Source organism: Sphaeramia orbicularis, chromosome 24, assembly GCF_902148855.1.
Source record: "Sphaeramia orbicularis chromosome 24, fSphaOr1.1, whole genome shotgun sequence".
NCBI classification, from domain to species: Eukaryota; Metazoa; Chordata; class Actinopteri; order Kurtiformes; family Apogonidae; genus Sphaeramia; species Sphaeramia orbicularis.
Genome location: NC_043979.1, coordinates 49,289,979 through 49,362,067, shown reverse-complemented (window position 1 = coordinate 49,362,067; position 72,089 = coordinate 49,289,979). Strand labels below are relative to the sequence as shown.

The following is a 72,089-nucleotide window of genomic DNA, read 5'->3' as shown; positions in this document are numbered from 1 at the left end:
AATGTTTTCATTTCATAGTTTTCACACAGTTTATCACTTTCTGATGATGACTTTTAAATACATGTTTCTTTGCTTCAAAAATTAAACGCATGGTGTCCAGCTGAGTGTAACTCCATGAAAAATAGGTTCATAAAAAAAATTTCAATTGCATTGCTTTTTTCATGCCTAAAGAGGAATAAAAACACTCAAGAAAAATAGATTGACTAAGGTTCTCATAATTCATGCATTAAAAGGTTAAAGAATTAATTTGCCAGAGTATTAGTGCTTTTTTTTTTCTTTATAAAGACAAATTCCATTGATTTAATCTATTTTTTAAAAATTCAATCAGAAAGACTTTAAAATTTGCGCGTGTTTTGGCGTATTTATTTTTGTGTATCGACCGGTGCAGGAGATCGGGCTTTTAATCGCCGCCATGACGGAGCACGGCCGGGTTAATGAAGACGTATTATGTGTTTGTGTTTGTGACATGTGTTAAGGATGAGTGTGGTAGAAAAACACAGGAGGCCCGCTGGTGCTTCACAGAAAAGTGAAAATGGAGAGGAGCTGTGGGAATATGGATTAGATCTGCTGCAACAAAATGATGGAGCGCTCTCTATTGTTCTCTATTGTGTTCTGGGGATTGATTCTGCGAGCGCAAACACACGCTCACACATACACAACTTGTTCATCATCCATCTGCGTTGCTATTTTTAGACGGCATAAAACTCAGGCGCGCATTTGGCTTCAGCTCTTCAAGCTTAATAATTGGAATATTTTATAGGTTTGAGGTTCCTGACGCCGGGGGAATTCAGGCGACCGCAATCCAATTAGGACAACCCGGCGGCTCACCCCAAAAGTAATAAAGTTGACAACATAATAACCACAACAATCTAATCTCTCTTCGCTTGATGCAATATACGGCGTGCAGCGTTAGGACTGCAGGGCAAACAAATGGAAACGCAAGGTTATTGTGTGAACAAGTTTTACAGCGGAAACACACAATCAGATCAATGGTAATGGATCAGAATTCAGCAAAGCAGGACACGAAGATGCACCTGAAGTTACAGAAATGGTAACGTAGCATGTCACTGGTGGCTTTTCCATCGGACATCTGTGCAAAACTTTACCGATATTTACTAAATGTGGAAAAAACACGAGTGCGTAATGTCGGTTTTTCCATTAAATCACAAATGCGATGATTTGTTTGTTTATTATTGCGAGATTTCTTTTAAAACTCTTCTTCTTCTCTTGTTGTAGCGTCCCTAAACATCCGGGGTTTTATTGTTCACGTGACGATAGTTGTGCAAAAAGGTCTTTCCGTTGCAGTTTTGTGTGATATGCCAACTGTGCTACGCCTGAAAAACCACCTCTTACCAGTGCAAAAGCTTTTAATCGAAAAATGAGGGTTTTAGTGAATTTGTTGTTTTTTTACATGTGGTAAATTTTTAAGTGCAAGTTATATTAGTGCAATTTGAGGGTCAATGGAAAAGCGACTAATCAGAATTCATCGACACAGGACATGAAGCTACATGTGAAGTTACTCAAATGTTCAGTTAACATGTCACTAGCAGCTTTTCCATTGGACATCTGCACAAAACTTTACCGATATTTACTAAATGTCGAAAAAACAGAAGTGCGTAATGTCGGTTTTTCCATTAAATCACAAATGCGATGATTTGTTTATTTATTATTACGAGATTTCTTTTAAAACTCTTCTTTTTCTTCTCTTGTTGTAACGTTCCTGAACATCCAGGGTTTTTTTTATTCATGTGACTCTTGTTGCACAAAAAGGTCTTTCCATTGCAGTTTTGTGTGATATACCAATTGCGCTACGCCTGAAAAACCACCTCTTACCAGCGCAAAAACTTTTAATCGAAAAATGAGAGTTTTGGTGAATTAGTCGTGTTTTTACATGAGGTAAATTTTTAAGTGCAAGTTATATTTGTGCAGTTTGAGGGTCAATGGAAAAGCAACTAGTGGTTTTTCCATTGGACATCTGTGCAAAACTTTACCGATATTTACTAAATGTCGAAAAACACAAGTGCATAATGTTGGTTTTTCCATTAAACCAAAAATACGATGATTTGTTTATTTATTGTCACAAGATTTCTTTTAAAACTCTTCTTCTCTTGTTGTAACATCCCTAAACATCCAGGGTTTTTTTTATTCATGTGACTCTAGTTGCACAAAAAGGTCTTTCCTTTGCAGTTTTGTGTGATATACCATTTGCGCTACGCCTGAAAAACCACCTCTTGCCAGCGCAAAAACTTTTCATCGAAAAACAAGAGTTTTGGTGAAATTGTCGTTTTTCCATTAGGCAAATGTTTTGCGGAAGTTATATTTGTGCAATTTGAGGGTCAATAGAAAAGAGACCACTAGTCACTTTTCCATTGGACATATCTGCAAAACTTTACTGATATTTACTAATTGTTGTAAAAAACAGAAGTGCGCAATGTCGGTTTTTCCATTAAATCACAAATGTAAAGATTTGTTTATTTATTATTGTGAGATGATACGAGAAGTCATTCCATAAACATGGTGACAAATGTAAATATGGTGTTGATTTACAGATATATTCATATTTCTCTCATAGTGCCTTCTAGGTCCTGGAAAATGCTCACATTTCTTGGTAGTTTTGAATCTAGAATGCTCGTTACCCTTCTATCTCGTACTAAATGAAACATGATTCAGTTTCCTGGTGTGTCCACATGTACCACACCGTGTTTCTTTGAAAACTCTTCTTCTTCTCTTGTTGCATCGTCCGTCAACATTTGTTTTTTGTTTTTTTTTAATTCATGTGACTGTAGTTACACACAAAGGTCTTTTCATTGTAGTTTTGCATGATATACCAATTGCGCTACACCCGAAAAACCACCTGCTGCAAGTGCAAAAAACTTTTAATCAAAAAACAACAGTTTTGGTGAAACTGTTGTTTTTCCATTAGGTCAGTTTTCATGTGCAAATTAGATTCACACAGTTTGAGAGTCAATGGAAAAGTGACTAGTGTTAGTACACACAGATGATCATCAGTGGCGGTTGGAGAAATTCTTTTTTGGTGAGGTGCAGGATGCAAGTCAGTTTTCAGCTGCACTATAACCACACACATTCATTGATCGATCGATCGATCCTTTCTTAATCCTGAGGGAAACTCCAGTATTCAGCAGCTTTGCACAAGAAGATAAAAAACAGACAGACCAAAAACAGGTGGGTTAGTGACCAGGCTGACATTAAGGTTAGTTTATATACTCTAAAAAAACTTGCTAAAGAACTTCCTCTAAAAGAGCTTCCGGTACAATACTGTAAATAAAGACTTCTGACTGTATGTACACATTTCAGAGCACAGTCGTAGAAAGTGAAACAGTTATAGAAGTGAAACAGTGATTTGAGTGATCTACGGTGCTTTGAACAGGAGGTGTAGTCCAACGACATAAGGTGCTTGGATATTTGACAGTGTCATTAGATTAGTCCTAACATGGTCATGACTGAGACAGACCCCCCCCCCCCCCCCCGACCACTCAGTTCAGTTCAGTTAATGATAGATTTGACAGAAAAAGTCCCTTTTTCTTCATTTTTTCTGTTTTGATATAATAACCTTTGACTTTACTCTGATATTTTATGAACATCTATAAGATCAGTGAAAAAAAAAAATACATGATTTAAACAGAAAAATGCAAAATACAGAGGAAAATATTATAATAAATGCTGATAAATGACTCACGACAGTTTAAATAGACAGAAAAGTTCATTTCGCAGCAGCCATAGGAGTATCTGTGGCTGTTTCTGGGTTCCAGCAGTACTAATTGGGCCTGGACCTGTTTTCCTCTTCACCTTTTCTTGCCTCTTCTGGGTTCCGTCCCAGGAGGAACTGGGCTGACAGTTCCCTCGACGGCGCAGAATGCCAAAGCAGCATGCATATGTATGTCCGGCCTGTTTAGGCATTCAGCAGGTGTGAATGCACGGGAGGAAACGCATTCAGCGGCTGCGTGTCGCTGCTGACCCCCCCCCCCACCACCACCAGCTGATGGAGGACGCTGCAGAGGAAATCCATATCTGGTCTCTTCCATCCCTGCGTCGTCTGTTTGTAAAGTGCAGGAGTGTGTAGCGTTCATCCATTATTCAGAGCTTCAAAGTGTCACCTGTAGTGATAGAACATGCAACGACACGCACCTCAACTGCAGACGCTGCATGGAATTTCAGAGTTTCTGCTGGAAAAGTCAGAGGTTATCCTTAGAATTCTGTTTAGTTTATACATTCTTTTATGTACGTTCTTAGAGATGCATGTGGACAGTGTTTATTTAGACCAGGACTGTCCAACTCATTTTAGTTCAGTTCCATATTCAGCTACATTTGATCTGCAGTGGGCTGGACCAGAAAAATACTAACAGAATTACCTAGAAATAATAACAACTCCAAAGTTTTGTCTATGTTTTAGTGCAAAAAAAATCCCATTAAATTATGAAAATACTTTTATAAACTATCCAAAAAAAAAAAAAAAAAAAAAAAATCCTGAAAAAACTGAAATTTAAATTTAAAAATGTAAGAAAACCCCATTAAATTATAAAAATACTTACTTTTATAAACTATCCAAATAAAAAAGATGTGAATAACCTGAAAAAAACTGAAATTTCTTAAGAAAAATAAGTGCAATTTTAACAATATTCTGCCTCAATTTCTCATTTCTACATGTGCATTCTGGATCCGATCTATAGACACTAAACACTGAGGAACAGGCAGAAAAATTGTTAAAATTGTGGTTAATTTTCTACAAACATTTCAGGTTATTCATATTTGTTCAGGTTATTCACATTTTAGTGTTACAGGAGAGTTTGTAAATGTACATATTTTCATAATTTAATGTTATGTTTTGCATTAAAACAAAGAAAAAAAATTTAAGTTGTTAATTCTAGATTTTTTTTTTGGCTTAATTCAAGATTTTTTTTTTTTACTGAATTTAAATTTTTTTTTGGCTTAAGTCAAGAATTTTTGCTACATTTGAGATTTTTTTGTCTTAATTGAAGATTTTTTTTTACTTAATTGAAGTTTTTTTTTTTTTTGGCTTAATTGAAGATTTTTTTTTTTTTTAAATTGAAGATTTTTTTTTTTTTGCTTAATTCAAAATTTGTTCCTTAATTCAAGCTATTTTTTTTTTTTGTTGCTTAATTTAATTTAAGACTGTGGAATTTTTGCACTTAGCAAAAACATCCCAGGGGCCGAACTGGACCCTTTGGCGGGCTAAAGCTGCCCACTAAGTAACCTGTTTAAAAATGTTAAATTGTTAAATGTTTATTTTTTATTACTTTTTCATTAAAAAAAAAAAAAAAAAAAAAAAAAAAGCAAATAGGCTGTTATTTCAACATTGTGGTCTTGCAATTTAAACGGCACCACACCAATTTCTACATATAAATCTGGTTTTGTTCACATACTCTTCCTGTAAAAAGTACAGCTATATTTGATTTAATCGTTAACACAAAAATCTTTTCAAATAAACAACTTTGCATTGCATTTTTACTGACAGTTTTCTTGCAATTTTACAACTTTTCAGTGTTAATTCCATGGTCATTTTTACATTCTATTCTATTCTATTCTATCACAAAAAATGTGGAGAACCTGAACAAATATGAACACAAAACATCTTAAGAAAAGCCACATTTTACCAATATTCTACCCGTTATTAAATGTTTTGTGTATTTGTAGATTCATTGTGATCTGTAAGATTATTCGTAATTTTTATGAAAGCATATTTTGTAAACATCAACGTTTTCATGTAATTTCACTTTTTTACACTAAAATAAAGAGATACATTTGGACTTGCCAATATTTCTAGGTTCTTATGACAGTATTTGACTGGTCTGATCCACTTTAGATGGTATTATTCTGGATGTGGAACCTGAACTAAAAGGACTTTAACATCTGTGATTGTTAATATCTGTCATAAATTCACCCCATGGACCAGATTGGACCCTTTGGGGGGCCAGTTTTGGCCCACGGGCCGTACGTTTGACACCCCTGCACTGACACTTCCCAGCCCGTTCGCTCCAGGAGGCTTCATGTAAACAGTTACAGACTGCCATCTACTGGACAAATGGACATAAGGTCATGCCATAAACTGTAGACAGTATTATTACCACGACCTGAGCTGAAATATATGAAGAGCTTTTGTATGAGTGACAGTTAACAGTGGATGCATCTACAGCAGGGCTCTCAAACTCATGTTCTTTCAGGGGTCCGATCTGATCTGCAGTGGGCCGGACCAGGAAAATAAGAACAGAAGAACCCATAAATAATGACAAGTCCAATTTTTTTTCTCTGTTTCAGTGCAAAACAACCCAATTAAATGATGAAAATACTTACTTTTATAAACTATCCAAACAAAAAAGATGTGAATAGCCTGAAAAAAATGGAATTTCTTAAGAAAAATCAGTGCAATTTTAACAATGTTCTGCCTCGGTGTATCATTGGTCCATGTGCATTCTGGATCAGATCTACAGACACCAAACACTGAGGAACAGCAGAAAAGAGTTCAAACTGGGCTGGAGTTTCTACAGACATTTCAGGTTCATATTTGTTCAGGTTATTCACATTTTAGTGTTACAGGATAGTTTGAAAATGTCAATATTTTCATAATTTAATATTTTTTTTGCACTAAAACGAAGAAAAAACATTAAAGCTGTCATTATTTATCAACATAATGTAATATTTTTTTTCTCACATCAAACCAAGAAGAAAATATGGAGTCATTAGTTTTTGTAGGTTATTATTTTACTTCAGATCAAATTGGTCTGTATGTGGAAAATGAGTTCCATAGCCTTGACTGTGGAATTTTTGCGCTTTGTAAATTCATCCCACAGGGCCAGAATGGAACCTTTGGCGGGCCCCCTTTGGCCCCTGGGCCGCACGTTTGACACCCCTGACCTATAGTATATGAACATCCACACAGACACATGGTGGTGTTCTTAAATAAAGCTGCAATAAAAGCATTAAACAATCTGCTTTTTTATTCTAAAGTAAGTTTTTCCAGTCGGTTTGGGTTGAGGTGGTTTCTTTTTTGACAGTATTTTTTTTTGGACAGTATTAAAAACATCCTTTCACAAAGACCTGAAGCAGAACGGACGTTACAAAACACAACAAATGCTGTTTTAAAAGAAGAACCTGTTAGTGTGGACATGAAGACGATGATGAAAGAGGATGAAAACCAACATATAAACACAGACTCAGAATTACACTGTTGGACCTTACAGCACAGGTGTCAAACATACGGCCCGTGGGTCAAAACCGGCCCGCCTAAGGGTCCAGTCAGGCCTGTGGGATGAATTTATGAAACGCAAAAATTACACTGAACATATTAACAATGATTTTAGTTCAGGTTCCACATTCAGTCCAATGTGACGTAAAGTGGATCAGACCAGTCTAATAATAACAGAGTAACCCGACAAATGACAACATCTACTCTTTGTTTTAGTGTAAAAAAAAAAAAAAGTCAAATTATTTGGAAATGTTCCCATTTACAAACTATCCTCTCACAAAAATGTGAATAATCTGAATAAATATGAACAAATGGAAATGTCTTCAGAGAAGGAAGTGTAATTGTACCAATATTCTGCCTGTTATTAAATGTTTTGTGTAGATCTGATCACACTGAAAACCAGACAGAATCACCTCCAGATGAACTTTTCAGTCCGACAGAAGAACTGATTTACAGACAACAGATCTGGAAAATCTGAGTTCAACAAAGCTGAACCAGATCGTTTTCACTTGTTCCTTTGGCAGATTTTTTTTGCTCAATTCAAGATTTTTTGCTTAATTCAAGAATTTTTTTTCTGCTTAATTCAAGTGTTTTTCTTTTTTTTTTTGTTTAATTTAAGATTTTATGCTTTATTCAAGTTTTTTTTGCTTAATTCAAGAGTTTTTTTTTGTTTAATTTAAGATTTTATGCTTTATTAAAGTTTTTTTTGCTTAATTCGAAATTTAATGCTTTATTCAAGTTTTTTTTGCTTAATTCGAGATTTTTTTTGTTTAAGATTTCATACTTTATTCAAGTTTTTTTTTTCTTAATTCGAGATTTTATGCTTTATTCAAGTGGGTTTTTTTTGCTTCGAGATTTTTTGCTTCTTTTCAAGTTTTTTTTGCTTAATTCAAGACTTTTTGCTTTTTCAAGTTTTTTTTTTTGCTTTATTCGAGATTTTTTGCTTTTTTCAAGTTTTTTCTTCTTAATTTAAGATTTTTTGCTTTTTTCAAGGTTTTTTTTTTTTTGCTTTATTCAAGATTTTTTGGCTTAATTCAAGCTAAAAAATCTGCCAATGGAACAAGTGAAAATTATATTGGTAAATAATACAATAAAGCTAATGTGGTTTGGACATGAGTCATAGATGTGTATTTATAAAACTCAAACAAGCCTTATCTGCACATTTTTACAAATGTTTAATGGTTTCACTGCTTGAAATGCTTCAATATCATGTCCAGTTTCTACTTTAAATTGTTGTATTTGTGTCATATTTTTAACAGTCCATAAATATAGTATTGCACCAACAATAAAAAGGATTTAAATATTTACCTCCATACATTTTTGGTCTTCTATTCATAATTTATTTTTATTTAAATAAGCATTTTTTATTTTATAATGTCATTTTATTACAAGTAAATAACTAATACAAGAAAAAAAAAAAAAAAGCTGACACAATAGTAAAAATGTGTATAAACAATGATCTTCATCCTTTCTTCGGTGGCTGGTACAGTCTGTGGTTTTGGTCCACAGTGTGTTCTGGTACCAGACTGACCCCTGCTGGTCACAGTGTGTAACACCAAAACTACAGAAAACCACTTCAACTGAAACATCAGCTGATAATCTGAGCTGTTTCACCCACATTTAGTGTTTTGATCCTAGTTTGTCCGATTATTTGGATGGATTTGCTTAGATATTTTTCTAAAAGCTGAAATAGTAGCAATTTATAATAACACCAGTTCAACCAGTCTGCTCACAGTACATATAAAATAAATAAATAAAATCCCCTCATTCCATTCACACAGTTTTGCTTTGAGTTTTTTTTTAGGTTTCCTTGTACAGTAAGAATTTAAGAAGTCATAACCCTTAAAGACCTAAAACTATTTATGGGTCAACTTCTACATTAATTTTTCTCTACATCTAACATTTCCTTTGTGATTTATTGCCATTTATTATAAAATCATCCTCTGAATTTTGCATTTTTCAGTGTAAATCTTGTATTTTCCTATATTTAATTCACTGATCTTGTAGATCAATGAGATTTTCCTAGTCAAATAAAGATAATAACAATAATAATAATAATAATAATAATAATAATGTTCATAAAAGCTCAGAGTAAATTCAACAGTTATATCAGAACTGAAAGTAAAAGTGACGTTTTCAGTGAAATCTCTCATTATCCGATCATAAACCCAGTGTGTCCATCCACTGTCATTGATCCAGCTCCATGGGTTTTACTGGTGAATCAATGTTGTAGAAGATGACGGTGTTTCCATGGTAACTACGGAGCCTCTGAACGTCCAAATGACTCATATCTGATGACCATGAAAAGATGAAGAACTGTATTTTACACCAATTATTGACATGTATTAATAGGACTAGTGGATCCACAGGTATTCAACAGTTCAGATCACTAGATGGTTTTGGATGTTTAGGTCTTTAAGGGTTAAAAATCCAAAGCACATCATTAATTTATGGCGTTGGGCGAAAACAGTCTGCTCTAAAAATGAATGATGATGTGGGTGTGTACATTTCTGTTAAATATTTCACCAATGAGCTAAAGAATGAAAACCTCAGAGTCTGTGTTTGTTCTTTCAGATCAGGAGTCGGTCCAAGGCTGGTGTCAGCGTCTGTTTTTTTTTTTTAACCACTCTAGAAAATCTCCTCTTGATTTAATGCCCCTGTACACTGCAAAAATCTAAATCTTACCAAGTGTATTTTTCTCATTTCTAGTCCAAATATCTGATCACACTTAAAATCTGACAGAATCACCTGAAGAGGAACTTTACAGTGAGACAGAAGAACTGATTTATAGACAATAGATCTGGAAAATCTGATTTAAAGAAATCTGAACAAGATCATTTTCACTTGGATCACTGGCAGATTTTTTTTTTTTGCTGAATTCAAGATTTTTTTTGCTTAACTCAAGGTTTTCTTCCTCTTGATTGAAGTTTTTTCTGCTTAATTTAAGATTTTTTGCTTTATTCAAGTTTTTTTTTGCTTAATTCAAGAATTTTTTTTTTGCTTAATTCAAGATTTTTTTTTACTTAATTCAAGATTTTTTTGCTTAATTCAAGATTTTTTTTTTTACTTAATTCAAGATTTTTTTTGCTTAATTCAAGATTTTTTTTTTTTGCTTAATTTGAGTTTTTTTTCTCTTAATTCAAATTTTTTCTGCTTAATTTAAGATTTTTTGCTTTATTCAAGTTTTTTTTTTGCTTAATTCCAGATTTTTTTTTTACTTAATTCCAGATTTTTTTTTTTTGCTTAATTCAAGAATTTTTTTTGCTTAACTCAAGATTTTTTTTTACTTAATTCAAGATTTTTTTGCTTAATTCAATTTTTTTTTTTTTTTTACTTAATTCAAGTTTTTTTTCTTTTTAACTTTATTCCAGATTTTTTTGCTTAATTCAAGAATTTTTTTTCCTTAATTCAAGATTTTTTCTTAGTTCCAGATTTTTTTTTGTTTAAGATTTTATGCTGTGTTCAAGTTTTTTTTGCTTAATTCAAGATTTTTTGCATTATTCAATATTTTTGCTTAATTCAGATTTTTTTTTTTCCTATTTTCAAGTTTTTTTTTTTTTCTTAATTCAAGATTTTTTGCTTTTTTCAAGCTTTTTTTTTTTTTTTGCTTAATTCAAGATTTTTTTTTTTTTTTTTCCTATTTTCAAGTTTTTTTTTTCTTAATTCAAGATTTTTTGCTTTTTTCAAGTTTTTTTTTTTTTCTTAATTCAAGCAAAAACATCTGCCAATTGAACAAATAAAAATTATCTTGGTAAGATTTCTTGAAATCAGATTTTCCAGATCTATTGTCTATAAATCAGTTCTTCTATCTCACTGAAAAGTTCCTCTGTAGGTGATTCTGACTGATTTTAAGTGTGATGAGATATTTTGATTAGAAATGAGAAAAATACACGTGGTAAGATTTAGATTTTTGCAGTGTACCGATACAGAACATGTCGGATCTGCTGCATTTTTGTGTCTCTTGCAGCAGTTTTTTTCCGTCAAATCAGTGACTCTTCTGAATGAACAGAGAAGAATTTACTCCATAAAGGCACAAAGAAGAAGCACAAAACAGCAGAACAGGAGAGGAAGTTAGAGAACGTCCCTGTTGTTTCCAGCTTTTCAGTTCTTACAGTCACAGGTCTGATGAAGCGTCGGTCACTGAAACGCCAACATGTCCTGGATGGTCCATGGAAGTCGTTTACAGATCTGAGACACACAACCCTCTGACAGTAAACCGACGAACACAGCCATGACGGAGATGTGTCTGCTGCTGTTCAGGATCACTGGACAAAAAGACAAGAGCAGTTAACGCTTTAAGCATGTTACATTGTTACAATAAAATTTTTAATTTATAGCCAAAGAGTGCTGTATTAATGTTGGCGGTTTTATGTGTTGTTTCTGTCACCTGCCTAGGGACTACAGATGAAAAGGAGTTATTTTGACTAATTCTGGTGTATTTACATGAATATATTTTTTATACTTTCATCTTCATTAATATGCATGATCCCTATTAAAGCTACGGGAGACTTTCGGGACCAATTTTTCATCAGATCTGTCAAACCTCAGTCATGTCCTCAGTATCATGAATCTGTTCGTCTGTCTGTCATTACTCACCTGAATCTCTTGCATTACGGTGAACAGTTTCTTAGTTTCATCCACCAGAAACAAACCATGTGTTTACAAACAGACTCGGGAGGGAACTCTGGAATCTTCGGAATTTTGTCACGACATGCATTGTGGGAAACGCCGGTTCACGCTGCTATCTGACAGCAGCAGTGGCAGCGTGAGCCTATGATATTATATGGATGAAACAAACACGACGCGGAAACGGCTGAAATGCAGAAACGGCTGGAGGAATATGCATAGAGGGAAGGGAGCTCCTGTTGTTTCTGCGTCGTGTCTGTTCCAGCTGCTGCTGTCAGACAGCGGCGTGAACCGGCGTTTCCCACAATGCACGTTGCGACAAAATTCCCAAGATGCCCGAGTGACCTCCTGGCTCTGTTTGTAAACACATGGTTTGTTTCTGGTGGATGGAACTAAGAAACTGTTCACTGTAATGCAAGAGATTCAGCTGAGGAATGACAGACAGACGAACAGATTCATGATACTGAGGATAGGACTGAGGTTTGACAGGTCTGATGAAAAATTGGTCACAAAAGTTTCCCGCAGCTTTCAATAAACCAATAAATAAAATAAAAAATACATCATAACTGAAACGGACCATAGCTCCAGGTAGTCATCTAAACAAATGAAAGAAAGCATGAAATCAAATTATTTACCTCATTGGTTTTTCTATTCTTTCCATTTATAACTGAATTTTCAGCATAAACATTATGTTGTTTTTTTTGCTGCAGCACGAAAATTTTTTATAAGATATTTATCATTTATTGTCAAATCATCAGGAAGATGTCCGAACAAAAGTGGTAAAGTGGGTTTGTGTAATTTAAAACCCAAAATCTGTTGTATTTTTTTTCCAACACCTTTCTAAAAAGTTGTAATTTTCATTGCGTTGTTCATGTTTAGTAATCCATCCATTATCTTCCGCTTCTTCTGGGGCCGGGTCGCGGGGGCAACAGTCAAAGCAGGGATGGCCAGACTTCCCTCTCCCCAGACTCCTCCTCCAGCTCTTCCGGGGGGACCCTGAGGCGTTCCCAGGCCAGCCGAGAGACATAGTCTCTCCAACGTGTCCTGGGTCTTCCTCGAGGTCTCCTCCCGGTTTATGTTTATGTTTATTAATTTTGTTGTTTATTCTGTTCATTTTACTGATCTATTTCATTGCCAACCATCCACTCTCTTCAAATCCCACCGAGTAAGAAAAGCACATACGTTTGCCGTCGTATCCGACCTCTGCTAATGACATCACGTTCTCGTACCTCTGATGGCCTGTGAGTTCGACGTCAGCACAAACAGCTTGATGAGGCCGAGGCAGAGCGGCGAGTAGTCGTGTTCCCAGATGACGGTGGGGATGAGGAGGACTTTTCCGTAACAGGACAGCAGCAGCGCCCTGAGGAGCAGCCTGAACTCAACGGTTCCGCCTTTTAGACGAACCACAACCAACCACAGACACAGCAGCACGCCGCCACAGAACGCCGCCAGCTCTGGAACACAAACGTCAACTGGAAATCACTCCATCTGAAACGGCTCATGGATGGGCTTCACACCCCGCTATTTATACAATTAACATCCCATATTCACTGGGATCAGACTCTCACATATAAGAAATGTCTGCTTTTTTTAACTGTAGGATTTCTATCCTAGAAGTGGTTCAAAAGAAACGACATAAATATAACTGTAACCCTCTTGAATGTATGAGCTAATGCTAATGTTATATATTATGTGTATATGTTAGGGTGGCAAAATACAGAAACCAAATTTCCCTGTGAGAATAGAATAGAATAGAACAGAATAGAATAGAACAGAATAGAATAGAACAGAATAGAATAGAACAGAATAGAACAGAATAGAATAGAACAGAATAGAATAAAATAGAATAGAACAGAATAGAATAGAATAAAATAGAACAGAATAGAACAGAACAGAACAGAACAGAACAGAACAGAATAGGCTTTATTGTCATTACAAAGGCTGTGCAACAACACTGCAGGTGGTATCTGCCAGTAACAGTGCACTATTCAACTAAAGACAACATAATAAAATACAGACATATATTAAAAATATATATATAAAAGTGCGCAACAGAAATATGTGCATATTAGACGTATATAAAATAAAATTATACTGAGGCAGGTTAACCTTTAAACCACCACCTTTGCCTCTTAGAATGTAATATTAACATGAAATTTTATATAGAGAATAATTCAGTCATCCATAAAAAAGGAAGAATAATAAATACTACAACCTTATTGCTCAGTGATTAATATAGTAGAACATGTCTGACTAAAGTTGCTGCCAAATGTGCTATTGTTTAAAAGTCACCTGGTCATCTTCACTGTTACTAGTCAATAAAAACACTGACACAAAAACAACCATCTTTTACAAATATAAGCAATAGTTTATATGTGATACGTCAGAATTTTGAGACCTGAACCAAGGAGAAGCAGCTGTGTTTCAGCGAGATGCATGAAATCAGTGTTATTCCACCAAACATTGATTCGTGAACTCTATCTAAGTCAATGTGTTGTTTAAAAATCCACGTCTCTGCATTATTCAACATCTACAAATGCTAAATTTGTTGTTACTATGTCCAGTTGTTATTTTCTCAAAGACGGTTCATGTCCGGATCTGGATCTTTTTTTTTGTTCAAAGTGTTTTTTATTACATATCAAGTCACAGAAAAAATGTAATACAGTCATTGTTCTTTTTTTTTTGTTTTTAAACCCAAACCCACGAACATTCCCACCCTGTTGCACCAAAAAAAAAAAAAAAAAAAGGATAATTGACAATAAAAATAATAAATAAATAAGGAATACAGATATTAGTCACAGACTTAATAAGACGATTGTGGAATAAGTGAGGGATCTACCTTTTTTCTGTGATTCAGAACTGGTTGCCAGGTACTGAAAAACTTAGTCAGATCTGGATCTTTATGGCTTCTCGACCACTGACAGGGAAATTATTAAGAGTTTTATTAGTATCTCAGGAATTAAGACCATTATTTCATGGTTTTTCATGGTGTGATACTAAAACTGTGAGCGTTGAGGGTAAAATCTCATCTGTTCCACCACAAATAACTTCAAATAACTGGTGGTAGAAACATGAATCCAAATCTTGAGGAGTATGTTTAAAGTGTCACACATCTGGTTTATATCATACTGTGTTATATTTTCTTTAGTGTATTTAAGATCTAATAAAATGATTCAGTGTAGGGGATATGATGTCTTGTCTGGTTTTATTTAGAATTTAGGAAGAACACAATTAAAAAACAAAACAAAACAATAAACTGTAAAACCAGTGACTTCTGAGTATTACACTACTATACTATTCTGTTTTGGTTTTAACTTACCAAGGGCTGCTAATGCGAACATGCCATAGAACTCCCATTCCTTGGTGTATCTGATGATGTCTGCAGGGTCACTGCTGTGTTCAGATCCATGGAGTAAAGACCATCTGAGGTAGGCCTCGCACAGCAGGAAGAACACACACAACTTCCAGTGAATCTGCAGAAAATATAAAAGAAAACAAACTGAAAGACCATGTAATCGCCTGAGATATCACTTTTCATTTGTATATATGTCAAAGGTATTACATTCAGGCTTGAGTTGAACAAAATGTGTCTGAAAGCCTGTGATTTGCACAAAATGGCGTCGATGAGAATGATGACGGGGTCGTACTCGATGTACTTGTCCACCGGCTTCTGACAAGACTCCTGCAGAAAAAGACACAAGAGTAACATCTACTCAAACACTGTCAAACGCTTTCTGTTCCAGAAGAGATTGATAGCATAATGAATGAACAATTTATTTTGAACATTCGTATTACAGACAGTGTATGAAATATTTATATCAACAGACTTCTCCATATATGCAGCTTGAAAAGGAGCAGGAAGAAGCAAAAGCTATACAATAGATAGAAGACTGTATATAACATACATTCCTTAAAACAACAAAAATCTCAATAAGGTCTAAATGAAAACAATACTGACCTACGTAAACAATATTTATGAGGTGTGTGTTGTTTTATATAAACCAGTGCTTCCAAACCTTTTTTAACTCCTGACCCCATTTTCACAAATTTCTGGCGACCCCACACATTCAAAACGGAGACTATTTTTTTTTTTTGTTGCTAAAATTAATTTGTTTTTGATCATGTTATAGTTTGCTATACTATGTTGCAAATAAACATTAATTTTTGGACGACATCTAGTCTATATAATGTATATTATTCTGGACAAAGGCAGTAAAGCCAGGTGTAGATTACTGTATAAAGTGAGAATTGGATTTTCCTTGGTGAGGATTAGTGATGTAACGATAACCGATATAACGATAAACCACGGTAAAATTGCAGACGGTTAGTATTACCGTTTAAATTCTAATTATCATGATAAGCATGTTTAATTCCTGCACTTTTAGGGAAAAAAAATCCCATGTCAAGATATGTTTTTATGTCACATATTTGAGTACAGTTTTAATTTATTACAATTTTAATTTTATATACCTAATATTTAGAACCAATATTCACTTTTAAAGTCTTTGAAAAGGTTTATTAAGCATCTGTGTGTTATTTATGCAATAAAGTAAATACATTTTTCAAATCAGATTTTTTTTGTGTGTTTTTTGTCCTTTTGTGTTGATATAGTAGTTTAAAGTGAAAAAATAATAGGCAGATGATATAAATGAAGTTGTGCTGAAAAAAAAGATCCCAAACATGGGTATAGTAAACATTTGTTTATATAGTATATAAAGGCAAAATCAAAAGGACTGAAAAACGGACAAAACAGGCTCAGACCACTAAGGGTTAATATTTGAATGTTTCTGCAACAGAAAGTACATTGTGCCAATTATCTTATTTTTTTTTATTTTTTTCAAAATACAACTTGGTTAAATTATTTCAGTGTGTGTATTAGTACTTTTTGAACATTTTGAGCACAATTTCAACAATACCACGATAATAATGATAACCGTGATAATTTTGGTCACAGTAACCGTGATATGAAACTTTCATATCGTTACATCCCTATACTACACATAATATTATCAATATGATAATTAAAGAAATATACATAAATAAGTGCAAAAGTTGTTATGTTATTAAAAGTTCTGTGTTTATACAAATAATGGTTTTCATTAAGGTGATATAGAGAAGAACTAAAGCTGTGGAGGGAAAAGTACCTTCGTTTTTCTCTGTGATCTAATGGGGTTGAAATAATGCACAAGTACCAGTACTCGTACCTGTACTCGAGTAAAAGTATTTATAAATTCCATCAGAGCCAAAGTATTGTGTTTGTTTGTTCAGTCCAGGTCTTACACTGTGCTCTTTTTGTGTTGTCAACATGCTTTTATATTTCATTGTTTTCATATCCCTCTCTGATATTGGGTTTTAAACACATGCTTCTTTACTTCAAAAATTAAATGCATGGATATTTTGTAACTCCACAGATAAAAAACTAGATCGCATTGTTTTTTTTCATGCCTAAGGAGGAATAAAAACACTGAAGAAAAAAATCTTGACTAAGGTTCTCACAATTAATACATGAAGGGGTTAATATACATATAGATACAGAGCTAAGTGTTACAGAGGAATTATACAATACTTCAAAGTACCTATAACAATAATTTGACAATAATTGGTTTATTATGAGGAGAGGGTGCTTCGTTTGTCTATTATTCACTGATATAATAAGATATTTACCTGAACTGAAAAGGTTTACTTTATTTTTCTAGTTTTAGTCTCAGGAAGGATGAAAACGTCACATCAACTGAGTGACATGTTAGCTAAAGCTAGCATCTACACAAGATAAACACGTAATATAAAACAAAACCACTGAAATATAACACAGAAAACAGACCACATACACATATTGTTATCTTTAAGATGCCGTTACTGTAATCTCTGTGCAGCTCCGTCGCTTTTTCGTTGCATTCAACACATCTGAAGACATCTTTTCCCATTCTTCGCCTGTAAACACAACAGTGTTAACCCGGAAGTACTCTGGTGTACTTCCGGAAAGTGAGATTTTAAATTATATTGTAAGATTAGTATGCATTATGTTTACCGCATGATTTTATATGTATACGTTTTTTTTTTTCTTTTTGTAAGCAATACAAGATAATTTTTACCGCAAAATCTGTGCATTATTGCCATTTTCGTCGACATAATGCGGGTTAAACTAAATTATATTATTAATAAAAAGACATAAATGCTGCTGTTAATCACAATTGTAGATTTACGTTGATTGAAATTGTATTTATAAAGCAATTTGAAAAAAGTAATCAATTCTGCATGTTATAATTGTCAACATCTTCTTTTTCATTATTTAAAAAGCATCTGAAAAGGACTCCAATTCATGAAAAAAATTTAAGGCTGTATAGCATTTGGTTTGTGTTCGATGATTTGTAATTTGATTTGCATTTTTACTGTTTTTACTTTAGCTTATTATTTCAGTTATATTGTATTTTTAATTCTTTTTTTTTTTTTTTTTTTTTTTTCCTGTGTATCGTTTATTTCCAGGCAGGTATTCACATAAGCCTTTTTTAGCTTCTGACCTCTCCTGCACAATGATGTTCCTTGTTTGAATTTTATTTATTTATTTATTTATTTATTTTTTATTTTCTCTTGCTGGTTTATGATGTGCAAATAAATAAATAAATAAATAAATAAATAATTTATGTTTTTTATTGAACAATGAACAATTGAACAGTGTGTATACATAACAGTACACATCAAAATAGGAAAAAAAAAAAAAAATACCTTTCACAATATATTTTAAATTTCCAACATATAGAAACAAATGTAAGTAAAAAAAAAAATTTAAAAAAAAATACATAAAAATGAAATAAAAAAGCTCGGGGTATAAAATATAAATTATATAACATTAAAAAAATCCTTGCTGTTTTAACTATATCTTGCCTCGTCCTTTGTGCTCTGTTGTCCACTCTGATTTAGTTATTTATTTTTCTTTCTGCTTCAATATTTTCATTACACCTCAAATGTCTAAAAATTATTGTTATTATTATTTTTGTTTGTTTGTTTTTTGTTTCTGATAGTTGTAATAGTTGTGTTTCATCATTCCACCATGTCTCAAATGTATTTCTATATTTCTCTTTTGTAATGTTCATCCCATTCTTGTTCTGTAAATTTGCTTTGTGCCAATAAAAAAAAAAACAAACAAAAGAAAAACAAAAACATGCAGTGTACACTAGCCAGACAATTTAAATTTAAAAGAAGTTGTTAAAATATGTAAAAGAGCCATAAACAAAGATTAAATGACATTTAAAAAAAACACAACAAAAAACATGCAGTGCACACTAGCAAGACAATTTAATAAAAAAAAAAAAAAAGGTGTTAAAATATGTAAAAGAGCCATAATTAAAGATTAAATGACATTTAAAACAAACAAACAAAAAAACATGCAGTGTACACTAGCAAGACAATTTAAATTTAAAAAAAGTTGTTAAAATATGTAAAAGAGCCATAATTAAAGATTAAATGATATTTAAAAAAACAAACAAAAAAACAAAACAAAAAAACACACAAAAACAAAAAAACATGCAGTGTACACTAGTAAGACAATTAAAATTAAAAAAAGTTGTTAAAATATATAAAAGAGCCATAACTAAAGATTAAATGACATTAAAAAAAAAAAAAAAAATCGCGCGTGAGGGGGGCGTGTCCGCTCGGCTTCTTGTAGCTCGGCTTCCGCTGTGTCGTCACACATGTAGCCCAACATGGCCCCCGCCAGTAGCCGGGCTGTTGTTGTGGTCGCGCTCTTACTGCTCTACCTGAGTCGGTCCATCTTCTCCACCGAGTATTTCTCCACCCTGACGCTGTTCAACAACGAACTCCACAAGCAGGGATGCAGCTCTCTGTCCGAGTGGGAGGAATACGCGGCGGACTGCGGTAAAGTCAATCTTTTTGCTGCTACTTTGCCACGTCCTCTTCGGTCCAACTGTCACCGTCCCCCGGTTAGCTAACCCCCGACGGTCGGCTAGCATCAGGCAGCCGCTGTCACAGCCCCACAGCCGAGGAGGAGGATAAGCTCTTCCTCTCGCTGAACTGCGGGTTAAATTGGATTTGGAGCCAAAGATCAGAGAAGAAAAATGGGTGGAAATGACACGAAGAGCAGCCAATGAAAAAGTCAGAAGTAACTCCATAGTGAAGCTGTTCCAGAGCTGAGCACTGAACTCCAGCCAACACTGACTGTAGTGTTCAGTATGTTTACATGTTACTGACTCACCAGGACATTTAAGTGCATTTGTCTTCTGCCTTTTGCTCTTCATTATGTCTGTGTTACAGCTTATAACAGGGGTGGCAACTCATTTTAGTTTAGGCGCCACATTCAGCCCAATATGATCCAAGTAAAATAATAGCATAATAACCCATGCATAGTGTCAACTCCAAAGATTTATATTTGTTTTGGAGAAAAATTTAATTATAGTATGACAATGTTTACATTTTTATGGAAGAGAATTAGGGCCACTGGGGGAAAAAAGGTCCAATGTATATATTTTTTGTTATTATTCTAAGATTAAAGTCAGAATTCTGAGAAAAAAGTCAGAATTTTTGAGATTAACCCTTTCATGCATTAATTTTGAGAACCTTAGTCAAGATTTTTTTCTTCAGTGTTTTTATTCCTACTTAGGCATGAAAAAAAAAAACAATGCGATCAAGGTTTTTTTTTTTTCTGTGGAGTTACAAAAATATCCATGCATTTAATTTTTGAAGTAAAGAAATGTGTTTAAAACCCAATATCAGAGAGGGATATGAAAACTGAAATAAAAACATGCTTAATGCTGCTAATCTGATGTCTTCTCACATTTTAACATATTCTAATGCTATTAATTCCTCACTTCATCGAGATAATGTCCAAAAAAAAAACCTTCTTGTCTAACAAATAACAACTGATTTACACTCAAACATGTCAGTGCAGATCAGGTTTATCAAGAACAGTAAAGTTACAGTAATGGTCTGAATGTCAGGATATGAGATGATGCGTAAGTGTCCACTGTGTTGGCTGATATGGAACTAAAACAACTAAACCCATGAATATACAAGAGAACAGCTGGAGAAGAACTGTCCACTGGAGTGACTTATGCATGAAAGGGTTAAAATCAGAATTCTCAGCAAAAAGTCAGAAATTCTGACTTTTTTTTCCAGAATAATAGTAAAAAAATACATATATGGGACCTTTTTTTTTTTTTTTTTTTTTTTCCCTTCCAGTGGCCCTAATCCTCTTCCGTACATCTATAAACTGGCTTTTTATTAAGAAAAATAAGCATTGTATTTATTTCGTGCTATCTTGCTTCATCTGGTGAATGTCCAGTATATTTATGGAAATTCTCAGCCTCTATATTTCAGGGGTGTCAAAGTCAGTCAGACCAGTGAAATCATAATAGTGAAAAAAGTAAAATTCCCTCATGAAAATATTACATCTAGTAAGAAAAATAAGTGAAATTTTTCTCATGTGCTTTACAACTTACAGATCACAGTGGATCTACAAATACACAAAACATTTAGTAACAGGCAGAATAGTATGCAACTAACACACTCACTTCTTTAAATTAGACTGAAATTCAATGAAAAACTCACTAAACTAACCTGACACTGAACCTTATTTCAGTGTCGGTACCAAACTCCAGTCAAAAAATGCAACATTTTGCATGGCCTTGCTGCATAGTTCAAGTAGATACACATAAATAAACAACAAACATTTTTCACTTTGGACTTCTGCTAAATATGGCATGGAATTAACAGATCCAGCTTGTATTTTTTATTTTTTATTTTTTTTAAAACCAAATCAAACCCTTGCTGTAGCTTAATACAGATGTGAGCACCAAAAAACAATGAATTCATAATTTCCATGGTGCTCATCTGAAGTAGGATTAATTACACATACATGAAACATTTATAATCTTGTTAAAAATGAGTATAGGAAGCATTCTGTATGCAACTAACACACACAGGTCTTTAAATTTCACCAAATATCAATGAAGAACTCGCTAAACTGACTTTATACTGAGGTTTCATGCAGAGGTCATTGAACACCAATCAAAAAACAGTAGGCATACGTATATTCACAATAAAACTTATTTAAATCACATCGCTCTTCTGCTGTGTTTGGCACGAAACTAACATCCAACTGGTTAAATCTTCCAAATTTCCCCAAAAAACTCTTAAAACTAACTTCATGATATAATGTTACAAGAGAGTTCACCACCCAAATCTGGTAACAACAGCATTTATTCCACCGTGAAACCGATCTAATTCAGCATAAATATTCAGCTGCTACATTCTGCATGACCCGAACACACCCCGCTGATTAAACTTTTACCAAATCTCAGCCTGAAGGCACAGTATTTACACCCTGCAGTAATGGAATGGCATCTGAACCGATACTGATAGAAATTCCAGACGTATCAGTAGGATGACGTAAAAATTAAGTTAATGTAGTGGAGCACAGTCCCAGAGCTTCACTAGAATAACATTAATAAAAGGAGTTTATTTGACTCAACCACTGCTCTGTGAAACAATAGAGAACACAGCACAATATAAACTATACAGTATTAAAACACTGGAGACATGAGGTTCAGTGTGAATGAAGAACTGGTCGTACGAGTTCAGTTCATGTGTGTGTATTTATAGTAATTTGTAAAACATCAGGAAGCCCACAGGGAGTGTTTTGCATGTTTTAATGAGTGAATCATGCAAAGTACAAGTGACAGTATTAGTTTTCGATACTTGTCCAGCTTCTCAAACAGACCGAGCGCTTACCTTTAGTTTTAGATACAGGCTTGGAGTCAATAAAACTCATTCAGCCCAATTTAATGTCAAGTGGGCCAGACCAGTAAAAAAAACAAAACATAATATATAAATAACATAATAATGAGAATTTTTTTTTCTGTGTTTAAATGCAAAAAAGTAAGGTTAAATGAGAAGTGTTTACATTTACAAACTATCCGTTCATCAAAATATGAAAAACCTGAAATGTTTGAAGAAAAAGAAGTGCAATTTTAACATAATTATGCCTCCGTTTATCATTTACACATGTGCCTTACAACTTGCAGATCACAGTGGATCTACAAACACACAAAACATTTAGTAACAGGCAGATAATTGTTGGAATTTGGCGTGTGGAGCTAAAATGAGTTCGATACAGTTGACTCTTAAGATCTTCAGTGTAGTTTTTTTGCACAAATTCATCCTCTAGATTGGAACCTAATCTAGAACCCGGTAATTACTTCATCTGTCTCTCTTCTCATCCTGACTTTAATGATCTTTTACACTGGTTTAACCATCTTTTATGGCAGTTTAACCAACTTCTACTTTGTTTTAACCATCTCTAGTTTGCTTTTGCTTTTTTTTTTTTTTACATATTTGATGAACTTTTAGTTTATTTCAACTGTCTTTGAACTTAGTGTAGCCAACTTTTAGTTTGTTTAAACCATCTCTTAGTTCAGGATTATCATACTTCACTACTCAGATAGTTTGCTTTGAGCATCTATTGAACCTAGACCTGATCCACTGAACCAACCCCAGATCATAACACTGTCCCCACAGGCTTGTACTGTAGGTAATAGGCATGATGGGTAATGACTTCATCTGCCTCTCTTCTCATCCTGACTTTAATGATCTTTTAGAACGGTTTAACCATCTTGTATACTTGTTTAATCAATTTCAGGTTTGTTTTAACCATTTCTAGTTTGTTTTTGCCGTCATTTAGACCAGGACAGGGGTCACCAACCCTGGTCTTCGAGGTCTACTATCCTGCATGTGTTAGATGTATCCCTCTTCCAACACACCTGATTCAAATGATAAGCCTATCATCCAACTGCAGAAGCCTGATAACGACTGTCAGGTGTGTTGGAAGAGGCAAACATCTAAAACATGCAGGATAGTAGCTCTGGAGGGCCAGGGTTGGTGACCCCTGATTTAGACATATTTGATCAACTTTTAGTCTCTTTCAACTGTCTTTCAGCTTAGTTTAGCCATCTTTAATTTGTTTAAACCATCTTTTTGTTTAGTTTAATTATACTTAACTAGAAATTGTTTGATTTTTAGCACCCTTTAGATTTGTTTTACCAGATTTTAGTCTGTTTTAATGATCTTTTTAATGAATTTTACCATCGTTTTTATGGTTTTACTAATGTCTAGTCTGTTTAAACCGTTTCTGAACTTGGTTATTTTAGTTTTTAAGCTGGACTCATTAGACCATATGACTTTTTTCCTTTGAAATCCAGTCCAAACTGATGGTTGTTTAAGAGATGACAAGCTCCTCACTTCGTCAGTTAAAGGGTTAAAGAACTGGAACATATTAATCACTGCAGTAATTACCCAATGGGAGGATTGGAACTAATTTGAGTTAAATCCAGGAGAAGTAACAATATTATCGTTTTATCCCCAGCCATACTACATTGTAAAACAACTTTGAATTCCCAAAGGGTAATATTTCAAATGAAGAGAGGGAAGAATAAATGGACATGTGAGCTTGTATATCAGAGCTGTAATTGGACACACTAATTGTTTTGACGTGGTGGGAGTAGTTTACAGAGTGGAACTCACCTGCTGGCTTCGTCTAAATTCTTGAAATACTTGTGCTTTCAGAGTCGTCCATTTTACAGCTGGAGGACCCGGACTGCGAGGAGGGAAGTAACCCGCCCTGCGAGTCGGTCTTTTCACTGAATGCAGAAAAGATCCTGGTGAGATATGAGATCATGCATGAACACACCCAGAGTGGAAACGATACACTGGAAAAAATCCAAATCTTACCAAGTGTATTTTTCTCATTTCTAGTCCAAATATCTCATCACGCTTAAAATAAGACATAATCACGTAAAGAGTAACTTTTCAGTGAGATATAAGAACTGATTTTTAGACAATAGATCTAGAAAATCTGATTTCAAGAAGTCTTACCAAGATTTTTTTTGCTTAATTCAAGCTAAAAAAATCTGCCAATGGAACAAGTGAAAATTATCCTGGTAAGATTTCTTGAAATAAGATTTTCCAGATCTGTTGTCTAAAAATAAGTTCTTATATCTCACTGAAAAGTTCCTCTGTAGGTGATTATGTCTTATTTTAAGTGTGATGAGATATTTGCATTAGAAATGAGAAAAACACACTTAAGATTTAGATTTTTTCCAGTGTATCAGGTGGTCATGGGTCATAACATCAGCGCCATCATTAACACAACTGTTACTGTTATTTAAGTCATAACAGTCACTTAAATAACAGTAATAGTTGTCATAATAGTCATAGTAATCATGACCATAATACGCTTTTTTGTTCTTCTGCTCTTAATTAAGAGTAATCAAGGGCTCCAAAGAAAAATAAAGTAATATATTATGAAACTATAAGAGCAGAACACAATTACAAATGATCCGAATTCATACAGAATTCAAAGCCTTGTTAAATAAGTCATTTTTTGTGCTGTGAATATATGACAAAGTTCCTGTTTTTGCAGATTGGCTGATTGCCAGCTTTCTGAATGTGTCGTCCAGGTTCTCACTTCAGACTCTTACATATATGTACATGATAAGAGCATATATACACATTAATCAGATATAGAACCACAGCTGATACCAATGTTTACTTATATAAGAACAGGAAACACAAGTGTGGGTCAATGGAAAATCCGTTATTCTAACAAAAAAAGTAGTTGCAAAATGGATGCAATCCGTATTTTTGACTGTGGAACAATGTGTTAAAACAAGATATGCACCAGTTGCTAAATTCTAGGACAACACCCATACTATAAATGACACTTTGGTCAACAGCCGATGCCAATACTGATGTAAGTTCCTGTTTCTTTTTTTTTTTGTTTTTGTGGGTATTTTTTACTTTAAACATATAAATCTTCACTGTAAATATAAAAATAGTTACTTCATCACTTTATTTGTGGAAAACCTTTAATATAACACAAAAACATCTTATATGATGATATTAATATCAACAAATATCAGCCGATGTCAAAGCAGATATAATTAGTACTTTTAACCTCATCACCCAAAAAATGTCAGATGGCGCAACAAAATACAAAAACAGTGCTTTTAGGCATTCCATGTTTTCTTTTTTGTCTGTTTTAATTACGTGATACACACAGGAGTTAGGACTGGATTGCATAACCATTGTTTTTGATGACTTTTGATGGTCTAGGAATTTTTTCCGTGACTGTACATGGATTCATATGTGAATGGAAGCTGGACTTTGAAAAACCTGTCAGTAAGACAATATAAAGGCTGGAGTCATTATTTATAGTTTTATTACCTCTGCCAAGAGGTATTGTGATCACTTTGCTTTGTGTTTGTGTGTTTGTTTGTTTGTTAGCAACTTAACGGGACAACTCTTCCAACCATCTTTACCAAATCTTCCCCACAGATAGGCCTAGGCCCTGGGACCAACCCATTACATTTTGGTCCCAGTAGGCCAAAGTTCAAGGTCACAACATCTACAATTTTCCTATCTCTCATCATTGAGCAACTTTCGAAAATTCATGAAAAATTCAAAACGACTCCGATTAGCTTCCAATTGGATCCACCTGTAGCTTAGAACAATATCTTGTATCTGGCACAAAATTGTCCACATCCACTGTGGAATGTGGACTCTGTGGACATTTACATTTAACACTGAAAATCCCATTTACCACACATTTTCATTAGAACTCAACAAATATTGATTGGAATTTAATATAATTTGACATACACATGACTGGTACCAAGCTTCAGCTTTTCTGCTGTATGGAACAACCTGGAAACTGTTGAATTTAAAAAGAAATCATCGATCCACACATGCACACCGTTCGGGGTGCTTGGCGGAGGTTTGTGTTCTCTGAACACTTGTTTATGTTGTTACTTTACTGGTCCAGCCCACTTGAGGTCAGATTGGGGGGAACGTGGCCCCCGAACTAAAAATGAGTTTGACACCCCTGATTTACGTCATTGCCAATCCTTAAAACGGTGGGAAAAGCCAAGCACACATTATGAAAATAAATGGAAACAGCAGCAGTGACGGCACAAATTTTTTTTTCTGTATAAATATGCACATCTTTTTCTTTTTCTGCTGCCAGAATAACATTTCCATGCTGTCAGATTTGCATTCTGTAATTACAGATGCATGATGTCATTGTGCAGCTCTGCATTTAGCGTTAGGATAAATACAAAGTGAAGCTTTTAGAGGTGCGCTGTGGATTGGATTGGCTGCGGTAGGCGACCTTGAAGTGTGAAAGCCTTTGTTCTGAGTCCTGTTTGGCTGAATACCTCTGAATAATCCTGCAAGATGCTGCAACGCTTCAACAGCCCTGATGAAATTCCTTCAATGTCATGAATATTCACATGTTGATGAATGACGCTTTTGTACAAGCGTCTCAGTGTTAATGTGTTTTTCTTCATTGGGTTGATTTGTCGCTCAGTTATCTTCACACAGGAAATGTGACTGCAACACTCTGTCACCAATGTTTTTTTTCTTTTCTGTTTCTCACAGAATCAGGCCAAGTTGTTTATAGAGCAGAAAAAAATCCCCTTCCCTGTAGATAACCACAACACAAACGAAGAACTTGGTGAGTTTGAGTGTGAATTCTAAACTGTAGAAGCTCATTTCTATAAGGTCTGCCTGTGTTTTTAACCTCATTCCTGTTTCCTGTCGCAGCGATAGGCTACGTTCTGATAGGAAACGGCCTTTATGATGAAGCCATCAAACACTTCTCCCTATTATTACAGGTGAGTTTGCATTTACTGAACTTAACAAAAGTGAATTTATCGTGTAACATTTACACTATTGAACATTTTCTTTATGCGTTACAGGGTGACCCAGAGCTGGTCAGCGCCATCTATGGGAGAGGAATAGCATACGGCAAGAAAAGTCTACAGGTGAGGGATTTAGGTAGTAAAATTCAATGGCATCCAGATCCATTTATCTAATACTGAAGTGGAAAAATATAAAATATGCTGCTACATTTGCAATTTTGGCTTTGAAAACCGTATTTCAGAGTAGTTCTGTGTAGTATTAATGTTCCAACACCAACAAATCAACCCTATGTTTACACAGACTGAATAAAGTATAGAGCTCTTTGTTTCCACACATTTGTATTATAGTATCATCTAGTTTTATTCAAAAACTAAAACACATAGACGTTTATCCTAACAGTCACTAAAATAACACTGTCTTATAATCTTCATGTGCTGCGTCAGCTGATAGTTTACATCATAGCTCTGTTAGCTTAGCTCTGTTTTTAGAGTGAAAACAGCTGCAGTAAAACCATAAAAAAATGTATACTACTAAATATTAGGGGTGCACACTGTAAAAAAATCAAAATCTTACCAAGTGTATTTTTCTCATTTCTAGTCCAAATATCTCATCACACTTAAAATAAGACAGAATCACCTAAAGAGGAACTTTTCAATGAGATGTAAGAATTCATTTTTAGACAAAATCTAATCACAAGAAATCTTACCAAGATAATTTTTATTTTTTCCATTGGCAGATTTTTGCTTGAATTAAGCAAAAAAATCTTGAATTAAGCAAAAGAAGAAAAAAGATTTCTTGAAATAGATTTCTTAGAATAAGATTTTCCAGATCTATTGTCTAAAAATCAGGTCTTATATTTCACTGAAAAGTTCCTCTGTAGGTGATTCTGTGTTATTTTAAGTGTGATGAGATATTCAAACTAGAAATGAGAAAAATACACTTGGTAAGATTTTAATGTTTTTTCCAGTGTACACCCCTAATATTTGGTAATATAATTTTTTGTGATTTTACTGCAGCTGTTTTCAGTGTAAAAACGACTACATGTAGGCTATGTGAAGAACACAAACACTGTGGAAGCAGTGTGGACACAAGCAGAACCCATGTGCAGGGTTTCCTCTGTATACATTCAGCAGCGGTGAATTCTCAGCGCCGCCACAAAAAAACCCCAAAACATGACAACAGAGAGTCTAACAGAGGCACAGGAGCCGGCTCCGACGTTCGAAGCATGTTAAGTTTTGCTTTCGGTTTTCTGTTTGTTGCAGCTTTGTGGCACAAGAGTCCACAGGTTCCTTTATAGAAAAGGTTTTTATTTTTTAGCTCAAGTTGGCAAAATCCAGTGAACCTGCTCCTCTTGTCCTTCACCTGCCTCTGCTGTGGCGTTACTGTGAGGTCACATTCACTGCACCTCAGGGAATACTGTGACGCGTTCAAAAACACTCAGTAAATTACAGTGTTCGCCATAAACGAACACTGAACATTCAAAAATACAAAAACACATAACATGTGGGGTGCCTGTTAATGTACAAATGATTGAATAATATTTTGTGGAAATGTCCTGTGTCCCACTGGTAGTTATGGAACACCCCCCCACCCATACCCCCCTTTCACTGGTCTCCTTCACTGTACCAAAAACGTACCAAACCGAAATTTTTCTGTACCATTACACTCCTAATAAATATACTTATGAAAACACTCTATTAAACACAATTAATTACAGCAGCAATTTGTTTTATATGTACTAGACTAGGGATGTAACGATTACCGGTATATCGATAAACCACGGTAAAATTACAGATGGTTAGTATTACCGTTTAAGTTGTAATTCTCATGATAACCTGTTTGATTACTGCACTTTTCTGGAGAAAACGGCTATGTAAAGATCTGCTTTTATGTCAAATATTTGAGTATAGTTTTAATTTATTACAATTTTGATTTTCTATACCTAATATATGGAACCAATATTCACTTTTAAAGTCTTTGAAAAGGTTCGTTAAGCATCTGTGTGTTATTTATGGAATACATTATATACATTTTTCAAATCGGATTTTATATTTTTTTGTGTTTTTTGTCCTTTTGTGTTTTATAGTAGGTTAAAGTGAAAAAATAATATATGATATAGATGAAGTGCTGAAAAAAAAACAGATCCCAAACATGGGTATAATAAACATTTGTTTATATAGTATATAAAGGCAAAATCAAAAGGACTGAAAAACGGACAAAATAGGCTCAGACCACTAAGGGTTAATATTTGAATATTTCTGCAACAGAAAGTACATTGTGCCTATTATTTTATTTTATTTTATTTTATTTTTTTTTTCAAAATACAACTTGGTTAAATTATTTCAGTGTGTGTATTAGTACTTTTTGAACATTTTTAGCACAATTTCAACAATACCACGATAATAATGATAACCGTGATAATTTTGGTCACAGTAAACGTGATATGAAACTTTCATATCGTTACATCCCTATACTAGACATAATATTATCAATATGATAATTAAAGAAATATACATAAATAAGTGCAAAAGTTATGTTATTAAAATTCTGTGTTTGTACAAATAATGCTTTTCATTTAACTTGATACAGAGAAGGCCTAAAGCTGTGGAGGGAAAAGTACCTTCATTTTTCTCTGTGATCTAATGGAGTTGAAATAATGCACAAGTACCAGTACTTGTACCTGTACTTGAGTAAAAGTATTTATAAATTCCATCAGAGCCAAAGTATTGTGTTTATTTGTTCAGTCCAGGTCTTACACTGTGCTCTTTTTGTGTTGTCAAAATAATAAAGTGCTTTAGGTATAAGTTCAACCAGGCCTTGCAGTATTTACAGAGCGAGTTGTTGTCTGCATGTATGTATATATATTTTTTTGCAGTCCTGGGTTGTTTTCCTTCCAAATAAAAAGCATCCTGAATTGTGTTGACAGCAGCAGTTTGAGATGAAGGCAGAATGAGTCACTGTGACATTTAATGAATGTAAATTCAATCTGCCTGGACTCTGCAGTGATGGGTCTGTGCCCCCAGGAAACACTCAACAGCATTTTCTGGGCTTTTTTTATTTTTATTTATTTTGTGGTCGTGTTTGTAGTTTTCTTCACGAATTTATGACAATTTATTTCCACCTGATATGACTGAATGTGTCTTCTGTGTCCACGCCAGGACATAAAGAATGCAGACTTGGCGCTGTACGAGCTCAACAGAGTCATCACCCTGGAGCCGAACTGGCCCGAGGTTTACGAACAGAGGGCAGAGGTGAGAGGACCAGGACCAGGACCAGAACACATTCATTACAGCAGGGGTGTCAAACTCATTTTCTTTCAGGGGCCACATTCGATTTGATCTCCAGTGGGCCAGACCAGTAAAATAATAGCATAATAACCTATAAGTAATGACAACTGCAGATTTTTGTCTTTGTTTTAGTGCAAAAAAACCACCACGAAATTATGAAAATATTTACTTTTATAAACTATCCAAACAAAAAAGATAATAATAATAATAATAATAATAATGGATTTATATATTTTATTTATTTATTTATTTATTTTTTAAAATTTAACCTTTATTTACCCAGGCAAGCAATTAAGAACATATTCTTATTTACAAATGCAGCCTGATCAAAGACCAGTGGCGCCTTGAGGGGAAGGGGGTGAGGAGGCTAAAAGTAAGAAGTAAAAACAAGGTTAAACAATTACAAAAGCATTTATTAGCGTGCTTTTCTAGACACCCAAAGCGCTTTTACATTATTGACCCATTATTCATTCACTCTCACATCCTCCCTCTGGTGGTGGTAAACTACATCTGTATCCACAGCTGACTGACAGAAGCGTGGCTGCCATTTTGCACCTACGGCCCCTCCCACCACCACCAAACGTTCATACACCAGTGTGAGTGGCACTGGAGGCAAGGAGGGTGAAGTGTCTTGCCCAAGGACACAACGGACTGACTAGGACAGAGCGGGATTCGAACCGCCAACCCTTGGTTATTGAGCCACGGCCCAAAAAGATGTGAATAACCTGAAAAAAATGAAATTTCTAAAGAAAAATCTGTGCAATTTTAACAATATTCTGCCTCAATTTATCATTTCTACATGTACATTATGGATCAGATCTACAAAGACACCAAACACTGAGTAACAGGCAGAAAATTGATAAAATTGTGCTTAATTTTCTTTCTACATTTCTTGTTGTTCATATTTGTTCAGGTTATACACATTTTATTGTTACAGGATAGTTTGAAAATGTAAATATTTTCATAATTGAATGTTATTTCTTGCACTAAATGAAGTTGTCATTATTTATAGGCATAGTGTTATATTTTTTTCCACATCGAACCGAAAAGAAAATATGGAGTCATTATTTCTTGTAGGTTATCATGCTGTTATTCTACTTCAGATCATATTGGTCTGCATGTGGAGTCTGAATTATAATGAGTTCCACAGCCTTGACTGTGGAATTTTGGCATTTTGCAAATTCATCCCTGGGGCCGGATTGGTGGTGGTCTCTTCCAGCAACAGTGCACTATACAACTAAATACAACACAATAAAATACAGACATATATTAGGCAAGGCAAGGGCAAGGCAGATGTATTTGTATAACACAATTCATACACAGGGCAATTCAGTGCTTTACAAAAATGGAAAAGAGACAAGTTAAAAACACAATTACAATTAAAACACAATCAGTAAAAATGTTTCTGTTTCGATAAAATAACCTTTGAATTTATTTTGAGCTTTTATGAACATCGACAGTACACGATCAGTAATCAAATATGGAAAATTACCTGATCTACACTGAAAAATGCTAAATACAGAGTATAATATTTTAATAAATGCTGATAAATCACTTAGGAAAGGTTAGATGTAGAGAAAAACTATAGCAATAAAAGCTGATGTAAATAGTTTGAGATTTTTAAGGGTTAATTTCGGCAGGTTTCATACATTTGTCTGTATTTTTAGGTTTTAATGTTCAGTTAATGATATATATTTTGCAGAAAAACTTACTTTTTCTTCAGTTTTCTCAGTTTTGATATAATAACCTTTGAATTTACTCTGAGCTTTTATCTTTTTAATGTTGAATATTTAATTTTACCCTGTTTCGGTTATTCATTATGTTGACTACATGATGCTGTTTTATTCCACTCCTTCATTTCGCATTTGACAGCATCATGTTCTGTTATTTTTTGCCCTCTCCACTATGAGACATTCAAAGTTAGTCATGATTTTGTGTTTGCTGTACTTTTCTCTTTTATTGTGTTGTTTTGTATGTTTTTATTCTGCTGTTGGGCACTTTTGCTTTGTCTGCCAAAGCACTTTGTAAACTCAGATTTTAAAGGTTCTATATAAATAAAGTTATTATTATTATTATTATTATTATTATTATTATTATTATTATTATTATTATTATTATTATTATTATCTTCTACAGGATCAATAAATTAAAAATAGGAAAAGAGCTGATTTTATCTGAAAAATGCAGAGGATAAAACAGTAAATAGTTCCTCATAGTTAACTTCCTTCATTAGTTGGACCAGTTTGTGACCTTTATTTGCTTTTTTTTAAAAAAAAATGGAACTTAGTGATTTTTCTTATAAAGCAGGTCACAAAAACAAGTGACTGTCCATAGAACTCCAAACACTTTGTGACATCCTGCAAACGACGAATCAGTGATTTGGTTGGTTTTCAAGTCGTCCTTAAAATGCCTCTGTCTTTTTTCCACCTGTCTTTTTTTTTTTTTTTTTTTTTCATTCAATTGGAAATGTTTCGGTTTACATAGACTGTTGACAAAAAGGACATCCGACCCGGGCCTTTGTCTCCTCTGACTGCTTCTGCTAATGGTTCGCTTTAGGCCATGCAACATGATAGCAAAGAGGACTCATGTTTTTACAATAACTAAAAGTGTCATTTTGAGGAAGGTTTCCAGGCTAACGTTATCCTGGGCGTTTGTGTTTAGATTCTGTCTCCTCTGGGTCGTATCACTGAGGCTCTGGGGGATCTGACCAAAGCCATCCAGCTCCAGCCGTCGGCTCGACTCTACAGACACAGAGGAACGCTGCTCTTCATTTCAGAGGTTTCACCATCACCTGTCACATTTTAGAAACACGTGCACATGTTCGCTCGTGTGTTGACCGTGTGTGTTTTCCCTTCTCACCAGGACTATGTGGCAGCTATGGAGGACTTTCAGCAGTCATTAGAGCTGAAGAAGAACCAGCCAATCGCTATGCTGTATAAAGGTCTTACCTTCTTCCACAGAGGGATGCTGAAGGTACGCTAACGTCACGCACAGATACAGCTGATCATCTGTTGCACTCAGAGTTCCTTCCTTGTGAAATATCTATAAAGAGGCAGCGCAGTACAACAGTTCGCAGTAACCCCCCCCCCCCACTCCCCATATCACACCATATGCATGTGTAACCACAGTGTAAATATGTAAATACTATAGAATTTTAATTCTAATTCTTTATTCTTAATTCTTCATTTATATGAATACCAAATTTCTTCTTTTTCATTTGTCTTATCTTATCTTACCTTACCTTATCTTACGGTGAGATAAAGTCTTATCTTATCTTATCTTACCTTATCTTACCTTACCTTACCTTACCTTATGGTGAGATAAAGTCTTGTCTTGTCTTATCTTACGGTGAGATAGTCTTATCTTATCTTATCTTATCTTACCTTATGGTGAGATAAAGTCTTATCTTATCCTATGGTGAGATAGTCTTATCTTATCTTATCTTATCTTATCTTACCTTACCTTATGGTGAGATAAAGTCTTATCTTATCTTATCTTACGGTGAGATAGTCTTATCTTATCTTATCTTATCTTATCTTATCTTATCTTATCTTATCTTATCTTATCTTATCTTATCTTATCTTATCTTATCTTATCTTATCTTATCTTATCTTATCTTATCTTATGGTGAGATAAAGTCTTATCTTATCTTACGGTGAGATAGTCTTATCTTATCTTATCTTATCTTATCTTACCTTACCTTATGGTGAGATAAAGTCTTATCTTATCTTATCTTACGGTGAGATAGTCTTATCTTATCTTATCTTATCTTATCTTATCTTATCTTATCTTATCTTATCTTATCTTATCTTATCTTATCTTATCTTATCTTATCTTATCTTATCTTATCTTATCTTATCTTATCTTATCTTATCTTACCTTACCTTACCTTACCTTACCTTACCTTACCTTACCTTACCTTAAAATTCTGTACAGATTCCAATCGAGGATAATTAAGTTCTCATAATATGCAGATGACACCAAAATCTACGTCAGCTGTGATTCCAAATTATTCTAATCAAGAAACGTCGCTAACAGAAACCTCGAGGCCATAAAGAACTGGATGGGACACAATATTTTACAATGAAAGCATAGAAGACTGAATTGACTTATTTATTTAACCTTTATGTAACCAGATAGGTCAACTGAGAACCAGTTCTCATTTCCACTGATCTGATCAAGAGGCAGCAGAACAGACAGAAAAAACTGTAAAAACAAAACAAAGAAACAAGTTACAAATTACAGTCACATAATTAGCCATGATAGTGCTAAAAGAGAGCATTATTTACAAGATTTACAATAATATACAGTATATTTTTTAAAAAGAGTAGTTATTAGCAGTAAGAATATAAAAACAGATAATAGAGTTTTACCACATGTCGTACTAATGCTTAAAGCAATTAATAGATGCAGTAAATATGGTAACATGTATTTAAAAAAAACAAAATGACAGTAAGTAAATGCAACGATCTTATAGTAATGGTTGTAAATTCTGCTAACTCTTCAGAAATCTCAATGCTCTTTTTGACAGTAATCTCACCTTAGCACACTTTATATCGAACGTAAGTAGGATTAAAATGCAAAGGTGAAAAAAAGGCAACGAGAAATTACAAATTTAAACAGAACACTCCAGAATATTGAAGTTAGAAAAAGAAAAAAAAAAAAAGAAAAACACAATGTGCAATTATTTCACTTTGAAATAGTGGGAAGAAGTTGAGCGTATATTGTCCTACCCCTATTTATAATCACTAATATTAGAACTGTTAGGATTTAAACACATTAAATGTTGAAAATCTTTGAAGATACATTTAATGTTACAACAGAATATGAAAATGTGACTCTGAAGGGCTGTTATACTAAAGTTCACAGGCGGGTTAATAGTAAGAATAACTCCTAACCTGTATATATTATAGATGTTACAAAGTGCAGACAGACATGAAATGCAGACACAAGGGAAAACACAACAAACACTAAACAAAACTGTAATCTGTCATGTGCTGAGCTGCTCTTTCAGGTCCTCAGATCTTAAATCCAGTGGGACTTTCAGAGTTCACAGTCTCCTTTTGTCCTGATCTTGGATTTGTTCTTTCTCTGCCAGTTTTTCTCTTCACTTTCTGTCGCCGTCAGCGTTTTGTGAGCTGTCAACGATACAACAGGCCTTTGTTTACTGGAAAATTCTGCAGCCTGTGTCCTCATGGATAACAACTTTTGGTTTCATGAGGAAATAGATCAGGGTGAAAATCATGGTTGTCTTAAGAGAACAGCGTTTTTCCAGTTAAATCTGGTGACAAAACAAGGAACTTCATGATATTATGACCTTATATGTGTATTAACAACGTAACCGGCAACTGAAATGTCAGAGCATTGATCCGATTAGATTTTAAGTATGTTTTAAATCAGACTCATCTTTAGTCGCCAAGTACGTAAAAACATATAAGGAATTATTTGCTGGTAGATGTTGTCTCTTCAGCAAATTATAAATGTGTGCAAATCCTGTTATTAAGAGTCAGTTTTAGACCAGCTCTAATGCTAACTGTCTTTTTAAAGTACTTTATAAATAAAGTTGAGTTGAATATTAGGTTTTATATTAGATGTACAGATTGGATGGTATTTTTAATTTCAATGTACTTGTTACAATGACAATAAATATTTTCCATTCTATTATATTTTATTAAATACTAGGGATGTAACAATTACCCGTATAACGATAAACCGCGGTTAAATTGTGGACGGTTAGTATTACTGTTTCAATTCTAATTATCATGATGACCGTGTTTGATTACCGCACTTTTAGGGGAAAAAACCCTATGTGAAGATATGTTTTTATGTCAAAAAACTGAGTATACTTTTAATTTATTACCATTTTAATTTTATATACCTAATATTTGAACCAGAATTCACTTTTAAAGTCTTTTAAAAAGGTGTGTTAAGCATCTGTGTGTTATTTATGCAATGAAGTATATACAATCGGATTTTATATATTTTTTGTGTTTTCTGTCCTTTTGTGTTAATATAGTAGGTTAAAGTGAAAAAAATAATAGACAGATGATATAGATGAAGTTGTGCTGAAAAAACAGATCCCAAACATGGGTATAGTAAACATTTGTTTATATAGTATATAAAGGCAAAATCAAAAGGACTGAAAAACAGACAAAATAGGCTCAGACCACTAAGGGTTAATATTTGAATGTTTCTGCAACAGAAAGTGCATTGTGCCTATTATTTTATTATTATTATTTTTTAAATACAACTTGGTTAAATTATTTCAGTGTGTGTATTAGTACTTTATGAACATTTTGAGCACAATTTCAATAATACCACGATAATAATGATAACCGTGATAATTTCGGTCACAATAACCATGATATGAAATTTCCATATCGTTACATCCCTATGAAAGACACAGTGTAATAAAAATGTAAGGAAATTCATGATAAATATCCAACCTAAATACAATTATCACCATTTAAAGCTTCAGATAACGAAAATGGTAATTTACTCTGCAGATGCATTTCCTGTTTTAGAATAGACTCCTTCGGGGTTGAATTCTACGGAAGAGAATTTAAATTAAGGTCCAATATATATTTTTTGATTATTATTCTGAGAAAAAAGTCAGAATTCTAGGGAAAAAGTTAGAATTCTGACTTTAATCTCAGAATTCTGACTGGTTCTAAATATTTTTTGTTATTATTGTTTTTTTTTTTTTTTTAATTATCGTAATAATAATAAAACATATATATTGGACCTGTGAGGGCATTCACTCTTACATTCACACCTACACTGATTTAGATCCACCAATTAACCTATTAGGCTTTTTTTTTTGTTTTTTATGTCTGTTTTTTGAGCAACAAGAAACAGAACAAGTTAGGTGAAAAGGCAAAACTGTGGCGTTTTTATACCGCCGTTTTCTTTTACATCCCTATGCAGAACAGGAGCTTATTTATTTAAAAAAAAACGCCCCCTTTGGGCCTTATGTGTGCATGTGCCTGTTTTATATGACTGTATACAAGTAGTCAAGGAATAAGAAAGGGTTCTATTGTTCTGGACAGAAAGTGTTATTTTATTCAGTACAGTCATATAATTTGTTCCTACTGTGAAATTCAGTTTTTGCTGACAAGCATAATAAAAAATATAATTTTGGGAGGAAAAAAAAAAGTTCTCTTTACGCACTAAACACGTACTGAAACCGTGGCCCAAGAACCGAAGTATGGACCCAACCATGGGCTACCTGTACTGTTGGACCCCTAATATATTATATATAGTATATAACAGTAATAAAATAATGTTAACTTAACCCTTTCATGCATGAATTATAAGAACCTTAATCAAGATTTTTTACCTGAGTATTTTTATTCCTTTTTAGGCATGACAAAAACACAATGTGATTGACAATTTTTTATGAACCTATTTTTCACGGAGTTACAAAAATATCCACTCAGCTGGATATCACACATTTAATTTTTGAAGCAAAAAAAACATGCATTTACTGGCATACGGTGTGAAAACTATGACATAAAACATTTTTAATGTGTTTTCTCACATTTTAACATACTATAATACTAGTTATTAGTCAGATAGTATGAAAAAAATGTTCTTGTAAAAAAAATACAAAACCTCTGTTAATTACAGTCTAATAACAATTAGCATTTGATTTCCACTCAAATATGTTAGTGTAGATCAGATTTATCAAGAAGAGCAAAGTTACAGTAATGGTATGAATGTCAGTGTATGAATGATGCACCTCACTGCAAAAATCTAAATCTTACCAAGTGTATTTTTTCTCGTTTCTAGTCCAAATATCTCATCACGCTTAAAAAATAAGACATAATCACTTAAACTGTAACTTTTCAGTGAGATACAAGAACTGATTTTTTGACAACAGATCTTGAAAATGTTGTCACTCTTACCAAGATCATTTTCGCTTGTTCCATTGGCAGATTTTTTTGTTTGAATTAAGCAAAAAAAAAATCTTTAATTAAGTACAAAAAAAAATCTGCCAATGGAACAAATGAAACAGATTTGAACAGCTGTCCACTGTAGTGACTACTATGCATGAAGGAATCAAAGGTTCAGATGTCATTCAATTGTAAATGGAAGCTGGGGTTAGTAAAACAAAAACTACAATTATATAAAATGTATTAAAGTTAAGTCAAAAGTTTAAATGTCATGATGTCTATAACATGTTTTTTGAAGAATGCGTAGAATATGAAATGATACCAACATTTCATTACAAAGATATTGCAAGAAAACAACCTCACCGGATCGTTTCTCCGCATTTATGCATCTAAGGGTTAAAGTATGTTGTGTTCAGTGTCAAAACTAAGCTGCAGTTTATTTTATGTGTCAGATTAGGGGGTAGGTGTGTTGTTTATCTAGTCACATGATAATTTGGGGATTTTTTTTGTGTGCGGTTAAACACCTTTGCTTATACTCTACGAACCAGTTTCCTGGGGGAATTCCTGTACAATACCAACAACAACACACCAGATATAAATGCACCCGAAAACAGCTCTGACTGTGAGGATTAGTGCGGTGTCTTCTGTGTTTGATGCGACTAATCCTCATAGAAGCAAAGTCAACATATCACAATGTGCTTTTTATCAGCACAAATAGAGACTGAGGCAAAGTGGTTTTAGTGAGAAATAAGAGTGTGAATTTTGTGTTTGTCTGCTCAGCCTGAGGGAGTCTGTGCACAAACAATCATCCAGTCGACTTTTATTTATTTCCAGGACTTTCATGGGTCTGTTATGTAGTTTTTACAGGAACAGTGTGTGTTAATTGGTGTTACTGTAAGCGTGTCAGTGTAAACAAACAGGCTAATTTTCAACCATTGTCCTTGACTAGATGTTCACTCTTACATACTGTTCATTTCCTACACCTTCACTCTGTCAAATCTGTGAATTTTAACCTAAATTATGAACCGTACATCTATTCAGAATCAATAGATAGCATCTCTGACATTAATAGATGGGTGATGAATCATGAATTAACCTTCCAGTATCCATAGCAGTCCTTCCAATCACCAAAAGTGCATCTTTGTTTTTAACTTTAAAAAAAAAAAAAATATTTTACTTCATCACCTTGATCCATTAACAAAAATAGCAAATGCTCAATAACTGTCATATTTTAACCCATTAAATGCCATGTTTGTAATATAAGCAAACCACATTTTTATGCAAAAAACACAAAATTAAGCTTTGTTTTTTGTTGTTGTTGTTTTGTTTTTTGTACAATATTTGACATGAGTTTATCATTTTCAAATGTACCTTACCAATGTAACTTACAGATGACCGTGGATCTACAAATACACAAAACATTTAACAACAGGCAAAATATTGGTACAGTTGCACTTATTTTACTTAAACTCCTACGACCCACTGTCCACATTTGTGAACAAGAGTTTCACAACTTTATACAAAAAAAAGAAAAGAAAATTGTCCACCATAAAGGACATTCCATAAAAAATTTAAAAACTGCATCTGAAAAAACTGTTGCATCATGATGTTTCCAATATAGGGACTTATTTAATAAAAAAAAAAAAAAAAAAAAAAGCTTGTACTTTGCTGACTTGTCCTGGGTCTTAGGAGGTTAAGACATTTCATGTTGTTCATATTTGTTCAGGTTATAAAGAAGGAATTTTGTAAGTGAAAATGCACCAATACAGACAGAGAAACTTTGATGTTCTTGGATGTTTTAAAGTCATAGATTTACAACAAACTGTTATTGTCCCAGAGGGAAATTTCCGTCATTTCATCTTATTTCCTGGAGCTGTGCCATACCGAATAATTCAGCTGTAATAACATCTGCTTAAAAGGAATTGACCAAGAAAAGAAAAAAACGGGAAACTCGGAGTGTAATGTAACAGCGGAGAACACAAAACAAATGCAAAACAAACATTCAAATGAATGCAAATAACCGACTGAATGCAACAAAAAGACACGTTTATGGGTTTGTGCAGGTTATCATGTTAAGTATCTGCTGATTTAGCGTTTGAAACCGTCTCTACGTCTCTACGTCTCCACGTCTCCTTTTGCAGTTTCCTGTCAACTCTGTGTGAAAGGTTGTGTTTTCTGTCATCAGGAAGCCATAGAGACGTTCAAGGAGGCGCTGAAGTTGAAGTCTGACTTCATAGATGCGTATAAGAGCCTCGGACAGGCCTACAGGTACACCAACACTGTCATTTAATACCATTAACAGGTTAATTAACAGAATGCAGGGCTTTTAGAACTCAGATTATGTTCAAGTTAGGCCTTTACTTCTAATTTCCTCCATTTTCTTGTTGTTGTTTTAATTATTTAATTATTGCTTTTAGTAATTTCCCCCTGGCATGTGCATTTGATTTTACTATTGCTTCTATCATGTATTTAATCTTATAACTACTTAAATTATTATTATTATTATTATTATTGTTGTTGTTGTTGTTGTTGTTGTTATTCTCCTGAGACCCAGCAATGCATTTTTGTTGTCTGTAGGGGACAAAAGTTTGACAATTTAAAGGACATTCCATTAAATAAATAAATAAATATAACTTTAAAAATATATCTGAAAAAACTGTTGCATTATGCAGTTTCTAATCAAGACAATTGTTTAATGTAAAAAAGCCAAAACTTTCACTTTTCTGGGTCTCAGGAGGATATATATATGTTTTTCTTTTTTATCCTTGGCACTGAAAATGAAGTGAATGAAATGAATGATTATTTTTGACCAGGCCTGTGTTTGTTCATGTTCATCGCATCCATATTTAATCATAGACTTGGGTTTTAATTGACTCATAGTAGTTTCCATCTTTTTTTTTTATACTAAAATCTGTGCTTTTTGTGTCCTAATGTTCCCCTCTGTCATATAAAATCTACAAATGAGCACAAATTTTAGTCTTATATCATATTTTATTATTGAATATTTCTTAAGTCTACTTGAAATTTTAGATTTTACCCCGCCCCCTGAAGGGGAGGCAAGGGGTATTGTTTTCGGTTTGGTTTGTTTGTTTGTTAACACTCTAGCAGCAAAACTATTGGTTGAATTCATACCGAACTGGGTTTATAGATTACCAGTGATGCAAACTAGATGTGATTACATTTTGGGAAAAGTAGGTCAAAGTTTAGATTTTTTTATGCATTTTTTAAATCTTTTTTTTTTTTTTTCCCATTTTTACTTACAATGACTGAAATTTCAAATGTCTATAAAAACATCAATTTTGTTTCAATTTACTTCAAACTCGGCACAAATATAGAGGCAATGGATATACTAACATCCCCGCATGCATAGACATGATGACATCAGCTAGATCGATGCCAAAATACGCTACAATACGTGTGAGGGGCGGGGTTTGTTGTGCCTGGAACCACTTGTTTTTGTCTATTATAACTCCATAAATCTGTTTAGAATTGTTGTTTCATGTCTTGTCTCGATAAACCTATGAAAACGTAAGGGTCCATAAACTAATCCGCACTAATATTTGTATCTGGTTCCTGTTCTCAGAGAACTGGGTGACTTTGAGTCGGCCATGGAGAGTTTCCAGAAAGCCCTCATGTTGAACCAGAACCACATCCAGTCTCTCCAGCTTCGAGGCATGATGCTGTACCACCACGGTTCACTGCAGGAGGCCATCGGGAACTTCAAGGTACCAGCTTGTTTTCGTAGTTGTTTTTATGTGAGATTTTAAAAAAAAAAAGTGGGTCCTGCGCTGAACAAAAATGATTAAAGCAATGAAATCAGTGTTATTGATAATCTATGAAATGTTCATTACCCTGATATAAAGAAATGACACATCCATCCAACATACAGTCGCAGAAAACATGATTAGACCACCCTTGTTTTCTTCAGTTTCTTGTTCATTTTAATGCCTGGTCCAACTAAACGTCCATTTGTTTGGACAAATATAATGATACCAACAAAAACAGCTCATAGTAGTTTAATTTCAGAGCTGATATCTGTCCATTTAACATGTTTTCTGGATAAAAACCAAAATCACTTCAGTTCTTCCATCAGTATCTATGGCATTGTACTGACAAAAACAGTGCTTTTAGACATTCCATGTTTTCTTTTCTTTCTGTTTTAGTCACATGATACACACAGGAGTTAGGACTGGATTGTATAACCATTGTTTTTTGTTTTTTCAGATTTTTATTTAGAAATATTGAGAAGATTTCAGCATACATTGAAATTACATTGTGGTCACATAACAAGTATGTGACCAGTGACCAATCTGTCCATTCTCAACATTTCAGTTTTTCTTTTTTTTTTTTTTTTTTGTTAATAAACAAAACAATCGAACAGTGAACAATGGATGAATTGTTACATAAAGAAAACACACACAAAAGACCAAGAGCCGGGAGTAATACCTGAAGGTCTGGATAGAAAAGCAGATAAATACCTTTTGAATATATTATTCACCGCTGCCTTAAAGTCTATAACCATCAGCTGGATGAAACCAGAACCTCCCTCATATAATACATGGATTCAAAAAGTTTGGGATATTTACCAGATGGAGCAGATCACACACCTGCTCCGGCTTCAGAAAACCATTTTTACTAAAAGATGGGAACCTATGTTACCTTTACTACTGCAATAATATTTACTGGTGTTGCAAGAACACTCCATGTTATCAAAGTGCTGTCAATCTACCTCTGTCGAAGATCTATATCTACAGCCTTTTTTATTTTTATTTATTTATTTATTTATTTATTTATTTATTTTTGTTTTTTGAAGTAATCATTGTTTGCTATAATTATTACTGCTTTCTTAAATTTTATTATATGTGTCTGTGGAGGTGTATGAGAATATATTTGCAGCTGTGTAGGGGGAAAAGAAATTAATTGAACTGTGTAATTGAATGTGTAATTGTACTGTACTGAAAAAAAAAGAGAAAATTTAATAAAAATTAAGTTTAAAAAAAAAAAAAAGACCAAGAGCCTTTGACCTCCTCTCTTGAAAGAAAGAAAGAAAAAAAAAAAGATTAAAAAATAAATAAATCATCACCATTGTTTTTAATGACTTTTGGTGGTCTAATAATTTTTTCTGCGACTGTATGTAATATGAAAAATATCATAGATTTTGTGTTGTTTTTCTTTTTTTTTTTTATCATTTTATTAACTTTTTCTTAACCAGGAAAAAAGACTCATCTTCTCATAATATAACTGGACTATACCTCATTCTTCTATAGTGTTTTTTGATGTCTGTTTTTGTCCCTTTTCGTCCGTCCTCAGAGGTGTCTTCAGCTGGAGCCGTACAACGAGGTGTGTCAGTACATGAAGGGGTTAAGTCACGTGGCCATGGGTCAGTTCTACGAAGGCATCAAAGCTCAGACCAAAGTGATGTTGAACGATCCTCTACTGGGACAGAAGGCCAGCTCGGAATACCTCAAAGTCAAATACCTCAGAGGTAAGAACACAAACACACACACACATGGACAGTCATGGAAACATTCATTCACTGCTGCACATGAAACACACTCAGACACACTGGACCTTTTTTTTTTTACATACATTTGAATTCTTCTCACTTAAATCCACCACTTTAACCCTTTATGGTCTCCCATTATAACAGGCCTAGATTTCTTTCGGTTGTTTTTGCAACAGTAGTGTCTTTTTTGCCAGTTCTTTTGCACCTTTTTTCAGGAAGAACTTAACTCTCAACATCTGGCCACTAATTATAATTCCTTATATGTAATAAATTCTTAAAATTCTTGATATGTGTAGGATTTTTGAGTTACTTACGGGCTCTGACATAGGAATTTAGGGTAGGTAGAAAGATAGGGTAAGGGGATAGGAGATTATAAATTAAACTTTATCCCGCCCCTTTTCGAATGTTTTCCTATCTTTTCGTAAAAAATTGTTTTGTGGTTTGGTTTTAAATTTATATGCGAAATAAAGAAACAAAACTGTGTGACAGCAGACATTTTTTATCATGTCTGTTATAAAAAAAAAAAAAAAAAACAACAACTGTACAGGTGCATAATGAAACTGAAATTACAGAAATAAACTTTGAACTATTTTCCACGTGCTCAAACATTTTACCATGTTTGAGCTTCTTATTTTTAGTTATTTCTCATCATTTTAGGCTGTGTGATCAGGTCTAACTATCAATGAAGTTTCCAAAAGTGGGAAATGCAGATAAAATCGTTAAAAAAGGCACAAAAAAAACCAAAAAACTGTTGACAAAAATTTTATTAAATTTTACTTGTTTGATCTGGCAGATATGCAGGCTGATGTAATCCTCTTTTTTTATCCTGCACTGCCCTCTAGTGTCTTGAGCAGGAATTGGTAGATATTTCAATGAATTAACCCTTTAAGGACTACCATTATAACAGGCCTAGATTTCTTTATGTTTTTTTGCAGTAAAAGTATCAGAAAATGTCTTTTTTGCCAATTCTTTTTCAACTTTTTTCAGGAAGAACTTAACTTTCAACGTCTGGGTATTCATTATCATTATTATATGTAATAAATGTTTAAAGCAGTGTGTTATAGCAGACATTTTTTGTCATATCTATTATAAAAAAAAACACCTGTAAATGTGCATAATGAAACTTTTTGAGATTTCAGAAATAAACTTTCAACTATTTTCCATGTGCTGAAACATTTTACCGTGTTCCAGCTTCCTATTTTTAGTTAATTCTCATTATTTGTAGCTTGTGTGATCTGTTCTAACGATCAGTGAAGTATCCAAACTGGAAAAATACAGATAAAATCAGCAAAAAAAAGGCAAAAAAAAAAAATACCTGTTAACAAAAATTTAATTAAATTTTTCTCGTTTGATATGGCACATATGCAGGCTGATTTAATCCTCTGGTTGTCTTGCTCTGCCCTCTAGTGTCTTGACCAGGAATTGGTCGATATTTAACTGAATTAACCCTTTAAGGACTACCATTTGAACAGGCCTAGATTTCTTTAGGTGTTTTTTGCAGTAAAAGTATCAGAAAATGTCTTTTTTGCCAATTCTTTTTCACCTTTTTTCAGGAAGAACTTAACTTTCCACGTCTGGCCATTCATTATCATTATTATATGTAATAAATGCTTAAAACAGTGTGTTATAGCAGACATTTTTTGATCTTATTTATTATGAAAGACAACTATTTCAACTATTTTCCATGTGCTCAAACATTGTACCATGTTATAGCTTCTTATTTTTAGTTGTTTCTCATCATTTTTAGCCTTTGTGATCTGGTCTAACTAACAATGAAGTATACAAACTGGAAAAATACAAATAAAATCAGCAAAAAAAAAACAAAACAAAAAAAACAGTGGAACTTGACAAAAAATGAATAAAATTTTTCTTGTTTGATCTGACACATACTCAGGCTGATGTAATCCTCTATGTTTGTCCTACACCACCCTCTAATGTCTTGAGCAGCAGTAATTAGTAGATATTTCAATAAATTAACCATACCATTATAACAGGCCTAGATTTCTTTGTTGTTTTTGCAGTAAAAGTATCAGAAAATATCTTTTTGGTTTTTTTACCGATTCTTTTACATGTTTTTTCAGAGAGAACTGAACTTTCAATATCAGGTCACTAATTATCATCATTATATGTATTGAATGCTTAATAGCAGACATGTTTATCACATTTATTATGAAAAACATCACTCATCCTCTCTCAATATTTCTCCTCCAGAATACTCTCGTTACCTTCACTCTCACCTGGACATCCCAGTTGCAGAGTACAACGTGGACCAGGACTTACCTGGAAACTTCAAGAACCACTGGGCCAAGAACCTGCCTTTTCTAATAGAAGACTATGAAGAACAGCCAGGTCTGCAGCCACACATCAAGTAAGGACCGGTTTTATCTGAACAGTGTAAGTCTTAGTCCACCTCAAAGGTTGAAACGATCATGCGTACTTAATTCTCATTGTCTTTTCTTCACACACAAAAAGAAAATTAGAGGAAGTATGTTTACAGCCTTAACCCTGAGGGGTCTGAGTCTATTTTTGTCTGTTTTTGAGTACTTTTGATTTTGCCTTTATATACTATATAAAGAAATGTTTACTATACCCATGTTTGGGATCTGTTTTTTAGCACACCCTCATCTATCTCATCTGTCTATTATTTTTTCACTTTAACCTACTATATCAACACAAAAGGACAAAAAACACACAAAAAATATAAAATCTGATTTAAAGAAATGTACATAATTTATTGCATAAATAACACAAAGATGCTTAATGAAACTTTTCAAAGACTTTAAAAGTGAGTATTGTTCCAAACATTGGGTATATAAAATTAAAATTGTAATGAATTAAAACTATACTCAGATATTTGACATAAAAGCAGATCTTTACAGAGGCATTTTTTCACCCCTCCCCCGGTTTCCACATCCGGTTCAGGTGGGGGTCATCCCCACCCTTACCTGTAATGCTAATTCAGCCTGTGGATTAGAATTCACAGTTTCGACCATTTTTTTTTTTCCGTTTCAAAAAGAACAAAAAAATGACGAAGCTATGGTCAGAAATATAACACCTCCCCACCTCATTTTCGTACGTGTACTCATGTTTGTTTGCTCCGAGTTCAAACGGTCATACCTCCAGTTTTATTTACTTTATCAACATCAAATAAAAAGTGGGAGAGTGTTTAAAGTCCACACTTTCAAATGCAATTGTCCCTAGTGGTCTACGTGATTGACTTCTGACGCTATGACGTGTTGAAAATGTCATGTGGTTCAGTCACGGGGCCGTGACCACGGACCCCAAAGGGTTAACATACACATAGGATAGGAACTAGATTCAACAGTTTCATGTTCAGGTTGTATGTTTCTTGTGTTACATTTGAAAATTGAAAAGAAAAAGACCTTGATCAGAAAAAAGAATAAATGTCTGAATGTCCTCTTTTCCATTTATTTATTTATTTAGAACATGCAAAGAAACAAAACAAAATAAAACAAAACAAAGCAAATGAAGACAAAAACAAAATAACATTTAAATGAACAGACTTTATCCTCAAGTACGTGCAAGTCTGAATTTTACATGGTCGAAAAGGAGTAGGAAGAAGAATTATGTTGGAGGGTTTAATCTGTAAACTGTTTTGTTTTTTTTGAAGGGATGTGTTACCGCAGAACTTCGACAGCTACAGCAGCGAAGTGCAGAAGCTGATCTGCACGGCCGACCACCTAGGGGCGCTAATGCAGTACGACACACCGGGATTCTTACCCAATAGGAGAATACACAGAGGTAACGCTGAATAAAAAAACAAAAAAAAACTGCATCAGATGAGTGAGATTGAAAGCAGCCGTACTCAGTGTGTGTCTGTGCTCCTTCAGCCATGGGTTTGGCCACGCTGGAGGTGATGCAGGCCATGCATCGGACGTGGAGCAACTCCAAAGTACGAGTCAATGGAAAGACCAGACAAATGCAGTGGAGAGATATGTTCGACATAGCCGTCAAATGGAGGAGGTGAGGACACGGGTTAGAGGTCATTTATGCTCAGGAGAATGAATGAATGAGGTTTTTGGTTTAGGGTTAGGGTCTCGATTCAATTTTTCTGAATAATTTTAAACTTAAGGCACTTTTTTTTTTAAAACTTCGCCAAAAGAGTGAATAACTAAATTCATCATCAGGTCCATTCCATAATTTCACACCCACAACCCCAGTCCATCTAGACCTCACATTTGTCCTCGAATCAAAAACATGCCATGATGTTGAAAAACTAACAGCAAAAAGATCCACTGAAGCTTCTAAAAATAAAGCAGGGGTGTCAAACATAAGACCCACGGGGCAAAACCGGCCCGCCAAAGGGTCCGATACGGCCAGTGGGATGAATTTGTGAAATGAAAAAAATTTACATTGACGATATTAACAATCATTTAGTTCATTACATACAGAACAATATGATCTCTAGTAACATACTATCATAATAACCTAGAATTAAAGACAACTAAAAATATTTGTTTTTGCTTTAGTGTAAAAAAAAAAACAAAAGTAAAATTACATGAAAATGTTTAGGTTTATAAATTATCCTTTCACAATAAAATGTGAATAAGATAAAGGATAAACAAATATGAACAACCTGAAATGTCCTAAGAGAAATAAGTGAAATTTTAAGATAATTTTATTAACCCATAAAGACCCAAACAGCCCCTGATTCTGAAACCATCTACTGCTCTAAAATGTGTAAAAGCTTCTGATCCTCTAATCCTATCAATCCGTGTCAATAATTGGTGTAAAATACAGTTCTTCATCTTTTCATGGTCATCAGATATGACCCATTTGGACGTTCAGTGGCTCTGTAGTTACCATGGAAACACTGTCATCTTCTACAACATTGATTCACCAGTAAAACACATGGAGTTGGATCAGTGACAGTGGATGGACACACTGGGTTTATGTTCAGTTAATGAGAGATTTGACTGGAAACGTCACTTTTTCTTGGCTTTTCTACGGTTCTGACATAATAACCCTCAGCTTTAATCTGAGCTTTTATGAACATCTACGTGATCAGTGAATTAAATACAGGGAAATAGCCGAATTTCACTGGAAAAATGCAAAATTCAGAGGATAATATTACAATAAATGGTGATAAATCACTCAAGAAAGGTTAAATGGAGAGAAAAATTCATTTGGGAAGTGACATAAAAGTAGCATTGGGTCTGTCTGGGTTAATATAGCTCAAGTTTTTGTTCATTGTTGTGCATGTTTTATTAATAAAAGCTGATGCTGAAATTAAATTAATGCAAATAAGTTACACTGGTCTAAAAGTAAAAACCTCCAGAATAAAAGTCACTAATACAGTCATAAATTAATAATAAACATAAATTCAGTCCAAATCCTGATTGGCTGAAGTTGCCAAGATACAGAATTAATGAGAGAATGTGTTTTACTCTTCATTTTATTATTTATTGTTTTGTTTTTTTGTTAATTGTTAGTATTATTTTCCCCATTCCCCATTTAGAGGTAGAACATTTATCGTCATAGAATAAAAAAAAAAAACAAAAACAAAATCAATACTGAGAGAATTTAAGTAAAGACCATCTTCAAGGTGTTTTGGAAGTAAAGATAATTTAACCCAAACGAACCAATGAAGTAATATTTATCCAAATATAAAGCTACACAGGAATGAGAAAAAGGCAGACGTTGCTACTCCATATCCAACGTCGAGCTCATTTTCAGCCGTTTCCTCAACCGTAAAAGCAGAAAAAAAAAGGAGAAGAAAGCTGCAAATGTGTAAACCAGCCGTGTGAAATGAAAGGAACTAAAGCTCAGATGTAAGTGACGGACTTTAAAGACACGTGGTCCGTCGTCTCCTGGGTTTAAGGGGCTTCAGCGCACACAGACTAAAGGTGGTTTCTGTCCCTGCAGGATCGCAGATCCAGACCAGCCGGTCCTGTGGTTGGACCAGATGCCTGCACGGAGTCTGAGCCGAGGCTTCAACAATCACATCAACCTCATCAGGTACCAGTGAGGGAACGTCCACAGGGTGGGGGGTGGGTGGGGGGTGGGGGTGTTGACTGTGGAGACGTCCGCTGTTGAATGACCCTGGTTCTAACAGTCGAACGCAGGCCTGGTTCAGTGACAGCAGGTTTTCACCACTTTCACATGATCTGTTGAACCTCTTGTTCTTTCAGAGGACAGATCATCAACATCAGATACCTGGCATACTTCGACAACATCCTCGACTTCATTAAAGACCGAATACTGGTGTATCATGGGTAAAAATACCACCCGACATACACATCTGCTTTAGTAGTTAGAAGGATGTTCTGCACTCAGGTGGATCTTTCCCTCTTTCTTTCTTTCTTTCTTTTCTTTTCTTTTCTTTCTTTCTTTCTTCTTTCTTTGTCTTTATTTTGTTATTTTTCTAATTTAATTTTCTTTGTTTCCTTGTTTTTTTTCTTTTCTTTTTTACTTTTTTCTTTCTTTACGTTTCTTTTTCTTTTTGTTTCTTTCTCGGTCTTTTTATTTTCTTAATTTTTTTCTTATTTTATTTTTCTTTGTTTCTTTGTTTTTTTTTCTTTTCTTTGTTTCTTTGGTTTTTTTTCTTTGTTTCTTATTTTTCTTTTTGTTTCTTGATTTCTTTTTTACATTTCGAGTTTGTCTGTTTCTTTTTTATTTTACTTTTCTTTGCTTTACTTTGTTCATTTCTTTTTTACCTTTTCTTTTTTCTTATTTTACTTTTCTTTGTTTCTTTTGCTTTTTCTTTTTATTTAACTTTTTGTAGTTTGTTTCTTTTTTCTTATTTTACTTTTTTTTTTATCTTTCTTTCTTTTTCTTATTTCACTTCATTTTGTTTTACACTAACTCTTTATTTACTTTTCTTTCTTTTCAATAGTCTTTTTCACTTGTCATTTCTTTTTAATCTCTTGTGTGTTTTGTTTTTTCTTTATTTCCTTTATCGTTTGTATAAATCAGTTTTTTCTTGTAACGTAAATAATTCATTTTTCTTTCTTTTTTTCCTTTCTCTCCTGTAAACTCTCTCTGATGACCGTTGTTTTCAGGGCGTACAACCCCAGAGGACTCTTAGAAGTACGTCAGGCTCTAGAAAACGTAAATAAAGTAGAAGATCTACTTCCAATAATGAAGGTAAGGACAAAAAAAAGTAAAAAAACAAAAACAAAACAAATATCCAACAGCTCCTTTAATTGTGAATGTTTGCCTGTGGCGTGTGTCCTGAACAGTAGAACATACATCATACATTCATGTGTCGCAGGCGTTCAGCACCAGTTTGTTTGTTTGTTTGTGTGTTTATTTTCTGAAGCAGTTCAACAGTAAAACCAGAGATGGCTTCACAGTCAACTCCAAGGTGCCCAGCATGAAGGATTCTGGGAAAGAGTACGACGGCTTTACCATCACCATCACTGGAGACAGGTGCAGTACGACTGTGGTCCATTTTATGGGTTTGTCCAACACAAATCCTCCTTTAACCCTTTCATGCACAGTGGTCACTACAGTGGACAGTTATTCTGCAGCTGTTCTCTTGTTTATTCATGGATTTTGTTGTTTTAGTTTCATATCAGCCAACACAATGCACTTACACTGCAATTGATTACATTACTGTAACTTGGCTGTTCTTGATAAACCAAATCTAACATGTTAGAGTGTAAATCAATTACTTGTTATCGGTATTAGACTGTAATTCACAACAAAAGTTTTTTTTTTTTTTTGGCATATTATCTCCATGAAGTGACTAGTATTAGAGTACACTACAAACAAAAAGTTAAGGATATTTCTTTTTTTTTTTTTTTGTCTTTTTTTTTGTCATTTTTGCCATTTGTAAATAAAACTATGTCTGGCCATTAAAAAAATGTGTTTCAATTTAATTCACACACAAAAAACAGTAAAAAGCGTTGTGCAAAAATCCCGCCTGGAAAAAAAATAGCCCCAAAAAATTTTTAAAATATCCATAACTTTTTGTTTGTAGTGTATGTTAAAATATGAGAAAACATCAAATTAGCAGCATTTAATGTTTTTATTTCATAGTTTTCATATAGTGTATCAGTAAATACACGTTTCATTGCTTTAAAAATGAAACGCACATTTTTGCAACTCCATGAAAAATAGCTTCATTAAAAAAAAAAATAAAAATAATCTCATTGTTTTTTTTAAATGCCTGAAGAGGAATAAAGAAAAAAAAAATCTTGATTAACGTTCTCATAATTCATGCATGAAAGGGTTAAATAAATATATGATTACAAATACTAAAGCTGTGTGAGAGTTGATGAACTTTATCCAATTGAATATTTCTGAACATTGATTAAAACTATGAACATTTTACAGATAATTAACTCCTACTTGTAAAAATCTTATTGTAACCAGAAATAAAATACCATCCATTTAGGCCCATGAATATATATTTTTTCTCTAGTTTTTATTCAGTTTTATAATCTGTGGACCTGGTGATCAAACTGTGGTTTTGTATCATTATGTACATAGTAATAGTAATAAAATTTAAATTAGAATAGCTATAACACTCATAATTAAGTGAATGCGGACCAATGGGTGTGGGGTGGGGTCTACTACTTTTTATTTTTATTTTTTTTAGTTTAAGTTTTGTTTGTTGTTAGTTGTTTTTTTTGGTAAACTGAAAAATTGGACATGCTTATACCTGTACTGAGAGGATAGGTATACTGAAAATGTGTCCTAATAAAAAGATTTTTAAAGAAAAAAAAATTAAATGTCTGTTGGAGGAATTTGGGTGGAAAAGCCTGATTAGATTCTTTATTACGCCATGTATCACTAGTAAAGTAAAGGGACAGTATGTCCATGCAAGTGCTAATCACTCTCATATTTTCTGGACATGAACAAAATTGTCAAAAAAAAAAGTCTTTCTGGGAAAAAAGGGCTTTTTGAAATAATTGGGAGCATTATGACTTTCACACTTTTTTTTCACTACCTGGAGATGTATTAGAAAAGAAGACAAATACCTCTTTAAAGGGTTCATATTTATCTAAACCCACTTTTCTTAGTCTGTGGTTCATTTCTTTGTGTATTTGGACCCTAATAGTTCATACAGTTTGAATTTGAACCCTCCAGCTGCTGCAAAACTGTCTTTATATTCATTCAGGCAAAAATCCAGTGGATTTCTACAACGTGTTTGAATTCCTGCTTAATTTGTTAAGTTCTATAACTAGTTACGTCGCAACATTTGCACACATAATTGTTATATTTGGTATTGTTTTATTTGGTATTTTTAATTCACTGTTTTTAATTATACAGCTGTTTGTATGTCTTTTTAATCTATTCTTGTATATTATTCTATTTTACTTTTTTTATCCTACTGTACGACACTGTTTTTAATTGTACAGCTGTTTGTATGTCTTTTTAATCTATTCTTGTATATTATTCTATTTTACTTTTTTTATCCTACTGTACGACACTGTTTTTAATTGTACAGCTGTTTGTATGTCTTTTTAATCTATTCTTGTATATTATTCTATTTTACTTTTTTATCCTACTGTACGACACTGTTTTAATTGTACAGCTGTTTGTCTTTTAATCTATTCTTGTATTTTATTCTGTCATTTTGCTTTTTCATTCTTCTGTACGACACTGTTTTTCATTGTACAGCTGTTTTAAGTCTTTAATCTATTCTTGCATTTTATTTTTTTATTTTTTTTTTTTTTTATTCTTCTGTACAACACTTTGGTCCGCTGTGGCTACCCAGCGTTCAATATAGGAATAAGAAAAAAACAAATACAAACAAGCAAAAACAAAGAAGTGAAACTAAATTTAAAAAAAAAAAACAGAAAACATAACCAACCAAATTAATGGTAATTTAAAGTAGAGTAGAGAGTAAATTATTTTTCTTTTTAATTATTAGATCTTAACAATTGTAACCTTCAAAAATTGCCCTACATACCTTTTTTTTTTTTTTTTAAGCCAAAAATGAGCCAAAAATTCGTAAATCCAGGCTGGCCTCATTCCATAGTTTATCTCCAACAACAGATATACATCTTTTAGTCTCATTTTTAGCTTTTGTGTCTAGTGCACACGTTTACCAGTACCACTAACTGCGAGGTGTTTTGTGTTTCAGGGTGGGGAACATGTTATTCTCGGTGGAAACCCAGACCACAGAGGAGCGAACGCAGCAGTACCAGTCGGAGATCGAGTCCATTTACAAAGACCTCACCGTTAAAGGGAAGGCGCTGATGCTTTCCACAGAACTAGGGGTGAGACTGAGCTGCACATCTGACCTGTTTGATAATAGAAAACAGACACACTATACCTAAAGAGACAAATGGTGGATGTGAAAGGAGCAGACAGACTGTATTCTGTGCTTCATTTATCATATTTCATATCAGTGTTACCTGGACAATGAGTTAAATGAAGTTAATATCCAGTCAAATCTGATTATTATTGGGGTAAACTGATATCCGTTATTATAGTGTCTCACTCAGTCTATGTTTTGGATGTTATCCACGTAGACGGGAAACTATAAGAGGAAAAATTTAACCCTCAAAGATCTAAACATCCACCAGTGACCAAAACCATCCACTGATGTAAAGTGTTTATTAACTATTTAACCACTAATCCCATCAATACATGTCAATAATCGTGTAAAATACAGTTCTTCATCTTTTCATGGTCATCAGATATGACCATATTTGGACGTTCAGAGGCTCCGTAGTTACCATGGAAACACCATCATCTTCTACAACATTGATTCACCAGTCAAACCCATGGAGTTGGATCAATGACAGTGGATGGATACACTGGGTTTACTAAATAAAATTAACACAAACTAATAAACTACAAATTAGACAAAAATGAAGTAAAAAAAATAAATAAATAAAATAAAAGTACTGAATAAAAGGAACAAAAGTGAATGGAAAAAAAATAACAAAATAAGTAACATGAACAAAATAAGCTACAAATAGAATGAAACTGAAATAAATTTAAACATTGATGCACCAGTAAAACCCATGGAGTTGGATCAGTGACAGTGGAGGGACACACTGGGTTTAGGGCTGAACGATATGGACAAAATTTCATATCTCGATATTCATGCCAGATATCTGTACGATACGATATGACTACGGGTTCGGTGAAAACCAAGCATTTTTCAGAAAAATACAAACAACATAATACAAAAGAATGTGGAAAGTGCAGTTTTATTTATAAGAACTCACTGCCAGTCATCAACATTAACATAAAGTACGAATAAATGAAATTTGTTGTGACTTCCAGAGCTGTACACGCAGGGCGAGTGCGGGGGAAATCTATATCGTTTTATATCGTTACTTTTTTGATAGTAATATCTTGAATGTTCATATCTAGATATCAATACGATAACGATATATCTTTCAGCCCTAACTGGGTTTATGTTCAGTTAATGAGAGATTTGACGGAAAAAGTCACTTTTCCTGCAGTTTTCTCTGTTTTGTTCCAAAGATTTATTTTTTTTTTTTTGGATCAAGATCTTTTTGTTGAAGTTTTCTCAATATAATGCAAGTGCAGTGTTGAATGGTCCTTAAAGAAATCTTAAGTAAGCATGGGTGGAAATTAAACGCAGCTAGCACCATAGAAAAACAAAAACAAAAAAACAAAACAAAAAAAAAAAAGCAAAGCAGAGCAAACAACAAACTACATAAAATAATCCCTCCTCAGTCATTGCCAGTGCACTAGAAATAATAAGGGGTCGCTATCATGACAAAAACCTGCGCTAGGTGTAAGTATGGAGTAAGTAGCATTATTAAACTGCACTTAAAACTCAAGCTTTTACAGGGTCTGGAATGTTTTTAGGAAGGGTCCCCACACTTTCTGGAATTTCCCATTTGATTGCTGGAGTGAATGTCTAATTTTCTCCAGTCTTAAGCAGGACATAATGTCTTCTAACCACTGTGCATGAGTCGGGGGGGGGGGGGGCATCCCTCCATCTAAACAGGATTGCTCGTCGAGCTAGAAGGGCAGCAAAGGATAAAGTGCGTTGTTTTTCTGTAGGTAGCTTAACTTCACCTTCCATTACACCAAACAGAGCAGTCAAGGGGTTTGGTTCCAACTTGATGTTTAACAGCTGAGAAAGTGTATGAAAGATTTCAGTCCAATATTGTGAAGGCTTGAACAGGAAAAGATTTTTTTATTGTCAATTCACTAGATGTGCATACAAAGAATTGACACAGTTTCTCTCTCACCTTGTTAAATGTCATGCATTAAAAAAAAAAAGAGGTAAAATAAGAATAAGAATTGGAATAAACATGTCAGTCCTGTTGACAGTAGCAGCAGTAGTGCAACACAGTGTCTGTTTGAGGTGAGGAGGTGCATAATAGAACCAAACAGCAGCAGATAGGGCAATAGTGCAATGTTTATAATAAAGTGCAATATAAAAACCTTTGAACTGATTCGGATTTTGATGAATATCTACATGGTCAGTGAGTTAACTACAGGAAAATACCCGATTTTCTCAAAAAAAAAAAAAGCAAAGGATTATAGTATAATAAATGGTGATAGATCATTCAGGAAAGGGTAGATGTTACTGTCAGACCAGTAAAATACTATCATAATAACCTGAAAATAATGACAATTCAAGATTTTTCACTTTAAGTGTAGAAAAGTAAACTGACATGATCATATTTGCATTTACAACCTATCCTTTCACAAATAATCTGAACAAACATGAACAACAGGAAGAGAAATAAGTGCAATTTTAATAATATTTATTCTTCCTGTTACTACAGGTTTTGAGTATTTGTTGTGATGAAAATGTGTAAATGCTGAAATAATGTGTAATATGCTTATTTTTCTTAATAATTTGTAGTTTTTTCATGCTATTCAGTTTGTGAACATTTTCATCGTGTCATTTTCTTTTTTCGCTGTTATTATTTTCCTGGTTCTGATCCACTTCAGATCATATTGGGCTGAATATGGAACCTGAACTAACGTGTTTGACAGCCCCGGTCTAAAGTTACATATTCATTTAATAATACGTCTATTCGTTTCTCCATCTGAACTCTGAGAAACCGTCTCTGCGCCTGTTTTTCTTTTGTCCCGCTGCCAGTTTGGACTCTTTTTTTATTGTGTTATTATCTGTAATTTATCCAGATAATCTGCTCCTTTTGTCGTTTTAAACTCGATGACATTATTCACCGTCTGACACTGATAGCGGGTGAATTTTCAGAACCCTTTTGTGTGTTTTGGCTCACGGGGGTTTTATTGTATCTGCAGTTTTATAGACTCGCCGTAAAGGCAGTTCCAGTCGACCTCATGACCGTGTGTGTCGTTTCAGGACGCAGATGCTGTGTGTAACCTCATCCTCTCCCTGGTTTATTACTTCTGCAACCTCATGCCGCTCTCCAGAGGATCCAGGTAAATCTAAAGACGAAACAACCCGAAAACACGGTAATAAATAATAAGGTTGTTAGTACCGTGATACTGGAACAAGTTAAGCCTTTAGGGGCTGGAGTTTTTTTTTCTTCAAGATTTCAAAAGCTGTATCTTGCAGGGTTGTAAGAAATAATCGGTTCCACAATATATCGCAATATTTCACTTCATGATACTGTATTGATATTAAAAAGCACTATCGATATTTGTAAGTATTTATTCAAATGCAGGCATGGCGAAAATTAATTTTTGTTTTTTGTTTTTCTTTGTTTATCATGGTCTTTTATTTCTGTATTCACATAGGTATTTTGCTCTGTTGTTTGTATACTACAAAAGTAGTTTTTTGATATTGCAGGTCATATATGTAGTTTTTTGAAACTGATAACAGCTACTTGAGATAACCTAAGCACTTTTCACTGTCTGAAAGAGGCAAGTGTTAGTTTTTTTAATTGAGAATGCTTAAAAATAATGTTCTGATGTTGGATGATTCAGGGACTGAACACTATGCATTCTTTTCGGAATAGAATGCAAACATTTAAGCAGGATCTTAAACTGTAATATCTGTAAAACATTATTTATTTGTTTATTTATTTATTTGTGTGTTTTTTGTACTGTTAAACCTGCCTGTTAAAACTTTATTCATCCAAATGCTGCACTTGAAGTTTTCCAGGAAATAATCTTTTAAAAAAAGAAACAAAACAAAAAATATTGCCTTGTTAACAGTATCATGATATATCGTTATATATCGTATCGTGATCCTAGTATTGTGATTTGTATCATGTCCCCAGATTCTTGCCGATACACAGCCGTAGTATCTTGGAGGTGGTTGGAGATAAACAAATATAAATATGCTGGTCTGGCAATCTTTTCTTGTTTTTTTTTTTTTCTTGGTTTGTGTTTTTTTTAAATCCATTACATGTGGGAAGACGCCAGAGTCTTCAGATTTCTAAGTGTTAATTAAAACCTTGAAATTGCCGACAAACTGCAGATAAATTAACCCTTTAGATGCCGAAGAGTTTTAAAAAAATATTACATTTGGATATGAAGATTTCAGAAAGCTGTATCTTGGGGGTGATTGGAGATAGTCAAACTGTAAATGACAAAAATATTGGTTGTGATGGGAGTAAATGTCCTCATCTAATTTGCATATTGTGATGTCACAGGGTGGTGGCTATATTGGATTATGTAACTTTTAGTAAAATTTACTTTAGAAAATATTTACATGGAGTTTTCTTTGTTTTTGTTTTTGTTTTTCTTCTTATCCTTCAAATAAATGAACTTACACATTAGTAGAAAGTCAAATGCACTAAGTTTTTTCATCTTGTTATCCAAATCTGTCCTAATTTATACAAACTAAAACTAATCAACTTTACTTACTCACTAAACCAGCTCAGCTTTGTAATATTAATTGTCAAATGTTGCAACAAGAGCTGAGATTAAAACAGAAACAGGGAATATCTGTGTGGGTACTGACAGGACATAAAATGGTGTTTCTGATGTTGGTCTGAAATTATTTTTGATTAAAAGAAAAAGGGCTTTTTTTCACTAAGTGTAACTCAGCTTTATAATATTAGTACTTAATGTTTACGTTGAAAATTCAGTTAAAAATGGAAATAATAGAAAAAACCAACAAGTGCAATGGCTTGATTTCATGTTTTCTTTCATTTCTTGATTATAAGCATCAACAGCTTATGTGATGGATTTTTAGCGTTTTTAAGTCAATATTTGATTCTCAAAAAAAATGTAATTACATCAAATTAACTCTCCAACTCTCTGATGCTCTGAATAAGACTACTATTGAGACTCATAATTTTAGTGTTATTTCATCTAAAATTCATTTGGAAGCTTCTACAAAAATAATTCTGGATCTTTACGGGTTAAGAGATATTTAGTTTCTTCATATTTAATCTGATTATGGTTTATAATGCGATTGTTTTCATCTTATCTGACAGAAATCAGCACATTTATAGTATAACAATGTATATTTGTTGTCTGTCTCCTTGATCGTTAATAACTATTATCGTCAGTCTCTTTAGGTTCTGTGAACTCTAAGGTTAACTCTGGTGTTTTTATCGTCAGTGTGGTGGCCTACTCTGTGGTAATGGGGGCGCTGATGGCCAGTGGGAAAGAAGTCATCGGTCGGATTCCTAAAGGAAAGGTAGGTTGGTTTGGAAAATAAGATGAGACAGGATGGAGTTTATTATTATTATTATTAAAGACATTAAAACAAGAATAAAAGCATGTACTAAATCAATAAATAACAGTATAAGGAAACCAGAGGCCAATTTTAATTCGACTTTTGTCAATATGTTTATAGACTTATTACTATTATTATTATTTTGTATTGTTTGTCTTTACGTTGCATTTTTTTTTTTACACTTTATTCTGTTGCTTCCTTGAACAGTGAATTTCCATGTTGTGAGATCAATAAAGTCTAGTCTATTTTAATAAAAGATGATGCCGAAATTCAGTTAATACAAATAATTAAACTGGTCTAAAAGTAAAAAACAAGAAATAAAGAAATGTTCATCCCAAATACTAATTGGCTTTAGTTCCCAAGATACAATTGAGAGAATTAATGACAAAATGGTTTTATTTTCATTTTGTTCTTTTTTTTTGGTTTATTTTGTTCATTTTAGATTAGATTAGACTTTATTGATGATCATGATTAAGGCACTACAGAATAAAGTGCAGGAAAAAACTGCATGCATGAAGATAGTGCAAAAACATTTACATCAGAATGAATTGCAAAGATGTTGTTAATTGTTTATTTTCACAATTTTTACAATTATTTTATTAATTTCTTTATTATTATCTTCATTTTCTTGATTATTTTCTTCATTTTTGCTCATTTTATTTTGCTTTTGTGATTTATTTAACTATAAAGTCTATGAAATTTATTAAAATTCTCACCATTCACTGGTCACTGGGATCAATAAGTCTCTAAAAAAAAAAAAGGCAAAAGTTTATTCGCACATTTGCACACAATGAAACTAATTAACTGTGTATCATCTGTGTTTTGAACTCCAGCTGGTCGACTTCGAAGCCATGACCACACCGAGTCCAGACAGCTTCAGTAAAACGCCAAGAGCTGGATGAATCTGAAGAGGTTGCGATCATTAGAATATTTGACCAAGTTTGTAAATATTAAAAATGTTCCTTTTCTTATAATGTTATTAATGGTATATAATATGTAAATAGTTACAGATATCAATGTAGTTCCTATTGATCACTGATAGAAGTCATATATGGACTTTTATTTGGGTCCATGACCTTTGACCTTGAAGGGTCAAATTCAAGGTCACCAATGTCAAGATTTCAACAGTCTTCTCCGAAACATCTGGTTGGATTCATTTCAAATGTTATATGTGGCTTCTTTGGACAGTGTCTACAAAGTCTGTTCACAGTTTGGATGAATTTTTGAAATATTTAAAATGTGCCTTTCCTTATAATGGTCCGTATTATTATTATTATTTTTTTTTTAATTCTGTTTTTATTGGACAAGGAGCAAGGTATCTCTGCATCAACATTCATACATATGATATCCATTAGAGTCCTTTTTGTTTTCCTTATTTTATACATTCAACAGTGTCAAACAAACAAACAAACCATAAAAAAAAAAACTGAACTGAGTGCTTACAGTTTTGGTACTTCTCATTAAAAAAAAAGACAATCACACTTTTCAATACTTCTGGGTTCTTTAAACATTACACTTTTATGCAAAAGTAAAACATTCACAAAGAATAAATACAAGGAGATTGTAAACAGAAATTCTTAGAGGAGTGATACAAATTCTGGGGCGGCCAGAGGATACAAATTTAATCCATTGTCCCAAATATGGTAAAATGTATCCCTCTGGATTCTGATAGAGTAAGTCAATTTTTCCATTTTGAAAATTTGCAAGACGGTCTCGTACCAGTCTTCTAATGTTGGTGGAGTTGGCTTTAACCACCTTCTTGTAATGGATTTCTTGCTGGCTGCTAAAAGCGCCTGTAATATTTTGTATCCTCCCTCCGTTCTAGTACTGAGACATCACCAAGATATAAATTCACAAAGTTATAAGGAACATGAATCTTGAAAACCGATATTGAAGTCCCATGAATATCCCTCCAATACTGGTGCATCTTGGGGCAGCCCCAGAACACATGATAATGATTATGGTCCGTATTTGATGGTTCATTACATGGAAAAGGTTAGAGATAGGATAGAATAGAAAACGTTGCAGAAAAAGTGATTTGCCCACCCCTTGTTTTCTTCAGTTTCTTGTTCATTTTAATGCCTGGTCCCAACTAAAGGTCCATTAGTTTGGGCAAAAATAATGATACCAACAAAAATGTCTCATATTAGTTTAATTTCAGAGCTGATATCTATACATTTAACATGTTTTCTGGATAAAAACCAAAGTCACTTCAGTTCTTCCATCAGTATCTATGGCATCGTACTGACAAAAACAGTGCTTTTAGACATTCCATGTTCTCTTTTCTGTCTGTTTTAGTCACATGACACACACAGGAGTTAGGACTGATCACAGAACCATTGTTTTGATGACTTTTGATGGTCTAAGAATTTTTTTTCCGCAACTGTATGACTTCTATCGGTGATCAGTAGGAACTATATTTATCTCATTTTTTTCTATTCTGTTCTACAGTCGCGGAAAAAAATATTAGACCATTGTTTTGATGACTTTTGATGGTCTAATATTTTTTTCCGCGACTGTATATGGACTTTGATTGGATGAGTTGGGTTCTCCTCCAGTGAAAGTCCCGCCCACTTCTGTAGTTAGATCGATGTGCATCCAGACCACAGGACTGGAACATAGAACAGACCTGACAACCTCACATATTTAACCTTTATTGATTCTTGATAGAACAGGATCTATTTTATACATATCTGTGCAGGATGCCTTAACCCAGGGGTGTCAAACATGAGGCCCGGGGGCCAAAGGTTCTAATCCGCCCTGGGATGAATTTGCAATGTGCAAAAAATTCCACTGTTAAGGCTGTGGAACTCATTTTAGTTCAGTTCCACATACAGACCAATATGATCTACAGTCAAATAAGAACACAGAAGAACCGACAAAAAAGAATGACAACAGATTTTCTTCTCAGTTTGATGTGAAAATAATATTACATTATGTCTGTAAATTATGACAACTTCAAATTTTGTCTTTATGTTAGTGCAAAAAAAAACCATTAAATTATGAAAATATTTACATTTAACAAACTATCCTGTAAATAGAATGTGAGTAACCTGAACAAATATGAACAACCTGAAATGTCTAAAGAAAATTCAGCACAATTTGAACTATTTCCTGCCTGTTCCTCAGTGTTTAGTGTCTGTAGATTCGATCCAGAATGCACATGGACAAATGATAAACTGAGGCAGAATATTGTTAAAATTGTACTGATTTTTCTAGATTTTTTTTTTAGGTTGGAAATGCAAATATTTTCATGTTAATTTCACTTTTTCACACTAAAACAAAGTAAAAAAAAAAAAAAAAATCTTGAATTGTCATTATTTATATCAGGGGTCTCAAACATGTGGCCCTGGGGCCAAATGCGGCCCGCCAAAGAGTCCCATCCGGCCTGTGGGATGTTTTGAAAAGTACAAAAATTCCACAGTCTTGAATTTTATTAAGAAAAATTTTTTAGCTTGAATTAAGGAAAATATCTTGAATTAAGCAAAAAAAAAAAATCTTCAGTTAAGTAAAAAAAATCTTGAATTAAGCCAAAAAAAATCCTAATTTAGCAAAAAATCTTCATCAAGCAAAAATCTTGAATTAAAAATTTTTGTCTTTAGTGCAAAAAATAACATTAAATTATGAAAATATTTACATTTACAAACTCTCCATTAACAACAGAATATGAATAACCTGAACGAATATGACAACCTGAAATGTCTAAAGATATTCAGCACAATTTGAACTCTCTTCTGCCTGTTTCCTCAGTGTTAAGTGTCTTTGTAGATTTGCTCCATAATGCACATGGACAAATGATACGTTGACTCAGAATATTGTTAAAATTGTACTTATTTTTCTAAATTTCAGTTTTTTAAGGTTATTCACATCTTTTTGTTTGGATAGTTTATAAAAGTAAGTATTTTCTTAATTTAATGGGGTTTTTTGCACTAAAACAAAGACAAAAAATTTGTAGTTGTCATTATTTATCGGTTATTCTGTTATTATTTTACTGGTCTGGTCCACCGCAGATCAAATCGAGCTGAATGTGGAACCTGGAAGACATGAGTTTGAGAGCCCTGGCCTAACCCTCCTCTTCCTCTTCCTCCTCAGTTTACCAGGCTGGTACCAGAGTCTTCCGTCCGTCGCAGAGACCTTCCCGTCGACCAGAACGATGATCGAGGTTCTCAACACGGACTCGTCCTCACACTGTCCAAAGAAGTCTTAATGCAGCTTCTACACAAGTCGTATCAGAGCTTCGTAGCGGGCAGAACAAAGGGACCGCCAGCTCCTGAAACCCAAACTAACGCCAACCGCCAAAACGTTCTGACGCTGGATGGAGACCAGAGACGAGTCTGATAGATGTGTACGAGCTTTGGGTTATGGTCACATGACTACGCGTGTCAGTGAATGATCCCACAAATATACACTATGTGGACAAAAGTATGTGGACACGTTGAATTCAGGGTGGTTCTTCTCTAACGAAACAATAACGACTAATGTCAGAATATAGTTTTATATTGGGATAAATATCATTGCATTGGTTAGTTTTGGGGTGAAATTGTTAAATTTGTTTCCGAAAATTGCCTCAGAGATGGATTTGACTTAATTTCTCTCAACATTGATTGTTTTTTTTTTTTTTTTTTTTTTAAATCCATGACTATGATTTACATGTTCTTCCTCTAAATTGCAAAAATATTTTTCCTGCCCTGACTGTAAATAGTAATTTTCTACCACAACTAGCCATCTACTTTCTATGAAGAGGATTAGGGCCACTGAAAAAAAAAAATAAATAAAATTAAGGTTCAATATATATTTTTTATTATTATTCTGAGATTAAAGTCAGAATTCAATTTTTTTTTTTTTTAATTTTGACTTTAATCTCAGAATTTTGACTTTTTCTCATAATAATAATTAAAAAAAAATACAGTGGACCTTAATTTCAATTTTTTTTCCAGTGGCCCTAATCGTCTTCCGTAACTTTTTCACGTCTGACTGAGGAAGAAAAATCTCCCATTAAACTTGAAGGAATATTGATGTTTCTAAACTATATGGACATAAATATTGGGACACATCATGTCTACAGATGTAAGATGCCCAGTTCATGAGGATTTAAGATAAAAACATCAATATTTCCTTAAAGTTTAAATGGGAGCTCTTTCTTCTTTTGAAGAAAGTGGGTGGGTTAGCAAAAAAAAAAAAAATCAGTAAAAAGTAACAGAATAAGCAACAAAATTAATAAAAATGAACAACAGACATAAAAGAGAACAAAATGAGCTTCACAATGAACAAAAATGAGCAACAAAAGCATAAAAAATGAACAAAAATGAAGACAGAGCATCATAATGAGCAATACACACAAAGTAAAAAGTAGATAGTTAGCAAAAAATAAAAATCAGTTAAAAGTAACATAAGTAACAGAATTATAAAAATGAACAACACAGGCATGAAAGAGACAAAAAAGCATCAAAATGAACAAAAATGAGCACACAAGCATAAAAATTGAACCAAAAAGCACCTGAAAAATATTTTAGAAATTTAGAGGCAGAACATTTAAAATCAGTCATGGATAAAAAAAAAAAACTAAATCAGTGTCAAGAGAAACTAAGAAAAAACCAATGTAATGATATTATCCCAATATAAAACTATATTCTGACATTTGTTATTATTGTTTTGTAGAAAAAGAAACGCCTAATTCAACCTGTCCACATACTTTTGTCCACATAGTTTATCAATCCCAGCTGCGTTCAGGTTTATTCTGGCCGTTAAATTGACCCAAGTCTGGCCTTTAACAGCGGTCGTATGAGTTTAGCAGAAAAAAAATGAGGGATATAAAGCAATACGTGTCTGTTTTTGTACATGTCCAACCTCCTCAGTCAGTGTTGATTATACAGCGCTAAAATATTGGACGTAAAAGGTTAGTTCTGATCTTTTAAAGTGGTTTTTATTTAGGATAAGATCGGCTTTATTAGTAGAGAATGTGTGTCCAAACCCGCGTCTAACATCGAGTAGAATGAAGTTGGATGAACCCCGCGTCACGGCTCGTCTATGGCTCTAACAGCATAGTTTTACGTATCAGTACTCAAACTAAAAACTTAAGAAGGAATATTTTCACTGTCGGACAGACCTTTAAGATGGAAAAACGGACATCTTTAAGCCCCTCTCTTCTCCTCCTTTTGATAGAAATGTTACTTTAACCTCATAGAACTCCAGTTTTGTTTGGGTTATTGTGTGACTTTGTGTCATTTATCAGTGTGAAAACAGTCAAAGTAACGGCACAAAAATGGACAAGTGTTGTAGCTGCTTCCCTTTTTTTTATTTTACATAAACGCAACGTAGTTTCTAGGCCGTTCTTCTGATATTCAGATTAACTTCCATTGAAAAAGTAACTGAAGTTTACAAAGGAAGAGAGGATTTAATTTAAGTTAAAGGAAAACTTAAGTTCATTAAAAAGAAAGAATTCAATAAATATAAAGCAGCTGAATTTTACAAAGAGGATTTAATTAAGTTAAGGAAAACTTAAGTTCATTAAAGAAAAAGCAGAATTCACACAATTAAAAAAAACAGCTGATTTTACAGAGTAAATGAGATTTAATTCAGTTAAGGGGAGCCTTAAGTTCATTAATAAGAAAAAGCAGAACTCGCACTTGAAAAAGGAGCTGAATTTTATAATGTATGAGTATTGGGGTAAATTTACAGTAAATTAAGGAAAAACTTAAGTTCATTAATAAGAAAAATATAGAATTCCACGCAATGAATAAAAGCAGCGGGATTGGATTTTAGTACATCTGACGTAAATTAAGGAAAAAACTTAATTAAAAAGAAAAAAGCAGAATTCACACAATTTGAAAAAGTAGCTGAATTTTATAAAAGAGGATTTCAAAAGTTAAGGAAAAACTTAAGTTCATTAATAAGAAAATGCAGAATTCACATAACTATAAAAGCAGCTGAATTTATAAAGTAAATGAGGATTTCATTAAGTTAAGGGAAACTTACGTTTATTAAAAGGAAAATACAGAATTCACACTTGAGAAAGCAGCTGAATTTATAAAAGAGGATTTAATTAAGTTAAAGGAAACTGAAGTTCATTAAAAAGAAAAAACATTCACACTTGAAAAAGCAGCTGAATTTACAGAGTATTTAAGTAAATTTTAAGTAAATTAAGGGCAAACTTAAGTTCATTAATAAGAAAAAAGCAGAATTGCACAATAACCCAATAAACCAGAGGTCGACTGTCAGTGGGTTTCAAAGGCTGATGGAAGAATTGTCCCTATTTATCACATGATGAAGTGGCTAACATTAGCTCTTAATTACATCTGAGTCAAAATAATATCTTAAATAAATAGTAACAATATCCAAATCTGTCTGAACATTAAACTAAGGTAAAAAATCTAAGTGTGAGTGAATTTTAACTGTCATTTCTCAGTCATTTCAGTTAAAAATAATAAAAAGGATCCTTTAGCTTGTACCGATCCTAAGTAAAATGTGCTTTCATGAGCTCCTGGTCTCCAGCTGTGCTTAAAACACTCAGACGAACCCTTTTACGGTTGAATCAAACCCACTCTTCTGCTCCCTCAGTGTTGTCAGGTTCAGTATTTAATCAGTCTTCCATTCGTCGGAGGTTGTGACGTCGTGACTCGCTCCCGTCCGGCATTAAAGCGGCGGCGTTGGCGTTAGTTTGGGGACGCCGGCGTGGTTCTGTCCACCCTCTCCTCCTCTGCTCCACGGACCTCGAGGTCGTCCGAAAAAAAAAAAAACAAACAAAAACAAAACGCCCAAAGCACAAAGTCTTCAATCAGCACCAACAATCCTCGTGTCCCAACGGTCCTGTTTTGAGCTGGAATGGAACTTCAATTTAAAAAAAAAAAGTGTCAGGACAAAGACACTGGTAATTATTGAAACTGACTTAATTTAACATAAATGACAGGTTTTGTTGGCACTTTACATGTTTTTTTAACCACTGCTACCCCTTTTTTTTTTTTTTTAATAAACACAATATGGCCAAAAGTATGTGGACCGTTGAATAATTCAGGTGTCTGGATATAAAACAATAATCCAATCCAACTTTATTTGTAAAGCACTTTAAAACAACCACAGTGAACCAAAGTGCTGTACCGAAGAATAAATAAAACCGAAATAAAAGAATAAAATACAAGAATAGATTAAAAAAAAACATAGAACGACTGTACAGAAAAACCCAGTACTGTACAGAAGAATAAATAAAAACTGAAATAAAAGAATAAAATACAAGAATAGATTAAAAAACATAGAATTACTGTGCAAAAAAAAACCTCCAGTGCTGTACAGAAAAATAAAACCGAAATAAAAGAATAAAATACAAGAATAGATTAAAAAAAAACCATAAAAAAGCCATACGTTTAAAACAATAAAAATAAAATAAGAACAATAAACCAATACTAAATAAAACAGAATAAAAATAATACATTCAGATATTTCACATGGTTTCAAAAGCCAAGGAGAAAAAAATATTTCAACTGTTGTATTTGTTTCCAATGAGATGGTTTTTACTTAATTTCTTTAACATTGATTTTGTTATTATTTTTTTTTTATCCATGACTATAATTTTAAATGTTCTTCTAAATTTCTAAAATATTTTTCCTGCTCTGACTGTAAATAATTTCTACCACAACCTAACCACTGACTTTCCTTTTTTGTGTGTGTATTTTGCTCATTATGATGCTCTTTTCTTCACTTTTGTTCATTTTTTATACTTTTGTTGCTCATTTTTGTTCATCGGAAAGCTTATTTTGTTCTCTTTTATGCCTGTTGTTCATTTTTATTAATTTTGTTGCTTATTCTGTACTTTTTACTGAATTTTTTTTTTTTGCTAACCATCCACTTTCTTCAAAAGAAGAAAAATCTCCCATTAAACTTTAAGGAAACTGATGTTTTTATCTTAAATCCTCATGAACAGGACAACAGGACATCTGACAGCTGTAGACATGTGTCCCAATATTTATGTCTATATAGTTTAGAAACATCAATATTTCCTTGAAGTTTAATGGAAGATTTTTCTTCCTCGGTGAGATGTGAAAGAAGGAGATGATTACCCCCCAAAAAAAATCACTAAAATGAATGGAATAAGCGACAAACTTAATAAAAATTAACAACACAGGTATCAAAAAGAACAAAAAAGCACCAATAATGAACAAAATTAAATCAAAATTAAAATAATAAGCATCAAAATGAACAAAATACACAAAAAAATTAACAAAAATCAAGAAAAGAGCATCATAATCAGCAAAATACTCACAAAAAAAGACAGTAGATGTTAGTTTTGGTAGCAAATAATTATTTACAGTCAGAGCAGGAAAAATATTTTAGAAATTTAGAGGAAGAACATTTAAAAATCAGTCATGGATTAAAAAAACCAAAAAAAATCAGTAAAATGAACAGAAAAAACAATAAAATTAAGAAAGAAATGAACACAGGTATTAAAAAGAACAAAATAAGCATCAATAGAAGAAGAAAAAGCATCATAATGAGCAAAATACACACAAAAAAGAAAGTAGATGGTTAGTTGTGGTAGAAAATTATTATTTACAGTCAGAGCAGGAAAAATATTGTAGAAATTTAGAGGAAGAACATTTCAACAAAATCAATGTTAAAAGAATTAAGTAAAAACCATCTCATTTAGAAGCAAAGATAAAAGTTGAAATATTTTTTCCTCCTTGGCTTTTGAAACCATGTGAAATGTTTGAATGTATTCATGTATTATTTTATGGATAAAAAAAAAAAAACACTGATAAATGAAATCAAAATCATCTCTGATTCATTTTAGAAGCAAAGATAACAATTTAAACCAATGCAACTAACCAATGAAATGATATTTATCCCAATATAATAATATAACACAATATAAAACTAAATTATAACATTTATCCTTATTGTTTTGTGACAAACACCTGAATTCAAGGCGTCCACATACTTTTGTCCACATGGTGTCTCATGTTGGACCACTGAGCAGAGGAGGAGGACGAAAGTCGACCTTCAGGGCTATTCTGTTCCACTTTGGACACTTGAAGCGGTCTGTTTTCTTTACTTTTCTGGACTTGGGAGGGTTGTGTCACTTCTCTTTTCGGGGTATTTGCTTTCATGTGACCAATAAAATGGGTTTCCTGTTGAAAACCATTACAATCACAGATATCAGCAGCGTTCAGCCACAAAAAAATCATGGTTTTTACTCACATGATGCAGAGAAAACTCTTTTTCTTGTTTCCTGCAGGTAAAGATGCCCTTACAGAAATTTTGTTGTTGTTGTTGCAGTACCATGGCTGTCCACTGGGGGCACTCCTAATTGTGCTGAGTGGAGCTTTCCATTGGACGTACAGTGGTGGAAAAAGCCTTTAAATTTTACAGTCTCAAGTATTATCATGAAATATTTGTGTTTCAAAAGCTGTTTCTGCATCAGACAGACACAAACAAACGCAAATTACTTCTTAAAAATGTATTAACAATTACAAAAGTACATCATGTGCATGTTTACATCTACAAACTATCCTTTAAAAAATGTGAATTACATAAATAACCTGAAATTTCTTAAGAAAATTAAGTGTAATTTTAACAATATTATACCTCAATTTATCATTTAGGTACAGGTACAAGTTACAGTTCACAGTGGAACTACAAAGACACAAAACATTTAATAACAGGCAGAATACTGGTACAGTTACACTTGTTTGCATTTTTTAGAAAGAATAACAAGAACAAAACTTCAAAAATGAACAAAAATTTGAGAAACATAAACAAAAAAACCCAAAAAGCAAACAAATATGATCAAATTAAGTAAAAACAAGAACATAACATGCACAAAAATCAACAAAAACTGGAGAAACATCAACAACCATGAATTTCTTAAGAAAATTAAGTGTAATTTTAACAATATTCTGCCTTGAGTTTATTATTTATACATGTTTATTATAACGTACAGATCACAGTGGATCTACAAATACATAAAACATTTAATAACAGGCAGAATATTGGTAAAGTTACACTTCTTGTTCATGTTGTTCACATTTTTAAAGAGAATAACAAGAACAAAACTTAAAAAATGAGCAAAAATTTGAGAAACATGAACAAAATGAACAAATAAACCCCCCCAAAAAGCCAACAAATATGATCAAATTAAGTAAAAACAAGAACATAACATGCACAAAAATCAACAAAAACTGGAGAAACATCAACAACCATGAATTTCTTAAGAAAATTAAGAGTAATTTTAACAATATTCTGCCTCAGTTTATTATTTATACATGTTTATTATAACGTACAGATCAGTGGATCTACTAATACATAAGACATTTAATAACAGACAGAATATTGGTAAAGTTGCCCTTATGTCTCGTAAAACATTTCAGGTTCATATTTAATCAGATTATTCACATTTTTTGTGAAAGATATTGTGTAAATTTAAACATTTTTGTGTAATTTTATTATTTTTTTTACATTAAAACAAAGATAAAACTCATATTTAGAGTCAAGCCTCCCAGTTCCAGATGGATTTCTCATTGCGAAACACAGACAGCGACCTGAACGCCTATGGAAGTAAATCTGTGTCATCAGATGTTGAATTATAAAAGCCATTACATTTCTAGCACTAATTTTTTTTCTTTTTTTGCACTGAAATTAATTATCCGAATTTTTTTTGCACGGAAATTAAGTATCTGAATTCATTGCACCTGAATTTTTTTAAATCTAAATTTATGAACATAGTTGAATTCAGGGACAAACAATTCAGATACTTAATTTCAGCGCAAAAAAAAATTCAGATACTTAATTTCAGCGCAAAAAAATTCAGATAATTTCAGCGCAAAAACATCAGATAATTTCAGCGCAAAAAAAATTCAGTATAATTTCAGCGCAAAAAAAAAATCAGATACTTAATTTCAGCGCAAAAAAATCAGATAATTTCAGCGCAAAACTCAGATTTCAGCGCAAAAAAAAAATCAGATACTTAATTTCAGTGCAAAAAAAATTCAGTGCTACGAATTCAATGTCTTTTATAATTCAAAATCTGACGACACAGATTGACTTCCGTAAACGCCGTCTGTCGTCTTGAAAACTGGAGGGAAAAACACACAGTCCATTTTCCCGTCGTCGTCATTCCTTCGACTCGTACCAGAAGCCACTCAATTTGGATTTTCTTCTTATTTCACGCATTAAGTCCGTTTAAAGTCACCTCAGACCAATAGTTTGGGACAAATACAAGCGTATTCCTGCAAAAGTCTTAATATTATTGTGTTTTATTTTGGTTTCCTTTTCGCTCCTGTACCTCGCACATGTCTGAAAGAGTCGGAAAAGTTCAAAT

The 72,089-nt window shown here is 33.4% G+C and overlaps 2 protein-coding genes across 2 annotated transcripts; one reads left to right on the top strand and one right to left on the bottom strand.

Annotated features, from left to right (window-relative positions):
• Positions 1-11,221: 11,221 nt before the first annotated feature.
• On the bottom strand, positions 11,222-17,816 carry LOC115414583 (protein ARV1-like). Its single transcript, XM_030127797.1, has 5 exons — positions 17,677-17,816; positions 15,411-15,530; positions 15,168-15,321; positions 13,078-13,302; positions 11,222-11,487 (listed from the first exon to the last, which is right to left on the bottom strand). The coding sequence occupies exons 1-5, from the start codon at positions 17,770-17,772 to the stop codon at positions 11,360-11,362; spliced, it is 723 nt and encodes a 240-aa protein (XP_029983657.1). The 5' UTR covers positions 17,773-17,816; the 3' UTR covers positions 11,222-11,359.
• A 1,732-nt stretch (positions 17,817-19,548) lies between these two features.
• On the top strand, positions 19,549-64,430 carry LOC115415668 (tetratricopeptide repeat protein 13-like). Its single transcript, XM_030129336.1, is given in 24 exon segments — positions 19,549-19,720; positions 24,422-24,516; positions 27,293-27,368; positions 27,458-27,528; positions 27,613-27,678; positions 30,715-30,807; positions 33,505-33,621; positions 33,706-33,816; positions 40,924-41,006; positions 42,322-42,463; positions 44,049-44,223; positions 46,456-46,612; positions 47,876-48,006; positions 48,096-48,228; positions 50,131-50,223; positions 50,397-50,480; positions 51,267-51,351; positions 51,527-51,636; positions 54,302-54,437; positions 57,491-57,570; positions 59,665-59,743; positions 60,616-60,667; positions 60,670-60,694; positions 63,875-64,430. Coding segments are annotated over 24 exon segments (2,481 nt in total). The 3' UTR covers positions 63,990-64,430.
• Positions 64,431-72,089: the final 7,659 nt, after the last annotated feature.

Bases quoted from the DNA above. Each gene is read 5' to 3' on its own strand.
- LOC115414583 (XM_030127797.1), bottom strand. From the start codon at position 17,772: ATGGGAAAAGATGTCTTCAGATGTGTTGAATGCAACGAAAAAGCGACG. The intron at 15,531-17,676 runs GTATGTGGTCTG...CTTTTTCTGCAG, and splicing joins TCTTAAAGATAACAATATGT to GAGTCTTGTCAGAAGCCGGT. The intron at 11,488-13,077 runs GTACGAGAACGT...CTTTTTGTCCAG, and splicing joins GAACTCACAGGCCATCAGAG to TGATCCTGAACAGCAGCAGA.